The 72089-nt window shown below is 40.7% G+C and overlaps 1 protein-coding gene and 2 pseudogenes across 5 annotated transcripts in view; 2 read left to right on the top strand and 1 right to left on the bottom strand.

Moving 5' to 3' along the window:
* Positions 1-25603, bottom strand: part of FAM168A (family with sequence similarity 168 member A) — a 69016-nt gene extending 43413 nt beyond the window's left edge. For all 5 annotated transcript variants that reach the window (XM_023764040.1, XM_014465908.2, XM_014465909.2 and 2 more), the window contains exons 1-2: positions 25585-25603; positions 9368-9455 (exon numbers count right to left, since the gene is read on the bottom strand). In XM_023764040.1, coding sequence (XP_023619808.1) covers positions 9368-9437 — 70 coding nt within the window. In that variant the 5' untranslated portion in view covers positions 9438-9455; positions 25585-25603. The remainder of the gene's footprint in view (positions 1-9367; positions 9456-25584) is intronic.
* Positions 25604-51462: 25859 nt separating this feature from the next.
* On the top strand, positions 51463-51880 carry LOC102441976 (annotated as a pseudogene).
* Positions 51881-61126: 9246 nt separating this feature from the next.
* On the top strand, positions 61127-61628 carry LOC102442283 (annotated as a pseudogene).
* Positions 61629-72089: the final 10461 nt, after the last annotated feature.

Raw genomic sequence — 72089 nt, 5'->3', positions numbered from 1 at the left:
ACACCAAATGCACAGCTGTTCTAGCATAGTCCATTCCACTGCTCTGTTTCCATGTCACTGTTCAGGCTGTCCTCAATTATTCAATTGTCCTTTCCTTGCCTTTCACTTCATTTCCTTATCCTCCCTTGACCTTTCTCTCTCCAGGCTAGATTAGGGGTCCCTCTTAGCTGGCTTTTCTTATAATCCTTATCAAAGTATATTTCCATTTTTTTTCAAATATGCATGCCCCAATTTGGTGTATCTAATATCAGTCCAATGATGACCTTCTAGTTGTGGTGTTCTTTGTTCTTACATGGCCCAGACAGGGGCTACTGCTTGGGTTCTCCCTGTCCAAACCTATTCTTTTCAATTTCCTTCCAACCCTAATCACCAAGTCTATGGCTGATGCCATGTGTCTGACTAAGACAGACTCACCAGTTAACTACCATTTCTCTGCTGACTCAACTCCCAATGCAGAAAAAGGAGCATAGAGCTTAGGTTCAGATCTAAGCTCTAATCCCAGTTTTGCCATTTCAAAATCTGTGAATTCAGGCAAGTTATTACTTCCATGGATTGAACTTCAGCTTCCTTTTATGTAAAACTAGAGGCCCGGTGCACGAAAATTTGTGCACTTGGGGAAGTCTCTCAGCCCAGCCTGCACGCTCTCACAATCTGGGACCCCTTGGGTAGAGTCCAGTCCGATCGCAGCATGGCTCTGGTTCCCACAGCTCCCTCCTGCTGCCGCACCACGGGCGGCCGGGGCCCACAGCTCCCTTCTTCCACCGCCGCGCCGCAGGGGGCCGGGACCCAGGACTGACTCCCACAGCAGGCCGCCAGGTCCCAGGACTGACTCCCGCCACGCTGACCGGGATCCTAGCCTGGTGTTTGGTCGTCTGTCCATATGTTTAGGTCGTGATGGACCCTGGCTCTTTATATATTAGGATGGAATAATAGTTACTTTGCAGAGTTGAGATGATAATAATACAGTAATAAAAACAATATTGTTACTTAGTAGTAAGTATTTTGCTGAGCACTTTACATGGATCTTATTTAATCCTCTCACCTCCTTCATAAGGTAGGCTCTACTATTAACTTTATTTTATAGATGAGGAAAGCAACTAGAGAAGCTAATTAACTTGCCCAAGCCATTGTGATAGACCATGAGCTGGATAACCCCACACTCATCCCAACCCACTCTGCCCTTTGACTACTGAGGTTGGAAAAATGAAATACTTTCTCAGCCTTCCTAGCACTTAGGAATAGCCAGGTGGCCCAGTTCTGACCAATGACATATACACAGAAGTCTCCTGAGGGAATTTTAGGAAAGCCTTACCTTCCTAGTAAAAGAATGAACATTACTGATGTTCTACTACAACCCTTTTTCCTACCTTGATCATAGACACGATGCCTATAGCTATATAGCAGCATCTTAGATCAAGAGGGAAAAGTCAGGAGTCAGAGGACACTGGTCTTGAAATCACTGACCCAATAAATAAATACCACCTGCCATTGATCTCCAGACTTCTTTTTATATGAGAAAAATATATCCCTTATTTGTTTAAATTACCATTAGTCAAGTCTTCAAGTGGTATCTTCAGGTACGTTATAAGTGATATACAGTAATCAAATGGAGCTAAGATTCAAAACTAGGCAGTCTCACCCATTAAGTTATATGAGAAACACTTACCACTAGATCTGGTAGGGAATAGGTACTCAAATGATGAAAATAATTACAATAATATAAATTACTCAACCTTCTTCTTTGAGGCTCCAAGCTCATAGGCAAACTCAGGACTGTCAGCATCCTAAATCACAACAGAGTTGCATCTTTTAAATTCTGTGCCCAGCCTCTTCTCTGCATTTCTAAGGTCAGTTCTCCCAGCTTAGAGTCAACACTAAGGAGGGATGAGGGAAGGAAGGTCTGGAGTCAGGTCTTGGCTATTAACCCCTACCTATCTCATGGGACCACGAAAACTCCAGGCCTCCCACCATGCAGACGTAATATGACAGTTCAAGGAACTCAGCAAAAACTTACAATCATGACTGCACTTGTGATGCAGTGAAGGCCCAAGCTTCTCTCTGACAGCCAGAGACTTTTGGAGGTAACAAGAAGTGTGGTTTTGAGCATAAACAAGACCAAGGATTATTGATTTTTCTGCCTCTTTTCTGCTGAGAGCAGTAATAGCAAAATTTTGATTTAGACACTTAAATTCAAGTACCTCCCCTACCAGCTGAGCAATTTTCAAGTAATCGTACTTTTGACCTCACCCAACATGAGTCCTTTAAAGCCCATTCTGGGGGCCAATTATTTGGTTTTCCTAAGATGTGCAAGGAAGAAGATAGGATTGTGACCATCTTCTTGAAACTGTAGCTTCTATTCCTGTGTCCAGGGTTTAGAGCTGCCTACTTACAGACCTCTGAATCTATCTGAGAAAGGGTCTTCCACTCCTATCATAGCTGACACATGTGTCATACCGAATACGTGGCTTCTGTTTCTAAAGCTGTTTGGAACTCAAAAGGTATTTTCCATAGGAATTATGACATTCATGAAGGCAAGAGTCCCAGACAAGCACATAGAATTGGGAGAGAAGAAAAAGCCTATTTATTGAACACTTACTAAGTAATACATATGAGCATCAGAATCATCTAGGGAGCTTATGGAAACACAGATTGCTGAGAACAACCTCCAGAGTCTCTGATTCAGTAGGTCTCGGGCAGGGCCCAAGGATGGCATTTCTAACAAATTCCTAGGCCTGGGACTACACTTAGAAGCCACTGACTGCTATAAGGTATAAGTCAGTCACTGAGACTTTGGAAACTCACAACTAGCCACCTTCAGATGTTGGAAAAGACTCTCCAACTCTAAGAAGAGATTCACAATACCATGAAATTAATCTTGCTTACAGTCTTTTAAAAACAAACAAACACACACACAAACCCAAACAACCCTCTCCAACACTCCCTGCCCCTCCTCCCCTAAAAGCCAGTAGTGACAGGTTTCTTCATGCTTCTCTTTAAGGACCAGATTCCAAATACTTCAGGACACTGGGCAATGCCTGTGGGTCTTCAGAAGAGAAATTCTCTTAGGAGCTCCAGGCAACACACCCTGGAAGAATGGACAAGCCTACAATGGAGGTTCACAAATCTCCCTAAGTGTGCACAGACCACGTTAGCTGCTACTAAGAAAAGAAAAAAATATTTAAAAGAATGATTCTCAAGGTTTGTCCAAAAGACAACTGTGCTCACGACATTAATGATCAGGGGTGAATGGGTACAAGGATGGAGAAGAGAGAGGGGATGAGAATGTATACTAGGGGATGAGTAGAGAAACAAAAAAAACCAAACAGATAATTCTGAGATACCGGTAAAGGCAGCTTAGGAGCTGTCAATGGGATCCAGGTGGACTGAGACACTGATTCCTTAAGCTCTCAGGGTATCTGGGAAGGAAGTGAGGCACAGGGGCTCCTGGGCAGCTTGTCTTTTACCCAGAGTTCTCTACAAATATCATTTTCTGTGTGGAAGCACTGGCTTACAGCTAACCGTGGATCACGGCTTTAGAGAACAAAAGCGTTTATTCTAAACTCTGGGGTTACTTTGCCAGAGATTTATGGACTTCTGAAAAGGCTTCAGTATTAGGGGCCTAATCATTTATTCATTCAGCCAATCGATATTCACTGAGAGTTTACTTTGTGTTAGGCACTGAGGATACAGTGAGTGCCTGCAAGAGCAATGAGTGTTACAGAAACATAAACAATTATAAGGCACCAAATAATATAAACTAAATGTAACTTAGTGGTAAGAGCATGAAACATCCAAATTTAGACTTGGTTCTGGCTCCTCTGCTTTCTGGCTCTGTGACAGGAACAAGTCTTCCATTTTTCTTGATTTGTGTCCACATATATTAACACTTGGATAATAAGGATTAAGTAAAATAATGATGACACAGTTCTCAAACTGGCACAGGAACCCATAAGAGTACTAAACAATACAGGTACATGAAAGCCCTGAAATAAATATGCTGCACTTTTTTAGGATGTTAATAATAGAATTTTGAAGATAAGACATAAATTTCAAATAAATTTTAACCTTGGAGTACCTACTCTGGCTATTCCCCCATCAATGTAGGAATGAATTCCTTCTCCTCTGATGTCAGATACACATGGGTAGGAAACACTGCATGGCTGACGATGCATGCTCACAAATAGCAACCATTACTGTTAATAATAAATAGCTGTTATTATTAACCCATCCACAGCAACAAACTTACTCTGCAGTGCACGGGCATAAGAGGGTGTCCTCTTTACCCAGGCATCCTTTGTTTCTAAGCTCTGGACTTCTTCAATTCCTGCCCCCAAACCCTATAATTACTTGGGAAGTGGAACTCCAGGTAGCAAGCTAATTCTGTCCCCAAATGCCAGGGAGTTGTCTTCAAAACACACAAAAAAGAAGTTCCAGCACTAGTAAAGTTGCTAAACTCATCAACCTCCTGGCCTCCCCTGGGGCCTCGGCTGCCCAAGCAGTTAACCTACAGGATAGGAACAGTCAGTCCAGTCACAGACCCAGTGCCATCCTGACTAGCTCTGTCTTATTTAAAAAGCTCTTGGAGATCATTATCTCCTTAAAGTCTCATAAACAAGTGATAGGTAGGGTAGGTGTTATTTTTCCTACTTTATAAAGAAAAAAACCAAGGCACTTGGAAGTAAAGTGAGTTGTTCAAATTTAGTTAGAGGCAGAGGCAGGACTCAAACTCAGGTCTTTTGACTTAAAAGGGGGGAGAGGCACTCTCCCCACTACATTAAGCAACAAAAATCATTCCAATGAGAATCTGTGCAGCATAGCCAAAAGCTCTTCTGGTTCTTTATCAAGATCCCACCAGTTTTCAGCTATATTCAGGACCACTAAATTATATCTCAACTGACTAAGAATCTTAAGTAACTAGTAAAAAATTAAAATAAATTGCATGAGAATATTTAGCATAAAAAGGAAACTCACTCACAGGTGGTGGCTATGGCTATAACTGCCCTTTCACAGGAAAATATTTGTGAAAAGACTTCCATGTTTCCTACTGATCTTGCCAAGAACGTCAGGAGCTCTGGGGCAAGAAGCCGAGGGCTGACAGAAGGTACTGCCACAGGAGGAAGGGTTCTGAGCTTACCTCATCTTCCCTGTTTCTGATCCTTCATTAATACGAGGGATTCCAAAAAGGTACACAGAAAATGGTGTTCAAGAAGAAGCAAAAGAAATAGATTAAGGAAATGAGTGAGCCAGCTGTTTTATAAAAAAAAAAAGAGAGAGAGATCTAACAAAAATTTATAATGTCCAGAATGTTAAGAGCTGGAAGGGAAATTGTTAAACAACTCATAGCCCGACCGCCCTCCCCCCCCGAAAAAAAAGATTAAAAAATAAAAAATAAAATAAGTAACTCATAGCCTGAATGGGAAAGTGAAGGCAAGAGAGATATGGCAGGATTTGCCCAGTATCTTGCAGTCATTAGTAGCAGAACCAGACCTGGAACTAAGACCTCATGCTTCAAGCCCAGTTCCATACTTGACTTCTCAGAAGCCTTTCTTGACATCAACCTCTGATAGAGTTGTGGCCTTTCCCCTAAATCCACCATGTTTCCACAGCAATCTGTACATCTATTTATTATGTTAGGTTCTTGGAATACAATGGCACATCCCTCTAAGATAACTCTTATCTTGGTGTACTATAATTGTCTCCTTATAAGTGGAGTCCATGGAGGGATTGCTGGCCAGGAACAGGCTTCTAGCTCCTCAAAGGTGAGGCTCCCTAGTCCTAGAAATTGAAAAGATAATCCTCTTCCCTAGCTTATCACTGGGAGCTGTGAAAGGAGCACTTTTTTTTTCTTTTAGATTTTTTTGATTATTTTTTTTTCCTAATCCTCACCTAAGGATATTTTTCCATTGATTTCTTAGAGAGAGTGGGAGAGAGAGGGAAAGACAGAGAGAAATATCGATGTGAGAGGAATACATCAATTGGTTGATTCCTGCATGCACTCTGACCAGGGCCCAGGCTAGGGAGGATTCTGCAACCAAGGTGCCCTTGACCAGAATCGAACCCAGGACCCTTCGGTTCACAGGCCGATGCTCTACCCACTGAGCCAAACTGGCTAGGGCAAAGGAGCACATATTTTAAGACAGATCAGCTTGCTATAATAGAAAACACATATAAAGACCCAAGTTCAAATTTTTCCTCATCCTTTAAAAGGTATACTATACACTGGCCAAGTCATATGACCTGAATTAAACTACCAGTTTCTTTAACTGTAAAAAAAGTGTACTACTGAGTTTATGATTAATAATATTATAATTAGTATATATATGAAGTACCTAAAATGTAATTGTCAAGTACTTTTTAACATAATCATTACTGTTACTAACAATAAATGTTTACTCTAATGTACTGTATTTGGCATTCCCACTTGGATCTTCTATACCCAGCAACGTGAAGGAAAAAATAACCTGAAAATTTGCCTACTACATAACACCTAGAAAAACTTGATCAAACAAATACTTTATGTTATCTAACAAATATAGGCAGAGTTGAGACTTTAAGAAAGAAAAATATCTCAAGGAGTTAAAAATACAGAGGAAACTAAAAATCAGGCCCTCTCTTAGAGAGCTTGGACTGCTTCAGGAAGGTTTTCTGGTCTGGGCAATCCAAGGGCTTGCTTTTCAAGTCACAGAGTGTGGAACATGAGGCTTTGGGCCTTGGAAAGGCCCACTTTCTCTAATTCAAATTCCCCTGCATAAAGCTGGGACCTTAGAGAATATCATATTGTCAAAAATAAATAAATAAACTGGCTCAAAAGTACAAAGAGACAACAGGAAGCTTAGGTTAAAAAAGAAAATTTCCTTAAGAATTTGAACCTTGGCTTCCACCCTCGCTCCTGAGCAGCTGGCGGGCACCACAGATGCGGCTGGCTCAGTTTCATTTCCTCTCCTTTTTCTCTCCATTTTCCTTCTCCTTCCCCGGAGGAGAAAACAAATAAAGAAGAGCAAATAGCCAAAAAAAAAAGAATATGAACCCTTGGCCTATGAAGATTGAATTTATTCTAGTTGTGTGTTTATACTACCTGTGTGGTCCTAGAATCTCCAGCAGAGAAATCAACTTAAAACACAGTTCCAGGCTGATAATATTTCTTGGTGATTAGTAGAAACAAAGGCAACCCGTCCTCTCTTCCTCCAGAGAAGTACTAATCACATTTAATTCTCATGACTACTCTATGAATTAGATGATACCATTCCCACTTAGAAAAGAAAAATTAAATTTAGGGAGGTTTACCAACTTGCCTAAAGTCACCTCGCTATTATGTAACAAAGCTGGGATTTGAACCTGGTTGTTGTTCATTCAATCGAAACACATTTACCTAGTTCTACTATGTGCCATGCAAAGACAGATCTATTCCCTATCCAATATACCACACTGCCTAATCTTCTTTGTGCAAACAATTAGATAAATGCAACTATTTTCTTCTTTCTCAAGTTTAGCAGTTCAGTAAGAATGAATGCAGTCAAGAGTCCAAGGAAACCCACAGGATTACTCTGGGCTCTGTTTCCCAAAGCAGCTCAGTCCTCTTCTGGCAAAGGAACTTGGGCTGCTGAACACTCTGAACTGGAAAGGGAGACAGCAACAGGCTCCCTAAGCTAGTGAGGCATGAGGTTTTGCCCAGTGGGTCCTTGTTACTGGAATTAATTTTATTAGAATAAATACACAGAAGTTCAAAGAGAAAATGTTTAACATTAAGGCAGAATTGGGATAATAAAGCTGTTGTGATAAACACAAACATAAAACATTGAAAGTTAGTAACGACAGCTACAGTTACATCAGGCTCAACCTCCAAAATATTTCTGAATGTTATTTAGGAGCATTGAGAAAAATCCTGATTTACAAGTAAGTAGCTGCAAATGTTAGCAGTATTTTAAAATTAATATGCATTCTTAGAAGCTTAAAGTAACACACTGATCATCTTATGTGTATGTGTGCTTTATATAAATAGTTCTAAATATTTTTAAAATATAAGATAATATATTTGAGGAATTTCTGAAGCACCCTTAGTGCTCTCTCTTATAGGACAGTTGGAACGACCCAGGAGTTCCCTGAGATCCCTGCCACCAAGACCATTATTAATCTACTTTTTGAACTTCATTTCCCACTTTTCCCCTTTTCTACTCTTCACTCCAGCTAACCTCAAGTATTGACTATACCTTGAGCAAACTTTCTTACTTCCATGTGTTTGTTCATACTGTTACCTTCACCTTCGACTTAAATTCATGATATTTTTGAAGGCTCATTATATGTTAAGCACCATGCTAGCAACTTAATATATATTTTCTCACTCACTTTCACTACCATACATCCAATCCATCTTTATTTATTTGTAAATCATAACAACTGTTATTAAGCACTTTGTACCAAATATATGCTGAGTGCTTTACACTAGCTCATTTAATCCTTACAGCAGCCTTATAAAATGAGAGCAATACTATTGCTCTCATTTTATAATGAAAACACTGAGGCTCTGGAAGGTAAAAAACTTGCCTAAGGCCAAATAAGGGAGAGAATGCTTCCTGGAAAAGTGCTATCTGGGCCTCAAGCTGAATTCTTGAAGAATAAAGTGAAGCTATCAGGAGACAACAGCATTTGAGACAGAGGGACAACACGCACAAAGGCAGAGAAGTAGGAAACAGTTTGGTATGCTGTTCAGGGGGAAAATTAATCAGCCTTCACAATCAGCAGACCTGGGCTCAAATATCTATTTTTATTTTGTATTGTAGCCTCTTACTGTAACTATGACTTTCTCATCTGTGACATGGTGATGATAAGTACATTACAGAAATGCTTTAAGATTAAAGTGCCCAGTCCTGACCAGGTGACTCAATTGGTTGGAGCATCGTCCCATAAACCAAAAGGTTGCAGGTTCGATTCCTGGTCAGGGCACATACCTAGGTTGTGGGTTTGATCCCCAGTTGGGGCACATATTCGAGGCATTCGAGGCAACTGAGTTTCTCTCTCACATAAATGTTTCTCTTTCTCTCTCTAAAAACCCATAAAAACATATCCTCAGGAGAAGATTAAAAAAAAGAAAGATTAAAGTGCCCAGCACAGGCCCAGGCCCATAGTAGGCACGCAATAAATGAATGTTACCTCCCTTCCTTTCCCTTAGCTGACAATTCAGTGAGCATTAGTCTCAATAATGTGATTTCCATGTCCACTGGACGCCAGACATATCTCCCTTCTACAAGTTTGCAAGCTTTACCAAACAAACCTTCTGGAGGCAGAGTACACCAAAAGTCATTCAGCAATTTATTTGGCAATGCCCTTAACCATCATTTCTCAAAATGAGAGCCATTCTCATACCACTCACCTGTGTAAGCCATGTTCTTAGGGTTGCCATAAGGAGCCCCAGGCTGCACGGGGCTATACACAGGGTTCATTGTGGAAGACTGAGGATCCTACAGAAAAACAAAGAAAATAGCATTGATTATTAACTGTTCATTCTCCCTGACATCAGTTTCCTCCCTATAATCTTCAGTTTATAGTAGAAACAGGATTAAAACAAAAAGCCATTTGTTTGTAGTTGGCCTTCTGCTAGACACTTTTCCTAATATACAGATGAAGATATTAGGAAACAGATAACACTTGCCTAACGTCAACCCAGGCCATTGTCTCTCAGCCAGTACTAGTCCCACTATCACAGATGACTCTGTCACTAGCATGCTAACCCCTCTCTTGCTGTCAACATCCTGATGTAAAATCAATCAATTTAGCCTCTCTGAGGTCCATTTTAATTCTAAGGATGCTAGTCCAGGAGCTGGGAAAGGGTACACTTCTATTCCCTAGCGGAGCCCGAGTGTCTGATGAAGAGCACACAGACTTCTAGAAGGAAGAGTAGCAAGTGTCTCATCAACCCTTAGCACCTGCAGAGGACAAGATACTAGTTACTAACAGCTTTGAGGGGGAAAAAAAGGGAAATTTATCACCATTGATCATTTTATTTTATTTTTTATTTTATTTTTTTTAAAGATTTTTTAAATATATTTTTATTGATTTTTTACAGAGAGGAAGGGAGAGGGATAGAGAGTTAGAAACATCGATGAGAGAGAAACATCGACCAGCTGCCTCCTGCACACCTCCTACTGGGGATGTGCCCGCAACCAAGGTACATGCCCCTGACCGGAATCGAACCTGGGACCTTTCAGTCCGCAGGCTGACAATCTATCCACTGAGCCAAACCGGTTTTGGCACCATTGATCATTTTAATGCAAACAAGGAAACACAGCCAAGACCTCTTTCAACATTTATTCAAGGGAAAGAAATAAACTTGGAAATTTGTGTGTAATAAGTACCACCTGCACAAGTGCTCTGTTAATTATCTTAATGAAGCACATTCTCCATTCTGATTAACGGAAAATCTGCTATTAAGCTCTATTAGCCAGCCAATTTGTCCCACCTTGTTTAGGGAACCATCTTTGAAACACAGGCCAACACATGTTTGAAAACATACATATTATTTACACTTCATAAAAATGAAAAAATTCCCTCCTAACTAGGCTCACATGATAGATGGGCAGTTTTTTTTGTTGTTGTTTTTTTTTAGGTCATTAACTTTTCCAGTACCACCTCCAGATAGGAAACAGTCAAATGTTGAAGACAAGCAGTCAACAGCTGGCTTGATAACAATTGCTCTGCAATTAATTAGTTTAGTTTGTCTGGGTTCTGTAATGAGAAGTGGAGAAAAGATGGGTTCCCAAGGAGAGGAAGCCGAGGAGGTCAAACAGGCAAAGAGGAAAATGCCACTGGCCAATTTCTGAGGATGGAACTTCCTGAAATGTACCCAAAGGGGAGGGCGGGGCCCCCCCCCCCCCCCCCCCCCCCCCGCAGGGCATCAGACATTATACTACCACAAGTTGACAAACTGAAACTAAAACAATTTGATGATGAAAGTTAGGAGATTTATATTTCAGCACAACTTAAGGAAAAAAATATTCTTAAATCCAGAGTTATCCTAGAATACAGCCAAGTAACTCTCTCTAAATAAAAGCACTCTCTTGACAGGGTACTGAGAGAATTAAGAGAGGTCACAGATGTTAAAACAACATTGCAAAACTGTAAAGTTACATGCAGATGTAACTGATGATGGCAGTGATGTAGCAACACAGACTACCCGTACACTTCCAATGCCTTGGATCTCTCCTCTATCCAACCAGTTCTCTGCTAAATAAGCCAGGATAAGGACGACTGTTAATATGCTAAGCAGCACAACTGGCCCTGTAAACGTCTGAGCACTCTCCTACTGAGAAGACTCTATTTTGCTGATTGGACAAAGTATGAAATTGCTTTTTATATCCGAAGAAACTCATCAGCTTTGAAACTGGTCTCCTGCTGCTCCAAAATAAGGGCCACGGTCTCAGAAGGAGATCATGCCTAGGCAGCACTCCACAACAGCATCAATTCCAATCCCAGCTAATGTCTGACAGAAATGAGGTCTGCCAGGGGCTCAAAATTTGGAATAATATGACAGCCACTTTGGGGGTGCTGCTTGCAAACAGACAGGGTTCCTGGCTTTCAAGGGAAGGTCAGCCTTTTACAACAGAATCCACACACTGTTAACAGTTTATGGGCCAGTTAAAAATGAATAGGAAGATCACAAGCTCTGTGATCAGGCAGATTTAGGTTCAAATCCTGAACTGCCACATATCAAATGTGGGACCACAGGCAAGCCCACTGGCCTTTCTAAGCCTTGGTTTCCTCTAGCCTCAAAATAGAAAAAAAAATAACACATACTTTGTAGTTGTTGGAAGGTATTTTTTAAGACAGGTTCCTTTACATATAGTAAAACTTACCCATTTTAGGTATACAGTTCTATAAGACTTGAAAAATGTATGCAGTTGTAAAAACGCCACTACAATCTATAATAATAAAAGCATAATATGCTAATTAGACTAGATAGCCGAACGTCAGCCGGGGCAGCGAGGGCTGAGGCAGCCGCCGCAGTTACCAGGGCTGAGCCCCTTGCACGAATTTCGTGCATCAGGCCTCTAGTTAAGATATAAAGTATTATCATTGCCCCCAAAAGTTCTCTCATCTTTGTAGTCAATGCCCCCACCCCTGACTCCCAGTCCGTGGCAATCACTGAGTGAAGCTGAGAAAAGGCAAGTGAACAACAATCCAAGTTCACAAAGCAAGTAAGAGACAAGTTCAAGACTAGCACCCCAAATGGATCAAAGACCTAAATGAGAGAGCTAAAAAAACAAAACTCTTGGAAGAGAGAAGAACATATAGGCATAAACTTTCATGACCTTGATTTTGGAAATGGTTTCTTAGATATGATACCAATAGCACAAATAACCAAAGAGTGGTGAGGGGACAGGTAAACTAGATTCATCAAAACTAAAAACTTTTGTGCTTAAAAGAATAACATCAAGAAAATGAAAAGACAACCCACAAAATGAATTTTTTGTAGATCATATATATATATAATAAGAGATTTGCAACTAAAATATATATAGAGAACTCTTACCTCAATAATAAAAGGGCCAATAATCTGAGAGGAACCACAATCACATCAATTACAACTAAGCCCTAGTCCAGTGGTCGGCAAACTCATTAGTCAACAGAGCCAAATATCAACAGTACTTCTTCAAAATAGACTCACACAGGCCGAAAACCAACTTCTGCGCATGGGCCACGAAGTTTCAATCGCACCGCACGTGCGCCCGCATGTGGTATTTTGTGGAAAAGCCACACTCAAGGGGCCAAAAAGCCGCATGTGGCTCGCGAGCCACAGTTTGCCGACCACGGCCCTAGTCAGTTTGGCTCAGTGGAGAGCAACATACTCCACAGGCAGACTCAGTGAGCACCAAAACCCCACTGAAGCAAGTCCTGATCCATAGGGGTGTCTCCTACAGAGCAGCTCTTCCACTGTAGTCGCAGCTGGTCCTCACAGCCAATTGGCCTGGAGATCAACTCCTCCTAGTGAGGCCAATAGCAATCAAGGCTCAATTACAAGACTTTGCACACAGCCCACACCTAGAGTGCCCAGCTCAGGTGACTGGGAGGCTTAGCCACTGGGCCCTACAGGACACCTTCTACACAAGGCCACTCTAAGAATTTCAGCTCTACCTAATACATAGAAACAAACACAGGGAAGCAGTCAAAATGCGGAGACAAAGAAATATGTCACAAATGAAAGAAATGGAAGCAAGCAAACACTTTTTAAAACACTTTATTTTTACTTTATTTTGTTGATTTGAAAGAGAATTAGGAAGGGAGAGAGAAACATCAGTTTGTTGTTCCACCTCTTTATACATTGGTTGTTTCCTCTATGTGCTCTGATTGGGGATCAAACCCATAACCTTTGCATACTGAGATGATGCTCTAATCAACTGAGCTACTCAGCCAGGACTGAACAAACATTTCTTCAATGAAGTTATATAAATGGCCAATAAGCACATGAAAAAATACAAATCAAAACCATGAGGCCCTGGCTGGGTAGCTCAGTTGGTTAGAGCATCATCCCGATATGCCAAGATTGCAGGTTCAATTCCTGGTCAGGGCACATACAAGAAGCAACCAAGAAATCCTATATAATCAAAGCCTAATATGCAAATTGTCCGTTCGACTGGAAGTTCAACTGGGAGTTCAACCAGGGGGCAGGGCCAGCCTGCCAACTGCCCTCGGCCCCTCCCCCTGGCCGGCCCAGCCCGATTGGCCCCAATTAGGGTGGGCCAGCCAGACCCCACCGTGCACAAATTCGTGCACTGGGCCTCTAGTGCATAAATAAGCAGAACAACAAATCGATCTCTCTCTTTTTCAATCCCTTCCTTTCTCTCTCTCTCTCAAATCAATCAATAATTTTTAAAAAAATTTAAACCCATAATGAAATACCACTTCACATACACTAGGATGGCTATTATGAAAACACACAGAGAGATAACAAAAAGAGTTGGCAAGGATGTGAAGAAATTGTAATCCTTAGACAATGCTTGTGGGAATGTAAAATAATAAAAGCACTTTGGAAAAAAGTCTGACTTCCTCAAATATGGTTACCATATGATCCAGCAATGCCACTCTTAGGTATATACCAAAGAAAAATGAACATGTATGTCCACATAAATGTTCATAGCAGAATTATTCATGATAGTCAAAAGGTGGAAACAATCAAATGTCCAACAGATGAATGGATAAACGACATGTGGTATACCCATAAAATGAAGAATTTGGCAATAAAAAGGAATGAAGTATTGATACATGCTACAACATGATGAACCTTAAAAACATTATATTAAGTGAAGAAGCCAGTCACAAAAGGCCACATATCATGTGATCCATTTATATGAAGTGTCCAAAATAGACAAATCTATAGAGACAGAAAGTAGTTAGTGATTGTCTAGATTAGTTCATGATACATGAAACCTAGTAACTTCCAAATCCACATCTTTCTCAAAATCATTTAATACAATACTCACCTACACACACACCTATTTCCTGAACATTTCTTCCTGAACAATGTAAGCAATTCAAACTCACCATGTCCAATAGTAAACTCACAATCTTTCTCCAAGCCCATTCTTCCACCCTATATTGCCTGTCTCAGAGTTACTGACAATCCATCCACCTAGCACCTGAGCCAAAACCCTGAAAGTCATTCTCAATTCCTCCCCTTCTCTCATACCCAATCAATCACCAAATCCTGACAACCCTACCTTTCTTCCTGCTACTGCCCACTAGGTCACATTTCATCATCTTTTGTCTGAACTATTACAACAGTCTCAAGGTCTTTTTCCCCCATTCCAAACCACTCTAATTCATCCTCGCTATTCTTTATTAAAACATAGGTTGGATAACAGCATTACTCTCCTCAAAAGCCTTGGGAATAAAATCCACACTCCTTCACATGGTGTGAGGATCCTCTATGCTCTATCTGGATGGGGCTCAAGAATCTATGTATTTATGTTCCTAAGGAGTTTTGACATCCCAACAGTTTGACTTCCTGAGACTTTTTTCCTAAATGCCATTTATCTGACATAAGCTTGACAGAGAAATTAAGATACAGCAGTGAACAAGTACAAGAAAAATGCCTGTTTACATTCTAGTTGGGCGGGGGGAAAGAAGGAAAAAATACTTTAAAAAGTAAAATATTTTGGGATAACAGATGGCAATAAATACTATAGAGAAATCTCTGAGGGTGGAAAAAATACAAGGGGAGGGGATACAATATTAAATAAGATGGTTTGAGAAAGTGTCATTTAAGCAAAGACCTGAATAAGTTGAAAGAGCAAGCCATGCAGGTCTCTGAAAGCAAACTGTCCAAGGAGAGAAAAAAGCAAATGCAAATGTGCTCTTAAGTGGAAGATTGTGTGAAATATAGCATGGAGGCCAGTTTAGCTGGAGTGCAGTAAACAAAAGAGAAAAGAGTAGGCAGTGAGGTCAGATAGGTAATGAGGGCCAAATCATGCAGGCCCTTGTAAGCCAATATAAGGACTTTGGGTTTTTTTTTATTGTTTTGAGCAGAAGAGTGACAGGATTTGCCTTCATTTTTAAATTTGTATTTGTATATTTGTGTTTTTTTCTTTTGTTTTTATTTTCACTTCATTTTAAGATTACTTTGACTGTTGAACTGACATCAGATGGCAGAAAGGCAAGAGCTGGGAAAACAGTGAGAATGCTATTGAAATAATCCAGATGAAAGATAATGGTGGCTTAAAGTGTCCAAAGAAGCCTCCTTTGATAGCTCATCTTGGACAGAACAAGCAGTGGTGGGCCAGATGATGGCATGACGTGTAAGAAGGAAAACAGTCAGAGATACTCAATACTTCCCTCCAGATGGAGCTAGCTGGCTTTCATTCTCAGATTATTCTGCAAGTGGCCTGCCTGCTGCCTTCAAAAACACCTGAACTATTTCTTTAAAATCAACAGCAAAATCTATGAGCATAAAATGACATCAAATGATACTTAGAAGTATCATATGCACAACAGGTTGCAGTATTTAAAATTAGTGTTGTAATTTGCAAGCTATTTTAAAGCTTTTCAAAAAAAATTTACCATTCACAAAGTGCTTATAGTTTATAATGAGATTCTAACACTATTTCAAACCTGATCCTTTTTAAAAAATATATATATATATTTTATTGATTTTTTACAGAGAAGAAGGGAGAGGGATAGAGAGTTAGAAATATCGATGAGAGAGAAAGAAACATCGACTAGCTGCCTCCTGCACACCCCCCACTGGGGATGTGCCCCCAACCAAGGTACATGCCCTTGACCGAAATCGAACCTGGACCCTTCAGTCCACAGGCCGACACTCTATCCACTGAGCCAAACTGGCCAGGGCCAAACCTGATCCTTTGAAGTAAGTGATGCAAAGGTTAGTAATTTCATTTGACAGATGAAGAAATTAAAGCTCAAAGGTTTAAGTATATTGGGATGGATACAGTAGAGAAAAGAGAAAGATAGTGTCTGCCCAAAGAAGGTTATGGTCTAGCTGGGAATTTTAAAGGTTAAATAACAGTAACAAGGCCAAAAATAATACAAGGTGATAGAACTTCTGGAACACCTAAACTGCTTAGCAAACCCTCTCCCCAAAAAGCAACAATAAATTGTAAAACACAAACAAACAAAAAACCCCACAAGCATTTCAGATCTCTGAAAACTAGCTAAAAGCATATATCACATTGAAAAATGTTTATTCAAGAAAAGTTACTGAAGAATATTAAGAACAGTGAAAATCTGTGGAATTTTAGCCTGGGGCTGCCCATTTCCCCCAACTCCTAGCTCCCTGAGGGTAATTCCATCAGGGCAGGCCAGGCCAAGTGAACAGTGCAGTTAGAGTGGGTTGAGGTTATTTCAAGCCAGGCATAAAAAATCTGCTCTGGATTGCCCAAAATCGTTGTCAAAAACAATAGAGGGACAATCTGAGGAACAATAGTAAATAATCCAGGAAGGCCACTACTGAAGCTAACCTATAGTCATAATCCTAGTTCGGGCAGGCAAAAGACCTGCAGATAAGTCAGAAAGACTTAAGAGAGAGTTCAGAGCCTAGCGGGTGTGGCTCAGTGGTTGAGTGTTGACCCATGCACCAAGAGGTCTCCGATTTGATTCCTAGGTCATGGCACATACTGGGGTTGCGGGCTTGATCCCTGGTGGGGGCCATATAGGAGGCAGCAGATTGATGTTTCTCTCTCATGGATGTTACTATCTCCCTCTTCCTCTCCCTTCCTCTTTCTCTAAAAATTAATAAAAACATATTTTTAAAAAAGGAGTTCTGGGAACAAAATAGCCATAACAGGTCTTGATAAGACCTAGTGGTCTATAAGGCTAGACACTGCTAACAAGAAACTTGAGAGGGTCCTAGCTATCGACTAATAAGCCGATGTTAATGTAAGGCCTTGAGCATACTGAAAGTAAAGGCAAGTGAAGAATTGTAAATTGTCTGAACTTTGAATGCATTCCCTAAAGGACAGACAGACCTATCAGCAGAGAGTGGAAGATTTCCTGGCCAAGGGTTTAAGTCAATCACTAATCTATGTTTACCCAAGAGTGGCCTTTAGAAAGGCAAGTTTTAAAATTAAAATAATAATTTAAAATATGACCAGAATAAACTACTTGCATGTTAAATAATTTTATAAATGTGCATGGTTTTTTTTAAAAAAAAGATCAGAGACAAGAGCAGTCATATACTGCAAAGGAGACAGACATTATAGAATAGTCTAAGCAAGTCACTAAATAAGCAAAAAAGGCAGCAACACCCCACCCCTGCCAGTGGGGGAAGAATCTGAATCAACTACATTATATTACTTAAAATATGTAGATTTCATGTCATATGCAAAGTGACAGCAAAGTGTGACCCATTTACCAGGGAGATGGGGAGGAGACTATAGATATTGTCTCTAAGGAGGCCCAGATGTCAGAATCAGCAGACAAATATTTCAAAGCAGCTATAATAAATAATGTTAAAAAGAACTAAAGGAAACCAGATTTAAAGAATTATAGGCAAGTATGATGACAATGACTTATCAAATAAAGAATATCAATAAGTAGAAATTATAAAAATAAAAAAACAAATGAAAAAATTGTATTCTGAAATAAAACATTCAAGAGGGACTCAACAACATTTTTGAGCTGGCAGAAGAAAGAATCATCAAACGTGAAGCCAGATCTATATAGATTATGCAATCTGGAAAACAAAAAGGAAAAAAAAAGTCAAAGACCTATAAGCAAACCAATATACATTAATGGGAGTTCCAGAGAGAGGAAAAAAAGAAATGGGCAGAAAAAAATATTTGAAGACATAATGGCTAAAAGCTTCCCCAGTTTGATTAAACAAACAAACAAACAAACAAACAAACATTAAACTACACACTCAAGATAGACAATGAACTCCAAATTGGCTAAATACAAAAAGATCACATCTATAAACATCATAGTAAAAACTCTTGAAAGCCAAAGAGAAATTTTCAAAAATAAAAAAACTTATCAGATAAAAGGAATAACAATAAGATTAAAATTAACAGCTCACCTCTCATCAGAAATAATGGAGGCTAGAGGCAGTGCAATGATACAGAAAACATGTTGAAGGAAAAAAACTTGTCAACCAAAATTTATAACTCTAATAAAAACTATTGTTTAAAATTAAAGATAAAAACAAAGACATTCCCATATAAATAATGACTGAGATAATTCATTGCTGCCTTTCAAAAACATTAAAGTTGGCTGAAAGGAAATGGTACTGGAGAGTAATTCAAATCCACATAAAAGGAAAAAAAAAGAGCATCAGTAAAGGTGATTACAGAGGTAAATATAAAAGACTAGAGGCCCGGTGCATGAAATTTGTGCACGGCGGGGTGGGGTGGTGGTGTCCCTCCGCCCAGCCTGCACCCTCTCCAATCTGGGACCCCTCGAGGGATCGGGCCTAAACGGGCAGTTGGACATCCCTCTCACAATCCAGGACTGCTGGCTCCCAACCGCTCGCCTGCCTGGCTGCCTCATTGCCCCCAACTGCCCTCCCCTGCAGGCTTGGTCCCTCCCAACTGCCCTCTCCTGCTGGCCTGATCGCCCACAACTGCCCTCCCCTGCCGGCCATCTTGTGTCCACACGGGGCAGCCATCTTGTGTGTTGGAGTGATGGTCAACTTGCATATTACCTCTTTATTATATAGGATAGTATAAATATTTTTCTCTTTTTTTCTCTTAACAGACTTAAAAGACAACTATAAAACAGTAACCTTATATGGTTGCTCTCGCCAGTGTGGCTCAGTTGGTTGGAGTGTCATCCCATACACGAAAAGGTTGTAGGGTCAATTTCCGGTCAGGGCATATACCTAAGTTTCGGGTTCAATCCCTGGTCAGGTCTCTCTCTCTCTCTCTCTCTCTCTCTCTCTCTTTCTTTTTTGCTCTTTCTCTCCCTTTCCCTCTTTCTAAAATCAATAAGCATGTCCTCAAGGTGAAGATTAAAACTTTTTTTGAAAAGCTTAGATGGTCATATAATAGATAAAAATTTAATTTATATAAAAACAAAAGCCCAAAGTCAAGGATAATGGAGTTACACTAAAACGAAGTTTCTATAACTTACTGAAAGAAAATTAGCTTGCATCTGAAGTAGACTGTATGTGAAGTAGATTGTAATAAATACATAATTTGTAATAAATCAAGACATATTTAATCACTAAAAAAATAACTTTTAAGATTTTATAAATATATCAACAATGCCAGCAAAAAACCACTGATACATGTTACAACATAAGTTAATTTGAAAAATATTATGGTAAGTGAAAGAAGTCAAAGCAAAAGACCACATTTTGTATGGTGCTATCCTATATAATAAAAGCCTAATATGCTAAGTGTCTGGTCATCCAGTCTGCCGTTCAACCAATCAAAGCATAATATGCTAATGATATGCTAAGGCCGCTCAACTGCTAGCAATCCGGAACCCCTCGGGGGATGTCGGAGAGCCGGTTTAGGCCCGATCCTGTGGGCCAGGCCGAGGGACCCCACTGGTGCACGAATTCCTGCACCGGGCCTGTAGTCCTATATCATAAAAGGCTAATATGCAAACTGTCCCTTTGGGAGTTCGACCGACTGGGAGTTCAACCACTCACTATGACATGCACTGACCACCAGAGGGTGGTACAGAACGAATGAAGGCCCCAGCCAGCAGCCAGCAGCCGGCAGCCGGCGGCCAGGGCCCTGGGTGGCAGCCAGTGGCCAGGGGAAGAAAGGTCCTGGGCAGCAGCCAGCAGCAGGGGAAGGAAGGCCCTGGCCGGCAGCTGGCAGCCAGGGAAAGGAAGGCCCCAGCCAGGCCTAAGGACCCTACCCGTGCATGAATTTCAAGCACCGGGCCTCTAGTTTTATATGAAATATTCAGAAAATGCAAACCTATAGAGGCAAACAGTAGATATTTGGTCATCTAGGACTTGGAGGAGGAATGGAGATTGACAGCAGATGGGGACAAGAGATTTCTTTAGGGTAATAAAAACTGTATTTTAGTGACAGTTGCACAACACTGTAAATTCATTAAAAAATCACTGAAGTGTAGGCCTAGCCGGTTTGGCTAAGTGGATACACCTAGCCGGTTCAGGCCCATGGACTAAAGGGTCCCAGGTTCGATTCCAATCAAGGTCATGTACTCAGTTGCAGGCTCAATCCTCAGCCTGCTCTGGGTGCATGCAGGAGGCAACCAATCAATGTGTCTCTCTCACATCAATGTTTATCACTCCCCTCCCTTCTACTCTCTCTAAAAATCAATGAGAAAATATCCTCGGGTGAAGATTAACAATAACAACAAAATCATTAAATTGCATACTTAAAATGAGTAAATTTTATCATATGTAAATTATGTCAAAAAAGCTGTTAAAATATAAACTTGTGATTCAGTTAAGTAGTTACACATTAAAAAAATATATTTTATTGATTTTTTTACAGACAGGAAGGGAGAGGGATAGAGAGTTAGAAACATCAATCAGCTGTCTCCTGCACACCCCACTGGGGATGTGCCCACAATCAAGGTACAGGCCCTTGACCAGAATCAAACCTGGGACCCTTCAATTGAAGGCCAATGCTCTATCCACTGAGCCAAACCGGTCAGAGCTAGTTACACATTTTTTATGAGCTAAAAGGAATTAAGTCATTTCGTTAATACCCTCATTCATACACATGAACTGATACCTTCCGTGCTATGCTCTCTTTAAAGTGTTACCGATTCAGCCCTAACCGATTTGGCTCAGTGGATAGATCGTCGGCCTGTGGACTAAAGGGTCCCAGGTTCGATTCTGGTCAAGGGCATATACCTTGGTTCCAGGCCCATCCCCAGTAGGGGGTGTGCAGGAGGCAGCTGATCAATGTTTCTTTCTCATCGATGTTTCTAACTCTCTATCCCTCTCCCTTCCTCTCTGTAAGAAATTAATAAAATGTATTTTTTTAAATAATAATAAAATAAAGTGTTACAGATTCAGAAATAGCAGGACACAATGTCTGTTCCTGGGGTGTTTATATTGAGAAAACAGATATAGAAACTTACATTTAGGAGCAATATAGTACTGTTATTATGCTGACTGCTAGAATTTAAAGAAAGACAACTAACTAAAGGTCAGGTTGCGGGGGTGTTATGACTGCCACTAGGTGGCAATATGTTTGGTTAAAGCAGCGGTCGCCAACCTATAGTCCTCTGACCACTGGTGGTCCGTGAGGTCTGAAAGATTGGCAACCACTGAGTTACAGGATTCCATTTCTCAACCTCTCGCAGTTAGATGTGGCTATGTGATTATTTCTGTTTAATAAGATATAACTGAAATATGGTGTAGGACTTGTGCTTAAGAGCAGCTTAAAGAGAACAGTGTTAGCTGGGGTGGTGCCGTTCCTTCTCCTCTTACTCTTTTCTGGTATCTAGTACTGGGACATAATGATTAAAGATTAGCCTTCTTTTCCATGAAATGACCTTGAGAATGGAAGTCTCAAACTAAGGATGGTGGAAGGGGTCCTTGATTTTGTGAAGCAGTCATTTTAGCTCTGGTCTACCTATCTCTATATTTTTAAACACTGTTATTTTAGATTTCTGTTATATACAGCTGAACCTAATCCTATGTAACCGGGAGGGGGAGCGATATAGAGGATTTCAAAAGCATGTGTCATTTGATCTGTTTTGAGGGAGAAGGGGAAGGAAAGGCCATTCATGAAATTGTACCATGAGAAAGCAAGGCACATTCAGAGAATATGGAGTATAGAAAGGCTGGAATATAGACTCTGAGGGAAAACATGGCAGTAATTATCATCCTGTCCCACTTCTTAATTATGTCCACTCAGCTCTTATGAAGGACCTCAGAGGCCAGATTGGGCATCGCTATAAGCCATTTTATGATCAAGGAGCTCTCTGAACTTTTCTGTAGTAAATACTCATTGCAGCTATAATTTGCTTGCCCGATTCTTTTCTTTCTGCTACATTTTAAGCACTATGAGGTGAAGGGACCGTATCTTTTATTCATCACTGCATTTCTAGAATTTAAAGGGCATGGTATAAAGCTGGGTGTTCAGTAAACATTTGTTGAGTGGTTGAATTAATTAATGGGTAAATAAAAGGAAACACTTTATTGGAACTCAACAGCTTAATATCACATTAACTTTTTCTTACCAAACAAAATAAAGAGAACTCCATTTCAGTGGGGTTTCCCTCCTTAATTCTATCAGTATAATATGCAATGAAGCCCAGTTTTTATAGATGTGTGCTTCTTTATACTGTCTGCCAAATGTAATCAGACTGCACATTAGATTTCTGCATGTAATCAGACTGCACATTAGATTTCTGCATAACCCTATTATAAGTCGAGGAGCATCTGTATTCATTAAACCTCACAAGTACTTGACACTTACTGTGTCATTTCTCTGCCCTCAGAGAACTTATTTTTTAGTGAGGAAACAGCTATGTGTAAGTATGACTAAAATGAAGGTGCTATATTAAAACAAAGTGCTTGAAACAGAGAGAGGATGTCATTTTGCTTGGCAGAAGCTTTCATAATGTAATACTTTTATAGTTTATAAGGATGGTGCAAGAGATAACAATTACTATTTTGCAGATAAGGAAGCATAATCAGAGAAGTTATATAAATTGTTCAAGATCTTATAGTTAGTGGAAAGCCAGGGACTAAAATCTACAACTTCAGATCTGAAGTCTAGTGTCCTTTCCATGACATCATGCTGTTTCACAATCCAGATGCAATTACCTAAAATGGCTGTAATTTCAAAATAGCATTTTCCTGCCGTCATAATTTATAATCTAGCTATTTGATCTTCTTTAAATTCCCCTGAATACTCTCTTGCCTCTAAGTCTTTACACACGCTGTTCTCTCTGCCTAAAATACCACTTTTTCTATCATTCGGGGATTATCCCTCATCTCCCCTATCTCTAGTTCGGATAATTCCTACTCATCTTTCACACTTCCAACTGTAAAGCCCACGGAGAACAGAGATTTGTCTTGATCACAGTTTTATTCCTAACTCTAGCACAAAGACAGGAACACAGTTATGTGCTTGGAAAATATTTGCTGAATAAATTGATTGCATATCAATTTCACAATCACACAATACAATGACCTGAAATTAGCACACACCTCTGAAGCAAAGTTATACTTTGCTGGAAATGGATTGCTGCAGGCAGACTTGCTATAACATCCCAAGCTACAAAAAATAGTGATCCAGCATTTCTAGAAAGACTATAACTCACCAATCCTCACAGTCCCTCTTCAATGGTTGCTTATAAAAGGCTAGATTTGCAATGCAAATATATAAGCTTACTTTGTAAAATTTTAAATTCTTACATAAGGCCTGTGATACAGTATAAAAATACTGGTGCTCCTTTTCCAAACTACAACTGCGATATTACTGATCACATCTAGCTGCAAAGAGCTAATTGGAAGGGGTCTATGGTCATGACATCCAACAGCTTTATTTATTTTTGTTTAGAAGAGAAAACTGAGGCACAGAGAAGGGAAAGGACTACCGTAGAAATACATGACAAGTCAGGATCACAAACAAGGCCCTAAACAAAAAACAGGGCCTGACTTTAGACTGCAAACTTTCCACTGTATCACCTTGATACTATTCTCTGGATGGACAGATGAACAATTATATGGAAAGATAGATAAATGAACAAATTAGCTGTATGACAATGCAGTCCCAGTAAAACTCCTCTCCCTTCTGCTGGTCATTAGTCTTGATTGGCATTTTAAATCTATCTGTCATGGGACATAGAATACTAAGGGAATATAAAGTAATGTAGGTATTTATTGAAGGACCCATTGAATCAAAGTGGTCTACTAGAATGTTAGTTCTCTGAAGCAAACCCAGAAGCCCACCAGATCGGAAATTCTCAACATCAAGTTTATAGCACACAAAATCATCATCCCGCTCTAGCTGGTTTGGCTCAGTGGATAGAGCGTTGGTCCCAGGTTCGATTCTGGTTGGGAGCACATGCCCAGGTTACAGGCTCGATCCCCAGTGGGGGGTGTGCAGGAGGCAGCCGATCGATGATTCTCTCTTATCACTGATATTTCTATCTCTTCCTCCCTCTCCCTTCCTCTCTGAAATCAAAATATGTTTGTTTTTTTTTTTAAATCATCATCCCCTTTCTTGTAGAAGCAACATATGCAAAGTACTACTGCCTACCAACTTCGTATAATGATTAAGAACATAGGTTTTTTTGGGTCACAGCAGCTGTGAGGCCTTGGATAGCATACTTAATTTCAGTTCCCTTTGCTGTATTGTGGAAATACTAGTGGTAACCATATCCTAGATTGTTGGAAGTACTAAATGAGACAATGTATGTTTTACCAGAGCAGATTACACACTTAACAAATGATGACCTTATCATTATTTCATCTGGGGAAACATCCTCATCACATGTGATTTTCAATGGCCCATACTTACAATGTCCATAGGGACATCCAGGACTTTGGAATATCCCCTCCTCACGTCTGGGGTTCTAGAAGGGTAATTAGAGACCCTCAAAAAGAGTAAGACTCTTGAGACTGTCTGCTATAGAAAAGCAATGATCTCATCTATAAAATGGAAATACTATCATTTAATCTAAAGAACTGCTGTGAAGATGAATAGAAAGCCATGAAGGAATGAAGCAACAAAGTGACAGTCATGTCTGTGTTTTAGAATATTTCATGGGAAGATGTAGAATGGACTGTAGAAGAGAAACAGAAGGTCTGAAATAGAAAGGAAGAGCTGAAATAGAAAAGAAGAAAAAAATATAGGAAATATTTTGGAGTCAGAACTGATAGGATTTAGAATCTCTATATGCAGGGCTTGATTAGGGAAAAGAAAAAAAAAGGTTTCAGAAAGAAGAAAAAAAGTAATGGTTTCAAAGTTAAGCATTGAAAATGGCCTTCATTTTTTAACAAGCAGAGGCAAAGATGTCCAATGAACATCTGGAAAGATTAATCTGAGAGATGATGACTGCTGTGAACGAACTACCCACCAATCATTATGTTTATTTGCTTAGAGGTTAGCAGAAGCAGTCCAGAAAGGGTATAAAGGCAGTACGGAATAATGAAACATGGATGAAAAATAACATAATAGTAGAATATACCGTCAGATGCAATTCAGAGCCAAGGAGGGCTCCCAGAACATGTCTTTAGCACTTTAGCCACTTGAAAACAGCTCCACTTGGAATGTGAGGCGGTTGTATGTTCAGCTGAGAAGTGAGGGGGCTGAACTCCACCATCACTGGGCTCCTGTCAGTCCGAGGCCCAAGCGTCCACCACGACAAGGAAAGAACAGAGCGAGGGGCCCAGAGAAAGGGAGGACAATTGAAGAAAACCTTGTCTAGACTTTCCCCAGCCCTCTCCTTCTTTCTGCTGCCTACAAGAGCCTCAGGCCCGGCCACAGTTCTGTCTCCACCTTTTAGTCCCCTATTCTCCAACCACAGAGGAAAGAAATAAGGAAGGAGTCTGTGCTGCCTTCAGAAAGTATCTATATACCTGATGGGCCAGTTGCCTTCCACAGAGGGAGGCCAGACTGTGGCTTAGGCCCGCTCCCCACAGGGACATCAGTAGGACATCCTGTGAGGGCTCCCAGACTGTTAAAGGGGGCAGGCTGGGCTGAGGGATGCCCCCCAAGTGCACAAATTTTTGTGCACCGGGCCTCTAGTATTATTTATAATAGCCAAGAAATGGAAGCAACCTAAGTGTCCATCAATAGACCAATGGGTAAAGAAGATGTGGTACATATATACAATGGAATATTACTCATCCATAAAAAATAATGAAATCTTGCCATTTGTGACAAATAAATGGACCAAGAGGGTATTATACTAAGTGCAATAAGTCAGAAAAAGAAAATACCACGTGATTTCACTTACATGGGGAATCTAAACAACAAAATAAACAAACAAACAAAACAGAAATAAACTCATAGATACAGAGAAGTTTATGGCTGCCAGATGGGGTTGGGGGGGATGGGTGAAAAAGGTGATGTGATTAAGAAGTACCAATTGGCAGTTATAAAAATAGTCATGGGGCCAGCCGATGTGGCTCAGTTGGTTGGGCATCATCTAGTGCACCGAAAGGTTGCTGGTGTTCAATTTTCAATCAGGGCAGTTGGGGGCGAGATCAGGCCTGCAGGGGAGGGCAGTTGGGGGCGATCAGGCAGGCAGAGGCAGTTAGGCATGATCAGGCTGGCAGGGGAGAGCAGTTAGGGGTGAGATCAGGCCTGCAGGGAAGGGCAGTTAGGGGCGATCAGGCAGGCAGGCAGAGGGGTTAGGGGCGATCAGGCAGGCAGGCAGAGGGGTTAGGGGCAATCAGGCAGGCAGGCAGAGGGGTTAGGGGCAATCAGGCAGGCAGGCAGAGGCAGTTAGGAGCGATCAGGCAAGCAGGCAGGTGAGCGGTTAGGAGCCAGCGGTCCCAGATTGCGAGAGGGATGTCCGACTGCCAGTTTAGGCTCAATCCCTGTGGGACATTCTTCAAGGGGTCCCCAATTGGAGAGGGTGAAGGCTGGGCTGAGTGAACCACCCCCCCATGCATGAATTTCGTGCACCGGGCCACTAGTATTGTAATAACTATGTATGGTGTCAGATGAGTACTAGACTAATCACTTTGTCAGTTATATAAATGTCTAATCATTGTGTTGTACAACTGAAACTAATACAATAATATGTGTTAACTGTAAAACATATATTTAAAAAAATTTAAAAAGTATATATATAAAATGTTCTACATCTATGCTGTCTAATATAGTAGCTGTTAGCCACATGTGGCTACTGAGCACCTGAAATGTGGCTACTGGCTACTGTATTGAATAGCACAGGACTATAGCAATAGTTAGGAACCTAGATAATAAAGAGAGGCCAAGGTAAAAAACTCAAAGCAACTCCATTTAACTTTTTTCTCACATGTATCAATTCATTCTCACATGTTATACATTCATACATGTAACAAATATTCATTGCTTACTCTGTGCCAGGTACAACTGTAGTTATTGACAAAACAATAGTGAACAAAAAAAGACAAACAACCCTTTCCTCAAAAAGCTTATGTTCTAATGAGGAAATATAGTATAGTGATTAAAAGCAAGGACTCGAGTCAGAGAGCTTAGGTTGAGATTCTGGCCCCAATGCTAACCTCTTAGTGTTCTTTGAAAATCACTTAACCTCTCTATGCCTCAATTTTTAAAATCTATAAAATGGGAATCATAATAATAGTACCACTTAATAGCGTTTCTATAAGGATTAGTTAACATATGCAAAGTGCTCAGAACAGTGCCCAACATAAAAGAACTACCTGTTACTATTATTATTGTATTTTGTTATTATTGTGAGTGGGAGTAAGACAATTAACAAACAGCAAAAAATATGGCCAATTAGTGGTATGGCAGAAAAATAAATCAGGGTAAGGGAATACGGAATGCCATATAAGAATTAGAATTTTGAGAAGATAATCAGGGAAAGCCTCAATAAAAAGATGACACCCGAGAAAATACCTCAAAGAGGATGAAAAGGAACAAACCACGCATATATCTGGGGGGAAATTTAATCCCCCTGTGAGGTACTTGGTATTACTAACACATTTTATAGATGGGATAGCTGAGGTTTAGACTAAGGAACCTGTCCAAGGTCACATGACTTATAAATGACAGAGTCTAGAGTCAACTCCAGGACTGTTGACTCCAATTCCTTCACTACTGAGCTGTGTTTGATCTCCATTTCTTTCTTCTTTTTTTTCTTTTAATATGTGTATTTTTTTATTGATTTTAAAGAGAGAAAGGGAGAAAGAGACAGAGAAACATCAATGATGAGAGAGAATCATTGATCAGCTGCCTCCTGCATGCTCTCCACAGGGTGTCAAGCCTGCAAAGCAGGCATGTGCTCTGACTGGGAATCGAACCATGACCTCCTGGTTCACAGGTCGATGCTCAACCACTGAATCACACCGGCCAGGCAACCTCCATTCCTTTCTGTAGTGAAACAAGACCAACAGATTCTTTTTACAACAGTTTCCTCTACTGGCATTGAGATTTATAGATTCATTATGACTAGACAAGATGTTTGGATTAATGGGTTAAGCCTGTGGTCGGCAAACTGCGGCTTGCGAGCCACATGCGGCTCTTTGGCCCCTTGAGTGTGGCTCTTCCTAAGCCTTAAGAGTACCTTAATTAAGTTAATAACAATGTACCTACCTATATAGTTTAAGTTTAAAAAATTTGGCTCTCAAAAGAAATTTCAATCGTTGTACTGTTGATATTTGGCTCTGTTGACTAATGAGTTTGCTGACCACTGGGTTAAGCAAAGGAGTTAAAGGCACTGGCAATAACCCACCCTGCCCACTCTCACAGGCATTTCCACCCAATGCTTCCCAAGTAGCTGCACACCAGGACCCTCATGTTAACTACAGGCTGTGCACAGAAAACAGGCATTTATCAAGACCAACAAGGCTCAAACAACAGGAAGGAGAGGTAAATTATACATCAGAAATAAAGGCCACTGTTTCCAACCAGGCCTCTGAGGGGGGAAAAGCTCTGCTAGATGTGCACTGTGGGAAAGCTATGATCAAAAGTTAGGTTCAACTTATTGAACCTTTCTAATGTAAACCTGGTGCATGAGATCTATAGAAATAAGGAGAGAAAAAACAAACTTCCATAGGCTCACTTTATCAGTAAAAAACTCAGTGATTCAAAATACTTTCAATAATGTTTTCTCTGTATGTTTTACTTGTGCTCATAAAATCTCTGTGAAAACATTAGCAATTCATTCCAGAATAATAGCTAGTGTTGCCAGGAGAAGTAGTCCTCCCTTACAACTTATTAGAAATGTTGCTTCCACTCTCTGGGCCCTACTTCACTCATCAGTTAGAAGCAGCAGCTAGATTAGATATTATTTAAAGGTTCTATCCTTAGCCCTTTATAGCACATTATAACTAGAGGCCCAGTGCACGAAATTCATGCACTCGGGGTTGGGCGAGTCTCTCAGCCCGGCCTGCGCCCTCTTGCAGTTCGGCATTTGGACATCCTTAGCGCTGCCGCGGAGGCGAGAGAGGCTCCCACCACCACTGCTGCGCTCACCAGCCATGAGCCCAGCTCAGGGCTTCTGGCCGAGCGGCGCTCACCCTGAGGGAGCACACTGACCACCAAGGGGCAGCTCCTGCATTGAGCACCTGCCCCCTGGTGGTTAGTGCACGTCATAGCAACCGGTCATTCTGCCGTTTGGTCGATTTGCATATTAGCCTTTTATTATATAGGATGACACAGTACCCCTGCAACTTCAGACTTTGACCAAAAAATTCATTCAATAAACATTTATATAAATTAGGCATTGAAAACACAAACATACTAAATGACAAATCCATGAAGGTGTCACATACATATATTGCTTTTCCTATTCATATATAAATATTTCAGAATTGTGTTTCTATTTATAAAAAACTTGGCTCCTAATTCTGTAGTTTTATTTATTTTTTCTAATCACACTTAAGAGGGTTGCAGATCTTTTATTATATACTACTAGTGGCCCAGTGCACAAAATTCATGCGGGGGGGGGGGGGGTTGTCCCTCAGCCTGGCCTGCACCCTCTCCAATCTGGGACCCCTTGGGGGATGTCCGACTGCCAGCAGTCAGACATCCCTCTCACAATCCGGGACTGTTGGCTCCTAACCGCTCACCTGCCTGCCTGCCTGATTGCCCCTAACCACTCTGCCTGTCAGTCGGCCTGCTCGCCCCCAACTGCCCATCCCCCGGCCGGCCTGATCACCCCCAATGCCCCCCCCCCACCAGCCTGATCACCCAAAACTGTCCTCCCCTCTTGGCCCCTAACCGCCTCTACCTCGGCCCCGCCACCATAGCTTTGTCCAGAAGAATGTCCAGAAGGTCTCCTGGAAGGTCTTCCAGTCTAATTAGCATATTACCCTTTTATTAGTATAGAGGCCTGGTGCATGGGTGGGGGCTGGCTGGTTTGCCCTGAAGGGTGTCCTGAATCAAGGTGGAGGTTTCCTTAAGGGGCAGGGTGGCCTGGGCGAGGGGCCTATGGTGGTTTGCAGGCCAGCCATGCCCCCATTGGGGTGAGGGTCCTCACTGGGGGGGCGTGGCCAGCCTGGGTGAGGGGCTGAGGGCCGTTTTCAGGCTGGCCCCCCCCCCCTTCAGGTTGGGGGTAACCACTGGGGTTCCTGGCCAGCCTGGGTGAGGGGCTGATGGCTGTTTGCAGGCTGGCCACACCCCCCAGCGGGGACCCTGACCCCATGGGGGGCGTGGCCAGCCTGGGTAAGAGGCTAAGGGCCTTTGGCGCTGGCCCAGGCGGGCAGGAAGCTTGGCTTCCTCCATTGCCGGGGGCAAGCCAAGCCTCCCGCCCACTCTGGCTAGCTCCTTGGCCGCTGCCATCTTCATCCTGCTAATTTGCATGTTCCCTCCTGATTAGCTGCGTGGCATCGTGGAGGTACGGTCTATTTACATATTTGTCTGTTATTAGTGTAGCTATTTAACAACCCCTCCCCGAAAGAAACCTCTCCCTATTAAATCATAGCTCACACTTATTTCCCCTTCTTTAAATCACTCATAGCCTAATCTACTCATTTAGGACTTTCCCCCATTAGTATATGATGGCACCTCTAATTCTATGCATGCCTTTTTGTTACACCCAATCAACCATTAGTTCCTTGAGAATACATCCAAGATCTTATTTTTCTTTGCATCTCCAGTAAGACTTATTATAATTTATTTATAATTAAAGACTAATTCAAAAGAATGTGAAGTAATATAAAATTAGAATATAAAAAGAAGACAGTTAAAATAAAAATGAATAAAAACCAGCTGGGACACAGATTCTAAATCAAATGATCAAAATTCACCTATATCAGCCATTTATGTGCCATGTTATAACTGGCAAGTTATGGCCTCTCTAATCAGCTTACTCATCTGTAAGTAAACATACATTGCCATATCTCACAGAGAGCCAGTCAAGTACAAACATTAACAAAACCAGCCATGGAGCCAGAAACCATTGTTTGGATTCAAATCACAGCTCCATCACATATTAACTGTGTGATCTTGGGCACCTTACTTAATTTCTGCAGGTCTTAGTGTCTTCCTCTGTTCCAAATGATGATAATACAACTTTTACAACTGATATAAAAGTTAAATGAAAAAATATATGTAAAGCACTTAGTGTTGGACATATAATAAGTACTCAATAAAAAATAACCATTCATAGCAAGCATCATCTCCAGGCTGTTTATGAAAATGTGTTATATAAGTGGGGGAGGAGGCTCTAAAATTTAAAGTGCTATGAAATGTTTGGAATGCTTATTGCTATTACTCATATCGGCCTTTTCTTTGACATTCTATGAAGCAAATTAATAAAAATGAGGAAAAAACGTGTCCAAAGACAGTTGTCTTAAACAATATTTTTCTAAATATAATTCCTTATAGCTCTGTCTTTTGCATTTCTGGCCTCCTTCCAAATACCTTTAATACTGCGTAAAGCAGGAGTGAAAATGCAATCTATGCCCTTACAACTGATAGGAGAAATGAGACCTGGGGGTTTTCTACCAAATTGGGGCAAAACAACCATGTCCTTTGAGTCCTGCAGAATGCCTAGGAAGGAAGGAATAATTGCCAAGAAGGCCAGTTTAAATGGAGGCAGCTGGTTGGGTTTGGGGGTTATTTTTTCTGGTACTACTAGAACACAGTGTGTCTCTGGGTCTATGGCTTGCTCTGCAGGATGACAGAAGGTACAGCCAAAACATAAAGGCAGCAGAGGACAAAAAAAGGACACAAGAAAAAAGCCAGTGTAGCATGATCACCAATAAGAACTATTTCATGAGCCTGTGTTGAATAAGCCAGTATGTGCACAGTCACTGTGATATAATTACTCTTTAATACATTATAATCTGTATACCTGAAGAATGTCAAAGAAAAGGCTGATCTGTGTCCCCGATACAGTTCTAAAATATCAGAACCAGAAGAGCCTTCAAGGTTAATCAGTCCCACATTATTATTATTATGGATGCAGGAACTAAAGGAGAGAAGCTTATCCTTTGTCACAAGGCATGTCAAGGAGTAGAGCTAAGATCAGAACCCAAGACTAGGCTGACTGTGGATTTTAGTATCAAGTATATAGAAAGAGAACATATTACAAACCTTATCATTTGTGACTAAATCTCCAAAGATGGCAAATCTCCTTAGCTAAGTAAATATCTCTCATCCACCAATGCCTCATCAAATCTTTCTCAAATGCTCACCTCAGGGAGGTGGGAAATTATAAAATATCATAGACCTTTGAAACAGCTCAAGAATAGCCAGAGCTGCCCAGCCGATATGGCTCAGTGGTTGAGGTTGACCTATGAACCAGGAGGTCACAGTTTGATTCCCAGTCAGGGTGCATGCCCAGGTTGTGGCTTGATCCCCAGTAGGAGGCATGCAGGAGGCAGTCGATCTATGATTCTCTCTCATCATTAATGTTTCTATCTCCCTCTCCCTTACTCTCTGAAATCAATAAAAATATATTTTTAAAAAATAGCCAGAGCTGAGCCGGAACCGGTTTGGCTCAGTGGATAGAGCGTCGGCCTGCGGACTGAAAGGTCCCAGGTTCGATTCCGGTCAAGGGCATGTACCTGGGTTGCGGGCACGTACCTGGGTTGCGGGCACATCCCCAGTGGGAGATGTGCAGGAGGCGGCTGATCGATGTTTCTCTCTCATCGATGTTTCTAACTCTCTATCTCTCTCCCTTCCTCTCTGTAAAGAAATCAATAAAATATATTTAAAAAAAATAGCCAGAGCTGAATATTATAAGTTCATCAAAGTGAAATGTCTGAAACAAAGGCCCAATTTGTAAAGGGTAAAAAGGCAGAGTTCACTACTAGCTACTGTCCATGGTTCCCACAACTCATCTTTGAAAAGGAAATCTATTTTCAGTGATATTAACAGAAATCAAAATTAACTCTTTGAGTGCCAACCAATATCCTAGGAACTATGCTAAAATTGCCAAGGCGTTTTTGCTCATTTTACAGCAGTTTAGGAAAAAAATTATGAATCGCAAGTAAATGAAGTTACATATTCAAAAACTTAAGGAAACCTTTACTACATTTGTTTTCATCTTTGACATATATTGTTTGCTGATTGTATTATAAAATACTAGTAGAAAAAAAATTTGAACAAAACATATAATGTTAAAATAGAGGGACACTCTTCTCCAATATCTTCCACAAAATCGTCATCTTCACAGCAAGAATCGACATATTTAGCAATAGCATCATCACTAATAAAAGCAGACTTAGAACTGGACGCCATTTCGAAGCTTTAGGGCTACAAAATCTGAGTAAACTTCATAAAATAGTAGTACCTGTAAAAAATTAGGCAGATAAATGCCAGTGGTCAATTTTAGAACTACAAACATTCAGCATCATAAGTAATAAGTAATAAGTAATCTGCATTTAGGTGCCATCTGTCAATAAAGAGTGAACTACTAGCATCTAAGAGTGACACTGCAGGAGGAGCGCGATAGTGCTCCAGGCACTTTTGGCGAAAGACAGGAGGTGCGCGATCGCGCTCCCCGGCACTCTAGGGGTTAAATCCTCAAATCTAGAATTCTAGGCTTTTTAAACCTATCCCCAACCTCGACTCTCCAACACTCCACTTCTCCTCAACAATGCTCTAGGCAAATTGAACAGGTGCTTGGCTTTTCTACCTTGTTTAAAGAGGAAGAGAAGGGTGTGCTCACATTTTCCCACAAACCTTGTGTCATCCCTATAAATTCAAATCCTAACCATCTTTCAGGCCCAGCTCAAGACTCCCAATTTCAGGAAACTTTCTTTTAAAAGCCCACATTAAGCCCAGTTGTGTGGCTCAGTTGGTTGGAGCATCATCCTGTACACCAAAAAGGTTGCAAGTTTATTTCCTTGTCAGGGGACATACCTAGGTTTTGGGTTTCAGCCCTGGTTGGGGTGCATATAGGAAACAACCGATTGATTTATCTCTCTCACATCAATGTTCCTCTCTCCCTCCCTCCCTGCCACCTTCCTTCCCTGTCTAAAATCAATTTAAAAATACAGATTGCTCTGGCTACTTAGAAGAGGCAAGAGCATGTGATCACAGAAAATTTAGAGTGTAAGGCAAGCATGTCAAACTCGCGACTGGCGGGCTGCATAACTCCTTTATACGCTTGGTGTAAGGCACCTTCAAGGTCAGTCAGTGAGTCAGCATTTTATTTTTAAAACAAATAAGGCCCTAGCAGGTTTGGCTCAGTAGATAAAGCCCAGCTCAGGCTTGTGGACTGAAGGGCCCCAGGTTCGATTCCAGCCAAAGGCGTGTAACCTCAGTTGTTGAATGTGCGGACACATTGGATGTGTTTCCCTCACTGTGTCTCTCCCCCTCCCTTCCACTGTCTAAAAATCAATGGAAAAATATCCTCATGTGAGGAGGAAGGCAGGAAGGCAGGAAGGAAGGAGTAAACAATCTCTTCCCATCCCATCCCAATCTCTGCACCCTCACCCTTCATGCAGCTAGTCTAGAACCCAGATCACCTGAAAGGTTATGCTGTGTAACTTCCAAAGCTAAACCAAAATGGGCCATTCATCTTTTGCCTGGTTCTCTGAGATACTCCCTAAAGAGAAGGATCCTTCGTTCTTTCAAGCTTTCAACAAATATTTATTATTAATACCTACTAAATGTTAGGCTCTAGACATTTGTGTTAGGCACTGAGAATGCCATAATGAACCACTCAGCCACTGGCCCTGTCCTCAGAGTTTATACTCTAGAGCAACGGTCGCCAACCTTTCAGACCTCACGGACCACCAGTGGTCCAAAGACCACCGGTTAACAACCGCTGCTCTAGAGGAGGAGAGATGAAGGGCAGGTGAGACAGACTAATACATCCTATAATTACAAAGTGTTAAGAGATGCTCATAAAGAAGCAAATGTAGAGATCTGCTCAAGAGTGTCAAAATAAGACAGAACAGTTCCAAGGTGATGACATTTAAACAAGCCATAAGGGAGGAGTAGTTAACCTTGCTGGAGGGAGGAGCAGGGAAATATTTTAGCAAAAGGAATAGCATGGGCAAGGCACTGAAGCAGAAAAGAACTTGATTTGCTCTCAGAGGAACTGAGAGACAATGAATATGGCCGGAACAAGGTGAATAAAGTGAAGAATGGCACAAAAACTGCAGCATAGACTTTGATCTATGAGTGGTTTAATCATAGATCAGTGAGTGTAGTGTATCAGTAGATTCACCTCTTAAACTTATAATTTAAATATTATTTTAAAACCAGACTTATATAGCTTCAGATATAAAACAAAAGAACTCAAGCAATAATGCTGATACTGAATACTGTATAACTAAATGTAGTCACATAGCAAGCACATCATTAAAAAATGGAAATATTTCCAAGATAAAGGAATATATGAAGGCCTTCCTGTACTTAACCTCTTTAAAATTCCAGGACAGAAAGACAGAACTGACTTTCTCATTGCCTAATTAATGGTGCATTTCATAAATCATACCTGATTTGAACTAGTTTCTTTAGCAGTCATCTCAAAATGTTTCATTGAAACCATACCCTTAAATAGGGAGAATGAACAAGCCTGTCACCAAGAGATGCTCAATCTAACAAGAAGCAGCCCCTTTATAGACTCCAGAGCAGCAAAGGGGCTCCTTACATACCCTGCCCAAAGGCTTTGTCCTCTTATCAGACGTCAAGCTCATGATTTAAAAAAAAAGAGAGAGAGATTTTATACAGTATTTCACACTACTGTCAAATATCTGTCCCTGCACCCAAAGACAAATGAAATAATCAGCTGAAAAAAACATTATAACTACTTATAACAAGCTTCTTTGGTCTAGAAGAATATATCTTGCATTGGTTGAAACTAGTAAGTTCCAAGTTATAGATGAGCTGATAAAATTTTATTATGGTACAGTAGTTTCAAGAAACATACGTGCTATTACTTTAATAGTAAGATTGACTTTAGTCTTACAATTTGAATGGACTGGTGGCTTTTTCTGCTTGTGTAACCTATTCTATGAATGTTGATTGCACTCTCAGAACCATAAAAGGAGTCCTTTGGCCTCCTCTCCAGGTCAATCTGAATAACAGGCACCCTATTTTCTTGTCTGTACTGCTGTTGCAACACCTGTGGAACCCTCTAAAGCAGTGGTTCTCAACCTTCCTAATGTCGCGACCCTTTAATACAGTTCCTCATGTTGTGGTGACCCCCAACCATAAAATTATTTTCGTTGCTACTTCATAACTGTAATTTTGCTACTGTTATGAATCATAATGTAAATATCTGATATGCAGGATGTATTTTCATTGTTACAAATTGAACATAATTAAAGCATAGTGATTAATCACAAAAACAATATGTAATTATATATGTGTTTTCCGATGGTCTTAGGCGACCCCTGTGAAAGGGTCGTTCGACCCCCAAAGGGGTCGCGACCCACCCACAGGTTGAGAACCGCTGCAAGGAACTGGTCCTCAGGAACAAGAGAGCACCTTCTGGTCATGAGCACTTGACTAGGCTAAGGGCCCCTCCCACCTTTTCCTTCCAACTGAGCCCAGGGTTGGCAGGAGACAAAAATAAAGCTCTGTTCTTCTTTTTGCTCATATTTAGTCATGACATTTTCTCTACTGAATAACAGAACTCTTGTTTTCATCTTTAGAAGTAGGAAATTAGTCTTCAACTGGATAAAATAACCCCACAGCAGCCTCACCAGGAAGAAAAGAAAATCAAGGGAGCTTGCAGCTAATGCCTGTGGACAAGACTGCTACAATGTTAATACTAGTAACAGTGGGGAAGGGGATAACCTAGTATTTGAAGTAAACCACTAGACCATTGACTCATCCTGAGGCCTTCACTCTGGGTTTGAATCTTATAGTTGGCACTTTAGGCCAAAGAAAGATTATCCAGCACTAGACAATGGCATTCCTTACTGAAAATAAAATTCTCATGCATGATGGATGAAAGATAAATCATTTGCAGAAGTGACCCAAAGGACTATCTGTGGCACAGGAAATTTGGTAACACTAAAGTTCAACAAAGATGTCAAAAAGGGAATTCTCAAGGAAGCTGAAATTGCAGCTGAGAAAGGAAGCAATCCTATGTTACTAAAGGAGAGAGAGAGAGAAAAAAAGGTAATAAACCAATAGCTTGCATTCAAGTTCTTCAACTCCCAAACCTAGGTTGTGAATTCCCTCTCTTATGACCCAGGATATTTTGTCAGGGGCTAACAATTGATTTTTAAACTGAAAAAAAACATGGGTCCATGCAATTCCTATAAAAGATCTACCCTTAATCCATCAAAAGAAAAGAAAATGGACATGGCTGCCAAACTGGCATTTCAGAAAACAGTTTTATGGTACTTTAGTACCCCAGCATCAGCCTGGGTCATTAGGACTCTTGTTTGCTATGCTAGGCACTTTTCGGTGTCCCAGATGCAGAGGCTGTAACAACCAATATAAAAAATACGAAGAGGGCTCTGTCAGGAGCACTGGCTTTCACTCACAGGAACATCACCAGCAAACACTCCGAGGCAGGTTGGGGCAGAAAGGGCATTGGTGAGAATCAGAGAGCCAGAGTTGAAATGTCAGCTCCTCTAGCTATTCATCCTAAAACTTTAGGCCCCTAACTCTCTGGGCATTATTTCCATATATGGTAACTAGAGGCCCGGTGCACAAAATTCTTGCATGGGTGCAGACCCTAGGCCTGGCTGGTGATCAATGCACCAGTGTCTGGTGTGGAAGGGCAGGTCATAGCTGACCTCTGGGCCCTGGGCAGCACCTGGGTCCCCGGGGCCCCACGTGCCCCCCTCCACGTGAGTCATCACCCCCCCAACAGCTCCCTCAGCACCTGGAAGCCAGGTGGCAGCAGGCCACTGGTCGCCATCTGCAGGGAATTTGTGGGGCAAATGGGCCCCCACCCAGCTCCCTCAGCACCTGGGAGCCGGGTGGCAGCCCCACCCCCCACCCCCACCACTCGTCGCTATCTGCTGGGTGATTGGGCCTCGCTCGTATCTGCCTTGGCCTGGCACCGCCTGCTCACCTGCTCCACCATCCCATTCTTGTAGGGGCCCATCAGGGCCAGTAGCACCTCCACTGCCACCTTCTGCCAGCACCGCGTCGCCGACACCCGCCATGTTCCATGCCACCCCCACCCACCCCCCCGGCCCCCAGTGATCAGTGCACATCATAGCGAGCAGTCAAACTCCCAGTCGAGGGGACAATTTGCATATTAGGCTTTTATTATATAGGATAACCTCTTCCTTCATGTGTATACAGTAAGTACTATAAGGCTTATAACAAAAAAGCAGCAGTCCCCTACCTGATGCCTGATATCTGCTTCCCAAAAGCAATCCTTTGAACTTTTAGATCTTTCTCTTAGTATTTATCTCTCTCTTTTTTAAAAAGGCTTACACTGGCTTTTTGTCCATTTTAGTTACTATTTATCATCTTTTTGTTAAGAGAATTTGTTCTTTTATACCATGATCATCACCCCCACAACCACCCATACACATGTACACACACTTTCCTTTTACTAAATAATGCACACAACCATTTGGATAGAGCTAAAGGGCATTATCCTGAATGAAAAAAAAGGTCACACACTGCATGATTCTACTTATATAGTTATCTTGAAATGACAAAATTATACAAATGGAAAACAAATTAGTTGTCATCAGGAGTTAGGGATGGGGAAAGTGCTATGACCATAAAGGAATAGCATGTGGGAAAAAAATCGAATATTCTGTATTTTGACTACAGTGGTGTTTACACAAACCTATACCTGTGATAAAATAACACATTGTACCAATGTCATTTTCCTGGTTTGGACACTGTACTATAGTTACAAGATCTAACCATAGTTACAAGATCTAACCATTGGAGAAAACTAGATAAAGGACCTCCCTGTACTATCTTTGCAACATCCTAAAAACTATAATTATTTCAAAATAAAATGTTTTTAAAAATTAATATTCAGTTTACATTATAATTTTCACATCTAAGCCATGTAGTATGACTGCATTGCCTTTCTTAAACTAGAATTCTAGTTTTCCCTAGAACAGTTGCCTCATTTTAAATTTTCCTGGTTTTAATGTCCTTTCCCCCAATTCATCTTCAAATTCTCCAAAATAACATTAAGGCTACTTTTTTTGTTTTGTTTTGTTTTGCTAATCCTCACCTGAGGATATTTTTCCATTGACTTTTGGGAGCATGGAAGAGAAGGGGGAAAACAGAGAGAAAGATCGCTGTGAGAGAAACACATCGATTGGTTGACTCCTGCACAAGCCCGACCAGGGCCCGGGCCAGGGAGGAGCCTGCAACCAAGGTACGTGCCCTTGACTGGAATTGAACCCAGGACCCTTTGGTCTGCAGGCCGATGCTCTATCCACTGATACAAACTGGCTAGGGCAAGGCTCCTTTTAACATGGTCATATATGTCAGATAATAATTGGTTTCATTTTATTTTTTCTGTAAAACATCTCTCTTGGAGACCTCCAACCTCTTGTTCTACTCTGGTAACCCTTTCTAGTCTCTAAACCTCCTGCATAGCCCTGGTCCTGGAATACACTTTAACCATCATTCTGGGATTTCTCTTGTCTCTTCTATATTGCACACCCACATTTCCTGAATTCCTACCTTCCTCTTTCTTTTCCATCTCATTATGATACATCAAACTACCAAGTTTCCTAAAATAGCATACATGGGGAATATTTTGAGAGGTCTCCCCCCCGCCACCCCCACCACATTCACATTTGATTGTTAGTTTTGACGGGGTCTAGAATCCTAAACTGGAAATCATTTCTTTCCAGAATATAAGGCAATTCCTCTACTTTCTTCTAGCTTCCAATATTGCTTTTGAGAAGTCCAATGTCTTTGTATGTGATCTGTTAATTCTCTCTGGAAGCTTTTATGATGTTCTCATTCTACCCAGTGTTCTGAAATTTCGTGATTTTTTTTTTAATCATTGTATTGAGCACTTGATGAGGTTTTCAATCTAAACATACATGTACTTAAATTCTAGGAAATTATATTATTTCTTTGATGACTTCCTTCACTCTATAACCCAATATCTAATTACTGGGAGATCCAGAGATCTAAAAGAGAAAAACTAGAGGAATTGAAGAAAAGAAAAATTATTAAATCAGCCCAGCCAGCATGGCTCAGAGGTTGAGCATCAACCTATGAACCAGGAGGTCACAGTTTGATTCCCGGTCAGGGCACATGCCCAGGTTGCGGACTCGATCCCCAGTGTGGGGTGTGCAGGAGGCAGCTGATCAATGATTCTCTTTATTGATGTTTCTATATCTCTCTCCCTCTCAGAAATAAACTTAAAAAAATATTTAAAAATAATTAAATCAGCTCTCTTAAATTTAAATAAATCTGAAGCTGATAAATAAATCCTTTAACTTATTTCTTTCTTCTCCTATTTTCTACTTTGTTTTTATGCTTTCTTTATTTCTGACATATTTTTAAGTGTCCAGAAGTTCTTTCTGGTTCTCTGATTCCTATTTTTTAAGAGCCCTATTATTATCTTTAATATATAGTTTTATTGATTTCAGAGAGGAAGGGAGAGGGAAAAAGAGAGATAGAAACATCAATGATGAGAGAAAATCATAGATAGGCTGCCTCCTGCACACCCCTAATGGGGATCGAGCCCGCAACCCAGGCATATGCCCTTGATCAGAATCAAATTCGGGACCCTTCATTCCGCAAGCCGACACTATCCACTGAGCCAAACCGGCTAGGGCTAAAAGGTCCTATTATTGTTTCATTTAGGCAAGATATTCTCTGATCTGAGGTTTTTTTTCTTTTTCTAATTTCCTTTTGCTTTCTACATGTCTCTCTTGTGCTCTCCCTTCCCCTTGCTCTCTTTTTGGGGAATGGAGTTCATTTTATCTGTTTTTATTTCTGTTATTCATATTAGAGGTTTTCCTTCAATATCAAATGATCTTTGCTTAGTATTTCACATTTAAGAATAAGGTACACACAGATACATTGTATAAGCAGCAGGGCATGTTAACTTCTAGGCTTCACTATAACAGGAGAGAATGTCAACCCAGTTTTTTTTATTGGGGAGGCCCTCAAATGTCTGAGTTGGTTTTTCAGAGAGGAATCCTTCTACCTCCCACCTGAGAGGATAAGCCTACCTATGTCTGGATGCTAAGAACTGGATGGAGAGTTCACTTATCCCGTTTAGAATGTCACCTCTTTTACTCAAAGCTAAATTTGGTGTTCAAGTTTAGGGCCTCTCTGGTTTTATTTCTTTAGAGAACAGACCTCCAAAGTTCTGCTGAAATGAAGAACTTACATAACCTCTGAATTCCTGTTTTCAGCTCTACCTCTCATTCTAACATTCAAGATGCCAAAAAACTCCAATATCTAGGGCTTTCTAGGGTTCTGTACCACAAAATGGCTTTGTTTATGGTCATATTCCCTCAGTAGCCTTAGCTTTCCGGTTTCCCTAACCCACTAATTCATTCATCATTTGTGCCTCTTTTCCATCTTCTCCTACTCTCTTAGCCTTTGAGTTAATACTAGTTTTATTCCATTTCAACGGAGTTTTTAAAAGTAGGTACGATGTACATGTTAAATCCATCTTATTTTTAATCATAAGCCCTCTCATGAAGCTCTTCCAAGGACAAAAGACAGAAAGAATATGAAAGTTCTTGGAAAACTCATAAATATCCAGCAGTAGCATTAGTGGTAGCAATAGTATGCTATTTTTTAAATAGTTACCCCAATAAAAAAAAACTTTTATCTTTGGTACTCTAGAGAAGTACCAAGTTTTACAAATAAAACATCAAAAATATTTGCAGCATATATATCAAAAGATGAATAACCTTAATATACTTAATAAGAGGATGACTCCCTCTGCCCCCCCCCAGCAAAAATGACAAAAGTCAAAGAACCTAGCAGAAAATGTGCAATAAATGATACAAAAAAAATTCACAGAACTATAAATGACCAGTAAACATTAAAAAATGTTTTAACTTCACTAGTAATTAGGGAGATAAAAACTAAAACAATGAGGCATTTATCTCTCACTGGATTGGCAAAAATTGTAGAGAATGATAACATGCAGTGTCGGCAAGGTGTGACACTGTTCCCAGTGATAATCAAGAACCTAAAAATAAAAGGACTTTCTTGCTCTTTAATTCTAACGCTCCCCTTGACTCACTATGTGATTCTCAACAAGTCACCTCCCCTATCTGTGCCTCATTTTCTCATCAGTTAAAAAAAAAAGAACAAAACAAAAAATCATTAAGATTACCTGGCTTATCTTACAGAAGTGTTGTAAAGAAAAAACAACACTGGCCATGAAGGAACTCTGTAAACTTTACAGCTCAATACAATCCTGCAGCATTTATGAGAAGGAAAACCAGAATATTCTCAAAAATTAACTGCTTAGCCTTAGCTGGCGTGGCTCAGTGGTTGAAGCATCGGCATGCTCAGGGAGGGGTCACAGGTTTGATTCTCGGCACCAGCCTGAGGTAACACACCAATGTCTCTCTCTCTCCCCTTCTTCCCCTCCCCCTCCTCCTTTCCACTCTCTCTGAAAAATCAATGGAAAAAATATCCTCGAGAGATGATTTTTAAAAAATTAACTGCTTATTGTTGGATAAACATCCTATAAAATAAAGTTACTTTTTCAAAAAAAAAAAAAAACTGCAGGAAGAGAATTAACAGGAAAAAACCTAGGTCTGGTTTTACAATATAACTTTAAACAAGTCCTCCGATCTCTGTATTTCAGCTTTTGAAGATCTCTAAGGATTCTGTAACTCTGTGACAAAAAGAGAAATGAAACCCCTGAAATGGAACAGCTGGAATTCAAACTTGCCAGTCTCTTGCCTGAAGAGGCTAAGTAGAGATCACAGGCCAGCTTTGCAGAGACATCTAGTTTACTGGTCCATAAAACATTTTTTTTACTGGTCAACCCTCCTTCTTGGCTTAGACTAAAGAAATAGCAAAAAAGAGATCTTTACTTATTTTTAGTGGGGTGGTTTGTTTTAGAGTCCTTTGTGTCTTTTGAGCAGAAATCTTTTATCAGATATGTGTTTTGGAAAAATTTTCTCCCAGTTTGTGGCTTGTCTTTTTATTTTCCAAACAAGTTCTTTTATAGAGTAGTTGTTTAAGTTTATAAAGTCTAAATTATTATTTCTTCATTAAACCCCACAAGCACAACTATTTTTAAAAAAGAAGTAGCAAAGAATAGCTCGATCACACCTCTTTAAAGGCCTTTGACAAACCTTCCTCGGTCTCATATACAAAACAATGGACTCAGAAATACAAGCTACTGGAATTTTGAACCACAACTCAGCCTTTGTACTGCGCTTTCTCTACAGAGAGCAAGTTGGAATAACACACAGCACTGCAGCTTGGGAAGGGAACGCTCAGGGGAAACGACTGCATAGTTTTCTCTGCAGACATGACAGTAGGAGAAAGAACACTACCAGATCAAGTAAAACTGTCTATAAAGGAAATGACAAGAGCTCCACTGAAAGAATTAATGAGTATTTATTAATAAGCCGGGACCCATCCCACAGAAACTATCCTACCCTCAGGAGTCTTTTCCTTCAGGTCTACTAAAGACAGTAATGGCCACTCACTTATCACTCAGCATACACAAATACTACGTGCCAGGCACTCCAATAGACACTTCCATTTACATTAGCCAGTTTCTTTACAAACCAAACCTATTACTGAGGAATTACTGCCTCTGTTTTACAGATAAATAAAGATTCAGAGAAATTCAAAGACTTAGCCAAAATTATGGATCACTATTATTGTCATTCTTATTTACCATTATTCTCATAAAATGATGAGAAAATTGAGGCTCAGACAGTAACTATTAAGTTATTAAGTAGCAGATGGGATTGTATCCAGTGGTTTTGCTCTTGAAGTCCATACTAATTCCACTACATTGCCTTTCTTGTTCAATGCTAAATCATAAAATGAAAATAAAATTTCAACTCTGAAGAGTATGCAGTTAAAAATAAATGATATGTACAGACTCTTTCTTCAGCTCCTTATAAAGAATAAATGTCATCATTTCTCAAAAGCAGGATAGCAGCAGCGTTTATTGCCAGGAAAATCAAAGGAGAAGGTAACTATCCCAAGAGTCAATGACAGTACCAACAGAAACTAAGGAGAGGTGACACTTATCCAAGGGCTTCTCACTGTCATGATGAAATCACACTCCCATGTCCGCCAATCTCAGCGGCCACCCCAGAGGATAATCACAAAATAACCCGCTGAATAATTTGATTAGGAAATCCTGATTTACTGGCCTCTTCAATGCTTTTAATGCAAAACTTTTCTTTTAACAGTATCTGTTCCAGGCTACATGCAATACTCTGACCCTTCAAGCAATGAAATAGGGCATCAGGGTCCCCAACTCTGCCTGGCTGATGGCCTGAGAAAGGAATAACTGACTCTTAAGCCTAAATAATTTACTTAAAAGCTTTGTGGGCACTGGCCCAGAAGGAACAAACACACCAGCCTCATAAATTTGCTTCCTAATAATATTTAAGTGGTCTATCTAATTTCAGGCCCTAGAAATGGAAAGTACCCTATAGGAGCAAGAGAGAAGCCTAATGTTGCAGGGAATGCATCAAAACTTTGCTATGAAAAAAACAAAACAAAAACAAAAAACTTTGCTATGAGCTGCTTGTGTGGTATTTAAAAAAAGAGAGAGAGGGTAATACCCTGCTGCCCAATAGCAACTGTTTCCAAAATGGGGTTTCTGAGACTCAGACTCCAACTGGCTTATTTTAAATGGCAATTATTAGCAAAAACTGTCCTTGCAAGTGCTGCTATTTTGCTCTGTTGTTACTTGCCCAGACGTGAATGGCCAGAAACAGAAATCAATTCTACAGATTTCTACTGCCATCAGCTAACAAAAAACTCTGTGCTTGCCCTCACAAGCTGGGAGAAAGGAAGAGGGTGTTGCCTTGTTCAAATTTTAGAACAGCCGCCCTGGCCGAGTGGCTCAGTTGGTTGGATAGTTGTCCCATATAGCAAAAGGTTGCAGGTTTGGTTCCCAGTCAAGGCACATACCTAGGTTGTGTGTTTGATCCTGGTCTGGCGCATACAGGAGACAAGTGATCTCTGTTTCTCTCTCACATCGATGTCTCTGTCTGTCTCTGTCTCTCCTCTCCCCTTCCTGTCTCTCTAAAAATCAATAAAAACAGCCCTGGACAGCGGAGCATCAGCTTATGGACTGAAGAGCCTCAGGTTCAATTCAGGTCAGGGCGCACGTAGGAGGCAAACAACCAATGTGTCGCTCTCACACTGATATTTCTCTCTCTGCGTCTCTCCTCCTCCCTTCCACTCTCTCTAAAAGATCAATGGGGAAAAATATCCTCAGGTGAGGATTAACAAAATAAATAAATAGAAATCAATAAAAACATATCCTCGGGGGAGGGTTAAAATATATATATTTCAGAACTAGCCAAACTTAAGCTAGCTTTGCCACTTACTAGCTGTATAACTTTGGTCAAGTCCTTCAACCTTTCTGGGCCTCAATTTTTCCATCTGTAAAATGGGGATAATACAATGGGCTGTTGGGATGAAATAAACTAAATTGTACAGGAGATATTATTACAAGAAAATGAACTAAATTTCTGAGGAATATATTTATGTGCCAAGTACCTACCCTAGATGTCATATTATCACACTTTAGGGGAGGAGATATAATTAATTTCACATGAATATTAACAAGAGAATGTTCTCACTGTCCTCACTCTAGCACAGGGGTGGGCAAACTTTTTGACTCGAGGGCCACAATGGGTTCTTAAACTGGACCGGAGGGCCGGAACAAAAGCATGGATGGAGTGTTTGTGTGAATATAAATTCAAAGTAAACATCATTACATAAAAGGGTACGGTCTTTTTTTTTAGTTTTATTCATTTCAAACGGGCCGGATCCGGCCAGCGGGCCGTAGTTTGCCCACGGCTACTAGCATCTAATGCAAACTATATACAATGAAGGCACAAGACAAATGGCATTCAGTAAGGTTTTAACTGCTAGGGAGAATGCCTGGCCCAAATAGCAAAACAGATTATTACAATACATAAATTTTAAAATTTTGCCTTAACGCTCTAAACCAGTGGTTCTCAACCTTCCTAATGCCGCGACCCTTTAATATAGTTCTCATGTTGTGGTGACCCCCAACCATAAAATTATTTTCGTTGCTACTTCATAACTGTAATGTTGCTACTGTTATGAATCGTAATGTAATATCTGATATGCGGGATGTATTTTCATTGTTACAAATTGAACATAATTAAAGCATAGTGATTAATCACAAAAACAATATGTAATTATATATGTGTTTTCCGATGGTCTTAGGCGACCCCTGTGAAAGGGTCGTTCGACCCCCAAAGGGGGTCGCGACCCACAGGTTGAGAACCACTGCTCTAAACCAATTCTTCATTGCCCTTCTCTGCGATACTGGACTGGACTCTGCAGACTACATTTCTCTTCTCAGCTGGTTCATGTCAGGTTCTGCCAATAGAGGGTGCTCGAAGGAGACTACAAGGCTAAGTGAGAAAGAAGGGACTTTTTCCAGTGTTTGGTTTCTCTATGAGGCAGCAAATAGATCAGTGCACAGGAAGGCTTGGTAAATTTCAACACAGTGGCTCTGCAGGTTCTAAGGTGAGTGCCTTCCAGACAGTTTCTTCTTCACCAACACACAAGCAGCACATTCCTAGGACAGAAGTCTGAAACTCAGTCTTGTGGAGATCTCTTTTCTTAAGCTTCTAAGTTCTTCCTTTGTTCACTACTCCCTCAGCCCCAGGGATAGAAGGTAGGTTTTCTGCAGTTACCACCCTATTACAACTTATTCTCTTTTTAGTAGTTAACCACTTTTTACCTAGTTAACAATTCTTTATATTAAATTTTACCTGTTCAAATTACTAGTGTGGCTTCTATTGCTTCAACTGGACCCTGACTACTATACGTAGACAAGTGCTATATTCCGTCATAGAGTCCAGCCTCCATGTTTTATAGATAAGAAAGCCGGTGTTTCAAATATTGGAAGTGATCTGCTGAAGGTCACAGAGTGGTAGAACTGAAACTAGAATAACAAACACTTATTCTGTGTCCAGGCTCTGGTTGGCAGTTGAAAAGACACAAGTGTTAAAACTATACCAAATCCCTTCTCTCGAGGGGTCCAATATCTAGTAGGTGATACAGACACTGAAAAATAAAAATAAGAGTGAGGGAAAGAGGGAAGGAGGTATCAGGAATCAGTCTAGAAAGCTTTTTAGAGAGTGTAATTATACTAAGCCAGTGGTCGGCAAACTGCGCAAACTTCGGCTCGCGAGCCACATACGGCTCTTTGGCCCCTTGAGTGTGGCTCTTCCTAAGCCTTAGGAGTACCCTAATTAAGTTAATAACAATGTACCTACCTATAGTTTAAGTTTAACAAATTTGGCTCTCAAAAGAAATTTCAATCGTTGTACTGTTGATATTTGGCTCTGTTGACTAATGAGTTTGCCGACCACTGAAAGCTGAACGAAAGGCTTGCAAGACTAGGAAGGAGATGCAGCCTGTTTCAGAGAACACTTGCATATAAGGAAGAATACACCTAAGGTGAGCAGACGCTGACACAGGAAGAAGAGGCCTTGAGAGCCCTAGACCAGAGAGGAGGCCTAGTTTACCTGACTCTCCGGTTCTAGCTGAATCAAGCTTCCCACTGCTTCCCTGAAACAAGTTCTTTCATATTTCTGAAATTGTTCACATACTGTTCCCTGTGCCTACAATGCCCTTCAATCCCCTTCTGTCTCAAGAGCTGACCCATCCTGCAAGGGCACAAATCAATCATCATCTTCACCAATCACTCCCAACCCTTGCTCTGGGAAGAATTAATCATTCCCTGTTAAGTGCTCTTTGTATCTCTCTCAATTATAGCACTTTCTTACACTATAATGTAATTGTTTATATGTTCCTTCCCAAACAGACCATGAGATTCCTAAAATTCCCCAGTGTCTATTATTGTTCCTAGTATACTACAGGAGCTCAATAAAGACACATAGAATTATTCTACTAAATTGCCTAGACAAATTCAGCTTTTAAGCCTAAGAATGAATGGATTTTAAAGATCAACATTCCCTGATTCATAATGAATCCCTCCTGGGGTCCAGTTATTACACTGTACTAGAAACTAAGTATTTCTACTTGAGAGCTTAAGTACTTCCTTGTGCCAAACTGGCAATGCAACTATGTAACTTCAGTGCTTCCACTAAAGGAATTAAAGTTTGTTGCAAGTCCAAACACAACAGTTCTTTATCTTCCTCCTTTACATAAATTGGAAAAATAGCCTGAGAATTTCAACCAGCTGAACCCTTCCCAGGAAGAGAAGACTTGGCTGTTTACTAACAGTTCAAACTAATACGCATGTGGCTGGCATATCTTCTCTTTTGGCAGCTCAATCAGATTAGGGAGGAAGTATCATGCACTGCAATCAGAGAGCAGGATTTGGAGTTAAAAGAAGCGAATGAGTCTCAGCTTCACACTCTTTATTTTACCAGGTGACCTTGAACAAGTCACTTAATCTCTCTGAGCTTCAATTTCCCCAGGTGGGAAATAGGAAAAATATAACCTGTCCCACTGTGCTTCTACCATAAGGATCAAATGAGAACTATTCCTTATTGCATTGAACCCTAATCTTATGAATCTGACCCTCTCTGAAGGTCGCTATGTATAAAGGGACTGAACAGAGAAGGGACAGAGCACTAAGGTTTGAGTCAGACAACCTGAGATTAGGCCCAGTTCTACCACTCAATTATGTGATGGGGAAAAGTCATTTAATCATTCTAAACCTCAAATTGTCCTATCTAAAAAACTTGGAATAATCTTACTTGCCTACTACCTTGTAGAATTACTGTGAATCTTGAAATAAAAAGAAGATGCTATGGATGAAAGCAATTTACTTGACAAGCCAGAAGTTTTATTACAATACCCCATTTGTATAGAACTCAGCAATCCAATAACCTTGTCTTTCTGGAACACACAGAACTAGGAAGTAAGCAAAAAGGGCCTCTTCCAAGCCAAAATAACTGTCTTTATTTCTTCCCGCTTTACTACTAGTAGAGTCCCCAGGGCCTCACTCTTCCCTTAAATACACATCTCATAAACTCAGTAATTTGGGAGTACCCATATATAGTAGGTGAGAAGTGACAAAGGAAGAAAGGAGAACAATATTGTCTGTTGTGTTTCACAAACAGGAGAAAATGCAAAACAATAATTCCAAACAACCACAAGAATGTAAAAAGCATAGTACTCATCAAAAAGGTGGCCCTTCGCTTTTGTTTATGTTTTAAAATATAGCATCAAAGTAGTTAATGTAGGTTACAATAGCTCCTGTAGTATCAGTATAACACAAAAAGGCAGAATAACTGATGTTCAAAGTAATGAACTTGAATCCTAAGGAAGATTAAATAATATTATGTTTATTCTGTAAAGGGAGATATATAATGAATTTTATATACATTTTGAATTTTTTATAAGGCATAAAGGCATAAAAATGACGAAATGGAGAAGAGCAATAGCCACAAAATATTGAAAGCTAGAAAGCAAATGAATGAGCAGTAACTGATTTATCAAATCCAAGAAAGATGACTACTAAGCCAGCAGTGAAAAAAATTAAAAAGCAACAATTTAACCTGTAAAACCCCCACAAAATTCAGAAGCTGGTAGCTCCATGTTCGGGTTTTCTTTTCCCTCTAGAAATGATAAAATAGAAGATCTCTAGACAAAGAGAATAGCAGGCACAGTTGAAGGCAGGGTTACTGTACTGAAAATAAGAGTCTAAGTAAACTGAATATTGAGGACCTCCCGGCAGTCTTCCTCCCCAATTCAGCTTCTAGACCAGTAGCAACCAGTCCTATAACCTCTACAAAGGTGACTAGAGGATCCTTCATGAGAATCTCACCCACCGTAGTGGAAAGATAAAAATATTAACATTGTAGTTGCCCCACAAATAGATCAAGCAGATGATACAGTGAGGGCCACAATCAGTAAGCCCTGACCAAGTACTTAAAATTTCCAATCAGCTTTTTAGTATCTCCCATTTAAAATTATGGACACCAAAGATCATCAGACATCTAGGGAAAGCTCCAACATGAAACACAGAATTCAGGTCCCATTTATATCAGAATAAATTTGAGGATCCAAATGAAAAGTTATATAAAAGAAAGCATAACAGTAAAGAAAATTATTTAAAAATCATATCCACCCGGCTAGAGTGGCTCAGTAGCTCAGTTGGTTGGTAATCTAGTGCATCAAATGGTTGCCGGTTCAATTCCAGATCAGGACACATACCTGGGTTGCGGGTTTGATCAGTGGTCAGGGAGCATAGAGAAGGCAACTGATCAATATTTTTCTCTCTCACATTGATGTTTCTGTTTCTCTCTTTCTCTCCCCCCCGCCCCCAATTTCTTCCCTCCTTCCCTCCCTCCCTCCTTTCCTCTGAGTTTATCCTCAGGTGAGGATTAAAAATATATATGCATATATATCTGCCCTCGCTGGTGTGGCTCAGTTGGTTGTCATCCCATGTACAAAGAGGTGGCTGGTTCAATCCCAGTCAGGGCACATGCTGGGGTTGTGGGCTTGATCCCTGTTAGGAGGCATGCAAGAAGCAGCCAATTGATGTTTCTCTCCCTCTCCCTCTCTCAAAAAAAATTATTTTAATCAGATCAGATGGACCTACCCAATCAACCTGAAAATTAGATCTTTCCAAATCTCTGTTCATTTTACTGATGGGTAGTCACTTATTCAGGGATAAAGGTATGATAAAATATAATTTGCTAATTCTGGCAAGGTGCTGTATTGTTTCTGCATTTATTTTTCAAATTTTAAAGATATGCTGTGGGGTGTGGTGGGGAGCTGCCATCAACAAAAAGTGCAGCAGAAGCAGGGTTGGCGCGGACTAAAGCTCAGACACCAGCTGCCCTGCACACCTCGCACACCCCACCACTCTCTCAGGATGTCTTACAAACCAAACTGGACCAAAAACCTGCCTGCCACCTGCCTCAACGCAGCTGGGAGCCTGGGAGCGCCCACCTGCCCTCCACAGTACCGCCAGCAGCTGACTGACCATGAGCCACCATCCCTAGGCTACACCGGGGAAACTGGAAACAGCCAGGTGCCCCAGAGCAAATACACAGAGTTACTGGCCATCATCAAGGAGTTAGGGAAAGAAATCAGACTCACCTACATGGGAAGCAAGAATGTGATGGAGAGACTAAAATGAGGCATCATCCATGCTAGAGGGCTGGCTCAGGAGTGCTTGGCTGAAATTGAACGGAATGTCAGATCCTAGATGCCTTATTAGTGTGGAAGGTTTTCCACTTCTTCCAATAAGTTTATAGTTCATCTGAAACTTGTTTCCCTTTCCTGTGCCCATCCCATGGTTCGTTAGATTCTGAACCTACAGTCTAAGATGGGGAAGAGATTTTGCAGTTGATTAGTATTTACATTTTTAAATAGTTAGGAACTACTCAGGGTATTTTTTTGTTTTGTTTAAATATGTCTTTATTAATTTCAGAGAGAGGAAGGAAGAGGAGAGAGAGATGGAAACATCAATGATGAGAGAGAATCAGAGATCAGCTGCCTCCTGATGCCCTCTCCTGGAGATTGAGCCTGCAACCCAGGCATGTACCCTGACTGGGAATTGAACAGTGACCTCCTGCTTCATAAGTCGACGCTCAACCACTGAGCCACACCAGCTGGGCCTCAGGGTGTTCTTTTTAAGCACTGATTCAAAAGATGCACATAAAAGTTTCCTATCTCACAGCAAACAGCAGTTTGCCTCCAAGATACAATGTTTCTCTTTTGAATACATTTATGTTACTCAAATTGTTCTTTTTTTTCTTTTCTTCTTAAGCTAATACAACTCTTAAGAGTTATGTTTTTAATGCATACTGACAACATGTTTTACTTAGTAGCCTATTCATGGTCCCTGTTGGTCAAACAGTATAGATTCTGATTAATGTAACTTCTTTTTTTGCTTAAGCATTTGCATGATTGTCAGTGCTTTGAAGTCAATTTTTGAAATGGACAAGTTATAAATACAGAAGAAAGAGCAACTTACCAAACCTCACTTAACAAGGACCCCTGAAATTTTTCCTAAGATTGTATGTAGATTTCAGTTTTGTGTTTCCTGTAAGGTAATCCAAACATCTGGAAGAAAATTACTAACACTGTTTGCATTTTTGTATGTATTTATTACTTGATGTAATGGAACTTATTTTCAATAACAACAAAATAAAGATATCTGTTGTGAATGGATCTCCATATGTACGGACTGAGTATCCTAATGAAGGCATTAAAGTAAAATAGCCAATGTGTCATAAACAAAAGCATTAAGAGCCCTCATTCTGTCTACTAAGCACTTAGGCTACAACATGTAGTTAGAGTTTTGTATGTACAAAATTCTAGATGAACCTAGAGAGGGAAGTGTCTCACCCCATGGCACCTCACCTGTAGAAGCCAGGGAGGGCTTTACAGAAAACATGGTACTTAAGAGTTTTAAAGAAAAGAGAAGTTTGCCAAGTAAAACAGAGGAATAGGAAAGAGGTAAGTACAGCATAGCAGAAAGGCTACCATGGCCAGAACATACATTAGGTGAGAAGCTACAAATAATGCCGTGTCAGTGGAGCTCAGGCAAGAACAATGGGAGATGAGGCTGAAAGGGTAGGCAGAAATCAGATCAAGGAAGACCTTATATGTCACAGAAGAAATGTGGATTCTAACCTGAAGGCAACTGGGAGCCAATGAAGAGATTTAACAAATTAAGATGATCAGATCTGAATCTTGGAAAAGATCATTCTGCTGATGACATAACAGATTTGAGAGGAAGAAGGCTGGTGGCTATAACCTTCAAGCAATGTACTAACTGTTCTTAAAGGTAGTTCTCAAGCTTACAAACCCCAGGTTCTGCTCTATGTTAACTGTGAAACAAACCATTCTATCTCTAAGAGACCAGTAGCCAGAAACACTGTAATGGTCCCCCCTGAGGAAACCAGTATTCCAAGGCCTCACCACCAGGTTCTTTTTTTTCCCCCCTCCTCAGGTCTTCTTTAAAAGAACAAAGATTGTGTTATGTTACCTTATCAGAGAGTATATCTCTCAGCCTGGTTTCAAGGAAGACATGCATCCATCCCAAGCCCTCTCACCCTCCTAATTCCCAATGACAGTGGCAAATTCCAACCACTCTCAGAGTTAATCTCTCTCACACACACACACACACTCTCTCACTTGTATACATATCTGATTTCCCCATGTACACTGCACTCCTTAAGGAAATAGAAGATGGAAAGGAATATTTAATTAGCACCAACTTAATGCTTGATTCTTCCCCACATAGTTTTTCATTTAATCCTCACCACATGGTAGACATTTATATTCCTATTTTTAAAGATAAAGAAACTATGGCTCAAAGAGATTAAATGATTTACTCAAGATCACAAAGCCAGTATAAGGCAAAGTTGAGACTTCAAGACACATGTCTATGGGTTTACCAATGCTTTTCCACTACTCCATACTATGTTTCCCTTATTTTATTCATTTCTGAATGTTCACTTAACTCAGTCTGTTGAACTGCACTATATGAAATCACTCACTGAACAGAACAACAACCTGGGAAAACAAAGTGAAAACGAAAGACGTCGACAATAGATGCAGGCACACACAAAAAAGCAGTAGCAGCAGCATTCCCAAAAAGCTCTTTGGAGCCCTAACTGATATTGGCAAGGACAGAAATAGCCAAAACCCATGTTGACAGAACTCCATTCCAAAACTGTATCTCCTCCTCAGCCAGTCCCAGCAGAGTTCCTGGTAAATAAAATACTGCATAGTCAGGCACACATCACAAATGAATTCCATTAAGCAGATGCAATCTCTCTCCCTGAGGCCTTCCCACTCTTATAAAACCACCAGGAACTGAAGAAAGCTTTTATTCTCCATCTGAACAACTGCCTGCAAGCCCTTGGTGGTAAAGGAAAATTGGATTTGAGAAGCAGATGGCTTATCCAAGAGCCTAAAACCTAGATGAAGAAAGGTGAAAAGGAAGCAATTTACTAAAACCAAATATTCCAAAAGAGAAACTACGTTCTCTGAAGTAACAGAGTGCTGTCATAGTTATGATTTCCCCTCCAAACTGAGAATCCTCAACTCACCTTGTAGGATGGGACAGAAGCCAAGAGTCATAGACTAACTCTAGCTACATTGGTCCATAGATTCATACTAGGTATCACCACAGGTTCATACTAGACTCCAACACTCTAGATTTTTCTAAAAGTACTCATCACTTGTTAGCACCAACTGTATTTGGTTATGGAGATTTGACTATGAAAAGATTTTGTCACGGAAGAGAAGTATTATACCAAATAGACCCTCAATATAATAAGGAGAGAAAGAAACATAAATGGTAAATAAGATAATTTAAGTAAAAAGCCTAGAAATTGAGCTGGCACAAGATAGATGCTTAATCAGTGTTTGCTCAACTGAACTGAAGAAGAGATGAACATTTATTTAGTTCTTTCTGATTATCAAAAATGACCTAAGCAGCTTTCATATAATTTATCTCATTTAATCCTCAAAACAATTCAGAAGTGTTAATTATGCTCATTTTACATATAAGAAAAATAAAAATAAAGAAACATTTGTGTTTCACTGCACAAGAAAATATGTGGAGGTAAGCATTGGACCAGGAATTGGAATACTACCCGAGTTCTAGTCTTAGCTGTGCCAAACTGCTATGCAGCTTAAACTAAGTCTCTTCCCTTCTCTGGATATTAATTTTCTCACCTAACTTAGCAGTGGTACATATAACTTAAAAGATGAGTTACATTATCTCGAAATTCCAGAAATACAGGGTATACAATCCAGACTCTACTGGACAAGAAATTTTCCCTTATTGCCCAGTGTTCACTCTGCTCTTCCTCTGGCTATATTCTTGGGACTAACAGCTTACCTCCACCTGTCCATAGCCATTTCTAAGCCAGAAGCATCCTTTCCGGTGCAGCTCGCCACCTGTGCTAGATGCCTCATTAAGTGTAAAGCTGATACTGTACTTAGCTGGAAGCCTGGTGCACAAATGTTACCTGGAGATGAATAAATCATTCCAGTTGTGTTGGGTTGCAATTGTAAGGGCAGCAGCTGTGGGCCAGAAAACAGATGGTCTTATAAGGATGGAGGACTTGGCTCCTATCTGATTTTCCTAAGGCAAGCAGGTTTGGGTCAGCAGGAAGCCTGGCTGGTTAAGTGCCTGAATACAGCTAGTATCCAGTGATGAGAAAAGATGACAGTAATGCACATGCCATTTCTTTTTATAATAAATGAATATATCGGAGACTGCAATTACCAGAATCTCAAGCCTTTATTTTTTAACTACTCATCAACTTCTAAATTATTTTCTTTTCAGTCCAACATTTCCTTCCTTGATTTCAATACAAACTTGAGCTCAGGGAGAGTGTTTAACACAGCCTGGGCACAAAAACATAAAGTTAATATCTGCTGACTAAAACAAATTGGAAAAACTGAACTTACTGGATGACTGTGTAATAAGTGCCTAGAACACAGTTGATAATAGCAGGTGTGCTGTAAACATATAGGGTGTCCCAAAAAATGTATATACACTTTAACAGCTGATAATTCAATTTTCACTCTTTTTCGGGTTAAACTGATTTGAAATAATGGGTGAAACCAGACTTAGCTTTGAACAAAGAAAATTTATCCTACAGTGCCCACAGACCCTCTTTTTTATGGGAATACACAAAAGATAAAGTTTACGGCACAAAACCAGCAACAGCCGACAAATTGAGAGCACACAAATACCAAATAAAATGATTCTTTTGTTTGCAATTCCATTGCTTCACATTATCAGCAGTGCCTGGACCAGAACTGTCATCAGTTTGAAAGCAGGCATTGACCAAAAAAATGTATTCATTTCTGTAGATTCTTTTACATTTTGAAAATGAACTATCCTATATAATAAAGAGCTAATATGCTAATTAGACCAGACAGCCGAATGTCCTTTTGGACAATATTTTGGACGAAGCCGGGGCTGCAAGGGCCGAGGCAAAAATGACCTTCCTGAATGACCAGTTGGAGGGGGGCGGGGCCAGTGAGTCTGTGCTGCCAGGTCAGCCATGGCGGTCCCAGCACCCCTCCTTCCACAGAGGCAGCGGGAGAGGCTGCAGCGCAGGCCTGGTCCTAGCACCCCCAGTTCCACAGAGGCAGTGGGAGAGGGGCGGCGTGGTCCCAGCACCTCCGCAGAGGTGGGATGGGACACGACCCTGGCGCCTCAACCTTCCACGGCCCCTCCCCCAGCCCGCCCAGCCCCTGATTGGGGGCCCCCCCAACCAGTGGGCGGGGGCAGGGCCAGTGCTAAGGAGCAGCAAGCCAGCTTCTGGTTGAGTGGTGCTCCCCCCCTCTTGCTCAGCCAGAAGCTGAACTCATAGCTAGAGAGTGCAGCAGCAGTGGTGGGAGCCTCTCCCGCCTCCACGGCAGGCCAGTAAGGAGCAAGGGGTCCTGGACTGTGAGAAGGATGTCTGAGTGCCGGCTTAGGCTTGGGGGGATTGGGCCTAAGTCGGCAGGCAGACAGCCCCCGAGGGGTCCCAGACTGCAAGAGGGTGCAGGCCAGGCTGAGTGACCCCCCACCCACCCAGTGCATGAATTTTGTGCACTGGGCCTCTAGTATGTTAATAAATACTGACTTTATAATCTTTCAAAGTGAATATACATTTTTTGGGATACCCTGTATGTTTAATATAGTAACATGTCAGGCAACATTCTAGGTGTTTTACATACATTTTCATTTAATTGTCAAGATAGCCTTTATTAACTCTATCTTATAGATAAGGAAATTAAAACTCAGATAAACCAGATACTCTGCTCAGAGTCACACAGCAAATTAAGTCAAGGGGTCAAAACTGACCTCCTCCCACAACCCCCGACTAAATGACTCCAAAACTCTATATATTTTGCTTGACAATCTCCTGTCCTTCTTGATGTTCCTCAAACACATCTAGCTCATTCCTCCTTCTGAACTTTTCTATTTGTTTCCTCCATCACATATCACATGCTTTTTTATTTTAGATCATTCAGGTCTCTGCTCAAATGCCATCTCTTCAGCAAGGCTTTTCTTTTTCTTTTTCTTTTTTTTTGTATAATTTGTTTAAAATCCTTTTTCTTTAAAATATATTTTTATTGATTTCAGAGTGGAAGGGAAAGGGAGAGAAATAGAAACATCAATGATGAAAGAATAACTGACTGGTTGCCTCCTGCACACCCTACACTGGGGACAGAGCCCACAACCGGGGCATGTGCCCTGTCCAGGAATCAAACTGTGACCTTCTGCTTCATAGGTTGACACTCAACCCCAAGCCACACAAGCCAGGCCAGAGAGACTTTTCTTGATCATCCCCCAACATATTCTATCCCTATACCTTGCTTTATTTTTTATTATTACACTAACATTATATTATTTATTAGTTAATTTTTTTGTTTACTGTCAGTCTCCCCCATTAGAATGAATGATCTATGAGGACAAGGACTTTGTCTTGGTCACAACTGTATTCCCAGCACTTAGAACAGTGAATAGTACACTGCGGGTACTCAACACATATTCAATGAATGAAGGAACAAATGACTTATATGTGATCACAATCTCAGAGTTCTAGAATATTAATGTAACAAGTAATTGCTACATAGCATAAAGAGCACGGGCTTTGAGATCAGGCAGATCTAGATTCAAGTCTCTGACTATGACTGTACAATTTGGACAAGTCTCTAAACTGCTTTAATCTTCCATCTGTAAAATGGGTATAAAAATATAAATCACATAGATTTGTTAAGATTAAATGTCATAAACACATGGAAATGCTTTGTGCAAACTATAAAGTGTTATATAGATAAATATGTTTATTATGATAATGGGGAAATGTTTAGAACAATCTTACACTTTACAGATCACACGAAGGCCCAAAAGTATAAAGTGAACTGTCCAATATCCCAGTCTGGCTACTCCTTTGAATTTCTCAATTTCCCAATGTCAGCGTGACCAGGGCTCCATTGTTAATCTCTCTGCTCTGTCTACACATTTCTTAGGTGATCACATCTACTCCATGGCTTTACATATATTAATGATTCCCAGATATATATCTCCAACCTGGACTTCTCTGAATTCCAGACTTGTATATCCACCTGCCTACCTGGCATTTCCTTGGCTGGTTATCTAACAGCCATCTTAAATACAATATGTCTAAAATCAAATACCTGACCCCTCCCTACAAACTTGCTCCTTCCAATCTTTCCCATCTCAATATATGACAACTCCAATCTTGTAGTTGCTCAGGCAAAAACCTTCCATTGATCACTTTCTTACTCTCATAATCCTCATCTGATCTATCAACTAATTCTGTCAGTTCTACTTTCAAAACATATCCTGATTCCAACAATTTCTTACTACCTCTATTCTATCACACTGGCTCAAGCTTTATCTCATTCCCTAACTCATTTTTGTTGTTGTTGTTAATCCTCACTGGAGGATATATTTTTTCCATTGATTTTTAGAGAATGAGTGGGGGGGGGGGGGGAGACAGAGAGAGAGAAACATCGATGTGAGAAAGACACATTGACTGGTTGCCTCCTGTACGCGCTCTGACTGGGGATCCAGCCTTCAACCAAGGTATGTGCCCTTGATCAGAATCAAACCTTTTAGTTCAAGGGCCAATGCTCCAACCACTGAGCCAAACTAGCTAGGGCTCATTCCCTAACTCTTTTAACAGCTTCCTATTTTATTCCCCTTGTCATCTATTTATCCTATGCTCCTCTCTCCTCAGAAGCCAAAACAATCCTTTTAAGTTCAGTTCAGATCATGTCCTTCCACTCTGTTCAAAATCTTGCAATGGCTTCTCATCTCACTCAAAATAAAAATACGTCATTACGATGGCCTACAAGATACTATATATTCTGGCTTCTTTCTACCTGTCTGATCTTAGCACCTAACATTGTTCTCTTTGCTCATACTTCATCCACACTGCAGTAAAATTAAATTTTAACACCAACACTCATGTTGTTTGGAAACCACTCTGAAGTGGCCGTAAGCAAAGACTAAGAAGAATATGCAAGCTTCAGATTCCTTAATGTGAACAATAGGAACATTCTTTCCCTTATTGCTGTTCACTGATAAACTCAGCACACCCCCACCTCAAGTTTAGCACTTCAAGTTCTCTCTGCCTAAAGCATTCTTCTCTCAAATTATCAATATGAGCTGTTCCTTTATTTCATTAAGATCTGTACTCAAATTTCACCTTACCAGATAGTTATAGATTAACTGATCATATCTAAAATAGCCCCCTCTCTTTCTATAACTCCCTTACCCCCATACATTGCCTAATTTTTCATATCTCTGCCCACTAGAGTACAACTCAAAGAAGGACTTTAATTTATTCACTGATGTATCCCCAGTGCCAAGATCACATTATAAGTGCTCTATAATCAATACCAGTAATCGATTCAGCCATTAATTATTCTTTAATTAATATCTTATGTCCTCAATCTCGTCATCTCCTAAACAGATTGAGTATTATTTGAAAATCTCCCTTTTCTGGATATCCTCTCTGAGGACTTTCAATTCAATTAGTGATAGAAGTAACAAAAGGGAACGAATGATAAGATGAGGTGATATTTTCCTTCCTCTGCCATCCTCTTATAATCAATTAACAAATTGATAAGTATTAATAAGCACCTATGGGTGTAAGCACCATCTTATTAAAGGGTATTACATAGTTTAGTAGTAGAAGAGAGATACTTAAAAATAGTAAGAAGATGGGACATAAGCACATTAAAAGATGCTCTGCATCTTTAGCCACTGGGGAAATGCAAATCAAATCACAATGAGATACCACTCCACATTCACTAGGATGACAAAAATAAAAAAGACAAGTCACACCAAGCTGGTGTCGCTCAGTAGCTGAGCATCGACCCATGAACCAACCAAGATGTCATGGTTTGATTCCTGGTCAGGACACATGCCCAGGTTGTGGACTCAGAGGCAACCAATCAATGATTCTCTCTCATCATTGATGTTTCTATCTCTCCCTCTCCCTTCCTCTCTGAAATCAATAAGAAATATAAGTATATATAAAAAGACAAGTCATGGAGAGGATGTGGAGAAACTGGATCCTTCATATACCACTTGTGGTAATGTAAAATGGTGCAGCCATTTTGGAAAACAGTCTGGAGTTCCTCAAAAAGTTAAAGTTACCAATTATCCAGCAATTCCACTCCTCAGAACTCATTTCCTCTGCCCAAAAAAGAAAAAAAACATATCCAGACAAAGACTTATATAAGAATGTTCACAGCAGCATTACTCTTAAGAGCTAAAAACTAGAAGTCACCCAAATGTCTATTAACTGCTAAATTAGAAACATGGTCTATCCATACAACGGAATATTTGGCAATAAAAATTAAGTATTGATACATGCTACAACATTAATGAACCTTGAAAACATTATGCTAAATGAAAGAGACTACATATTATATAACATTTATATGAAATATCCAGAACAGGCAAAATCTACTATAGAAAATAGATTAGTAGGGCTGGCAAAGATGGGTGAAGAATGGTGTGACTGCTAAAGTACTGGTTCCTCTTTGTAATAATAAAAATGTTCACAATTCTGTAAATATACTAAAAGTCTTGACTTATACACTTTAAATGGATGAATTGTATGGTATGTGGATTGGAACTCAATAAGGCTATTTAAAAAAAAACTTTAAAAATATAATCTGGGTTTCCGCCATGGCAGCCATTGAGGAGCAACAGCCACTGAGGAGCAGCAGCCATGGCTCTGTGCGACCCCCTTGTTGTGGGCCTCAACAAGGGCCACAAGGTAACCAAGAACCTGAGCAAGCCGAGTTACAGATGCCACAGGCGCCTCACCAAGCACACCAAGTTCGTGAGGGACATGATCCGAGAGGTGTGTGGCTTTGCCCCCTATGAGCATCGTGCCATGGAGCTGCTCAAGGTCTCTAAGGACAAGAGGGCCCTGAAATTCATCACACATCTAAGCCCAGCGGAAGAGAGAGGAGCTGAGCAATGTCCTTGCAGCCATGAGAAAGGGAGCAGCCAAGAAGGACTGAGCCTAACCCTGTCTGTGTAATAAAACCTGTTCAGAGAAAAAAAGAAAAATATGTGTGTATGTGTGTATAATCTGGGGTTTATTGAGGTTCCATTTATCAACATTCTTACTATTCACATTCAATTTAACATTTACTGAATGCTAGATAATACTCACTTTATTTTACTTCATACTCACAATCAAATAGCCTATTTCAGGTAAGAAACATACAGCTCACAGAAATTAAATTATTTAAGATCTATAGTAAATTATTAGAGCCAGGAGCTGGTCCTGCATTCACTCTCTAAATCCAAGGCTCTTTCTCGCCTCTCTCCCCCTTCTTACTAGCAAGCACAATTAAGACCTAACTATAACACTTACTCATAAGAATTATGAATAAACCAAGGACTAAGAGATCATAAAAACACAGATTTATAATCACAGATTAAGAGAATAATTACCAAAACTGCATATCATAAAATCCTATATCCCTGCATTTATTACTTGTCTGCAGTGCTCTGCTACATGAAAAGAGGGAGCTAGATCTAATTCCCAAAGTCACCTATGGGGGGAAGGGAGGAAAAGAAAAAGAAAAAAAAGGAAGGACATAGCATTCCCGAGCAAACCAATTAGAGCCATAAGCACTTCGGACTGGTCTGTCTGACCAGTAGCTATGACATGCACTGACCACCAGGGTGCAAACGCTCAATGCAGGAGCTACCATGATGCATACTGGCCATTTAAAAATAAATGGCACCACGGACCTGGCACCGACAAACCAACACTCAGCTTCCCCCAAGTGGGACACAGGCCCTGCCACCACCCCAGAGCGACACCCCACCAAATCGCAGCCAAGACCCCATGGCGCAAAATGCGGCTCACAGCCCAGCCCAGCCCAGCCCGGCCCGGAAATAGTCGCTGTGGGCACCGGGTAATGATGTCATGTAGCAACACCCAGCTTCCTCTCCCTAGCGACTAGCCTCCTTGGAGTTTCTTCAGCCCAGGAACCCAACTTGCTTTATAGCCAGGTGCAAACATTTTACAGTTTAAACAAATATTTGTGAAGCGTTTTCCTGTGCCTCATCTCATTTGATTATCACAGAAGTCCTGGAGTAGGTAGATAGGAGACTCAGAATCCTATTTTCCTTTCATTAGCAAGACGTGAATAACGATATTAAAATATTCCTTCTAATTAATTTCCTTTCAATGTGCATGAATCCGTACACCAGGACACTAGTATGTTGATAAGAGGTTAATATCCAGAATATATAAAGAACTCCTAAAACTCAACACAACAAAAAACCTGAATTAAAAATGTGAAAAGAACTTGAATAGACATTTCTCCAAAGAAAACATACAAATGGCCAATAAGCACATAAAAAGATGCTAAATATCATTAATCACTAGGGAAATGCAAATCAAAATCACAATGAGATACCAACTCACATTCATAAGGATGGCTATTACCAAAAAAAGAAATAACAAGTGCTGACAAGTATGTGAAGAAGTTGGAACCCTTGTGTACTGTTGGTGGGAATGTAAAATGGTAAAGCGCTGTGGAAAAAACTGGCTTTTCCTCAAAAAATTAAAATAGAAGTAACAAATGATGCAGCAATTACATTTCTGGGTAAATACTCAGAAGAACTTAAAACAGGGTCTCAAAGAGATATTTATACACTCATGTTCATAGCAACATTATTCACAATAACTAAAACATGGAAGCAACCCAAGTATCCATTAACAAATGAATGGATAAGCACAATGTGGTATGTACACACCACACACACACACACACACACACACACAATGGAATTGTTATTCAGTCTTAAAAAGGAAGGAGAAAAAAAAAGGAAGGAAATTCTGAATTTTGATGCATGCTACAAAACATAACTGAACACTGAGGATGTTATGATAAGTGAAATAAGCCAGTCACAAACAAACAAATATTGTACGATTCCACGTATATAAGGTATTTAGAGTAGTAAAAGTAACAGAGACAGAACACAGGATGGTGGTTGCCAGGGGTTGGGGAAGGAGGCAGTGGGAAGTTATTCAATGGGTACAGAGTTTCAGTTTTGCAAGACAAAAAGAGTTCTGAAGATGGATGGTGGGAAGATTGTACAAGAATATGAATGTACCTAATGTCACTAAACTATACACTTAAAAATAGTTAAGATGATAAGTTTTATGATATGTAGACAAATAGCGTATGATTTCACTTATATGTGGAATCTAATGAACAAAATGAAACAAAATAGAAACAGACTCATAGATACAGAAAACAGAATGACAACTGTCAGAAGGGAGAGGGGTTGGGGGTTGGGTGAAATAGAAAAAGAGATTAAGCAAAAACAAAAAATAAAAATAAAAAAACCACAAAACTCACAGACAACATAACAGAGGAAAAGGGGTTGGGAGCAGGTAGAGAAGGGTAAAGGAGGGATAAATGGTAATGGAAGGAGACCTGACTTGAGTAGTGAACACACAATACAATATACAGATGATGTATTATAGAATTGTACACTTGAAACCTATATCATTTTATTAACCAATTAGAGGCCTGGTGCACGAAGTTCATGCACTCGGGGTGGCCCCTCAGCCCAGCCTGAGCCATCTCGCAATCCAGGAGCCCTCAGAGGATGTCTGACTGATGACCTAAGCCAGTGATTCTCAACCTTCCTAATGCCACGACCTTTTAATACAGTTCCTCATGTTGTGGTGACCCTCAACCATAAAATTATTTTCATTGCTACTTCATAACTGTAATTTTGCTACTGTTATGAATGGTAATGTAAAAATCTGATATGCTATATGTGTTTTCTGATGGTCGCGACCAACAGGTTGAGAACCACTGGCCTAACCCATCAGTCAGACATTCTTAGTGCTGCCATGGAGGGAGGAGAGGCTCCTGCCACTGCCGCTGTGCTCGCCAGCTGTGAGCCCGGCTCAGGGATTCTGGCTGAGTGGTGCTCCCCCTGTGAGAGCACACTGACCACCAGGGGGAAGCTCCTGCATTGGGTGTCTGCCCCCTGGTGGTCAGTGTGTGTCATAGTGACCAGTTATTCCACCGTTCGGTCAATTTGCATATTAGCCTCTTATTATATAGGATGTCACCCCAATAAATTCAGCTAAAATATTTTTAATTTATTATGTTTTTACCACAATTATCCTATACTATATAATAAAAGCCTAATATGCTAAGTGTCCAGTCGACCGGTTGGCCATTCAACCAATCAAAGCATAATATGCTAATTATGTGCTAAGGCCGGTCAACCACTCACTATGACATGCACTGACCACCAAGGGGCAGACTAGCTTGCTGCTGGGGTCCAGCCGATCGGGACTGAGTGAGACAGGCCAGACATGCCCTGGAGCCCTCCCATAGTCCCTCCCCAGCTGGCCAACCTCTGTGTCCCTCCCCAGCCCCAATCGCACACCAGTGGGGTCCCTCGGCCTGGCCTGTGCCCTCTCGTAATCCAGGACCCCTCAGGGGATGTCAGAGAGCCAGGCCAAGGGACCCCACTAGTGCATGAATTTGTGCACCGGGCCTCTATTTATAAGTAAGTAAATAAGCTGGGCATACATGGTAAGGTGATTGGAGGTAAAACGATAATAGCTAATGTTTATTGAGTGCTCACTATGAGCAAGTCCATTGTCTCACCCAACTCTGACCATAATCCTGACTATTATGACCTCACTTTTACAAATGAGAAGTCAGAGCCTAGTAAGGACAAGTCACTCGCTCAAGATCACATAGTGAGTAACAGACTGAATTAGAACTCAGGCAGCCTAACTCCAAAGCACAGGCCATTTAAATAAAATACTATATAAAATATTGCAGCTAGAAATTGACAAAGATAACCACTCAGATTATACTACTCAGTCCTGACAGCCTAAGCTTTACTTAAAGAGAACCACATTAAGAGCACACATACTGTACAAACAATATAAAGATTAGAAGCAAGTTGAAATATCAAGATTATTCTTATAAATAATATACATATGAGCACTGGTCGGGTAACTCAGTTGGTTAGAGCATAGTCCTAATACGTCAAGGTTGCAGGTTTGATCCCTGGTCAGTGCATATACAAGAATCAACCAATGGCCCCAGCTGGTGTGACTAAGTTGGAACATCGTCCAGTAAACTGCAAAGTCATGGGTTCAATTTCTGGTCAGGGCACATAGCTAGGTTTTGGGTTTGGTCCTCGGCTGGGGCACTTATAAGAGGCAACCAATCGATGTTTCTTACATTGATGTTTCTTTCTCTTTCTCTGTGTCTCTCTTTCTCTCTCTCTCCCCCCTCCCTTCCTCCTTCCCTCTCTCCTCCTCTCCCTCTTTACTTCACTTCCTCTCTCTAAAATCAGTAAACATATCCTCGGGTGAGGATTTTTTAAAAAAATCAACCAATGAACACATAAATAAGTGAAACAACAAATCCATGTTTCTCTTTCTCCCGCCTCCTTCCATCCCTCTAAAATCAAAAAAATTTAAAAGGACATTTTTAATTTAATTAATTAAAGTATACATATGTAAATTTAGCTGGCCCCACAGTCTTTCCCTTTGGAACCATGCCCCAAGCCAGCCCATAAAAGAAAGAGCAAAATAATAACAGTTCTAAATTGTCACAGGCAGGACACATACTCATATACATCTACTAAAAAACCCTGTCTCCAGCATCCCGTTTTCAATAATACCCTCCACTACTGTCAGATTCCAATACCACCAGCCTCGTTTGTGGTACTTTGGACTTCTCAGTAGTTTTCATATTTGCTCTGGGCAAGGATTCTCCCCTTTAGCCCACGGTTCTGCAGAACAAACATTACCCTCTGTATCTCCACCCCAAAACTTATGCTATAAATCTTCCTTGTTTCTACTAAGTTCTTCCCTCATACCTCATAGTTTGAAATTTATTTATTATTGTTTATCTGAAAAGCAAAAACTTCAAAATGCTCCTCAGTACACAAAATGCACTCCTTTCTCTCAAATAAACACAATCTATATGTATAAAAGCCTAAGTGACCGAACGACCAGTCACTATGATGCTCACTGACCACCAGGGGGCAGACACTTGACGCAGGAGCAGCCCCCTGGTGGCCAGTGCGCTCCCACAGCCAACCTCCTGCGGCTGGCCAACCTCCCGCGGTCCCTCCCCACAGCGAGATGGCCCTGATCAGCTGGATCACCGGCCAGGCCGAGGGACCCAACCCGTGCACAAATTCGTGCACTGGGCCTATAGTATACTATATAACAAATATATTGTTAACTGTATTAAGCCCTTGGTCACATTTCTTTTATCTTTTTTTATTTATTGATTGAGAGAGAGAAATATCAATTTGTTGTTCCACTTGTTCATTGGTTGCTTCTTGTATGTACCCTGATCAAGGATCAAACCCACAACCTTGGTATATCAGATGACGCTCTAAACAACTATGCTAGCCCAGCCAGGGCCCACATTTCTTAATTCTCTATATTTCTTTATAAAAATTTTTTAGCCTTTCCAGGAATTCTAATTCTTTCCTTAAAAGGAATTAGTGATTAAACAAAACATGCTCACATTAAACCAAACTTAACTAATAGCCTATTATGCTTCTGAATGATTTCTTCATAGGAGGTTTTTCATTTAATCCTCAAAAAGAATCCTTGAGCCCAGCCACGGTGGCTCAGTGGTTAAGTGTCAACCTATGAACCAGGAGGTCACAGTTCGATTACTGGTCAGGACACATGCCTGGGTTGTGGGCTCGATCCCAGTGGGGGGCGTGTAGGAGGCAGCTGATCAATTATTCTCTCTCATCGTTGATGTTTCTATCTCTCTCCCTCTCCTTTCCTCTCTGAAATCAATAAATATATATGTTTTAAAAAAGAATCCTTGACTTAAGTATAACTGGCTATCACCCTTCCTCATTTATTTTAACCACCAGTGGAAATAATAGTTAAAATAACTTGCAAAGACTTCACAACTAAAAAGCAAAGGAGAAAAAAAAGTAGAGGAGCCAGGATTCAAACTCAGACCTTCTATCTCAACTTCTCTGAGCCTCAGTTTCCTCCTCTGCAAAATGCAAATAATATTGTCCATCTTCAAGGGTCAATGTAGGAAGTACTATGTGCAAAGCATCAGATCATCTGCTCCTCAATAAACATTAGTCTTTCCCTTTCTTCCTTCACACTTGAATTGCCTGGTTTGTTGGCTTATTCCATTTAAAGTTGACACTTCATTTTTTCCTTAGCTATCTTATAACTATTAGCTCTCATAATGTGTGATGATCCTGGGGTATGTCAGGAGCACTTCTGGCTCACCTAGCAGTTGGAATATTTACAGCAGAGCTGTTTTTGCTCAGAGACTTGCTGAGACTACTTCCTCTCCTCTATTCTTAGACAAGCACACATATACAGGTGGAATTTTTTAAGCCATAATTAACCTAATTAACATAGAGTAATAGAAATAGAAACAGCCACAGTGTTCTAGCCAGGCTGCAGGGCAAACAAGAATTCTCTGGCTGGGAAAGTGAGGGGAGAAAATAGCATCTACTAGGGAGAAAAAGAAGTCACAGCCACATGGCAGAAACTAAAGGATGTCTAAAATGGATGGTCAGCACCACCTGCCTGGGCCCTCATCCATATTCCCCAAGATGGATTGGATGCCCCTGATTTATCAAACAAGAACTCACAGCAGACAAAAGTCAAATTATGAGCTTCTTGAGGGCTGAAAACTATGACTTTCATCTAGATCCCCAGGGTGCAGAACATGGCACAGACAGGCACTCATATTTGTTGAATATATAAGTAACGGGCAAATTAGTAAAATCAGATTGAAAGAGTTCCTCCATCTCTTCCACAGTGTACCAGCACTACACAAGAGTGCTCTTATCATCATCCATCATGCAATCCATAACTTTTCATAAATACCACACACACAAAAGCATACTGTATCTGCAGGCCATCTCCCCAAAGGTTCTAGATTACCTACAACTGCTTCTGAAAAAAAGTGACCGCAAATCCCAAATAAAACTTTCATACAGCCGAAACCGGTTTGGCTCAGTGGATAGAGCGTCGGCCTGCGGACTGGGGGGGTCCTGGGTTCGGTTCCGGTCAGGGGCATGTGCCGTGGTTTCGGGCATATCCCCAGTGGGAGGTGTGCAGGCAGCTGATCGATGTTTCTCTCTCATCGATGTTTCTGGCTCTCTGTCTCTCTCCCTTCCTCTCTGTAAAAAATCAATAAAATATTTTTTAAAAAAACAAACAAAAAAAACTTTCATACAGCTCCCACTACCTTCAGAATAAAGTCTATACACCAGAGGTCCTCAAACTTTTTAAACAGGGGGCCAGTTCACTGTCCCTCAGACCGTTGGAGGGCCGGACTATAGTTTAAAATGAAAAACTATGAACAAATTCCTATGCACACTGCACATATCTTATTTTGAAGTAAAAAGACAAATACAATATTTGTATTTGCATGTGGCCCGCGGGCCGTAGTTTGAGGACCCCTGCTATACACCTTAATTCGTATCTAAGGCTCTTTCACAAATTGGCTCTTGCCTTTCTTTTCAAGAACTCTAAGTACCTGCCAAGCATGAACCCACTGCCCCTTAAATATATTCTGCAATTCTGCTTCAGCATCTCTAGTTGCCACAGTTCCCACAAGATTCATTACTACAAAGATTTGGTTTACTTAAGTTCTATCCACCCCTCCTGGGACAGATAAGGTCATCCATTTTACAAACTCTATTATAACTGTCCCAGAGTAGTGTTCATTTCCCTTCCTGACTTACAGTAATCATGTCCATAGCACTCATCCTACATTCAATGATAGCATGTTGTTGTTTTTGTATGAACTTACGTCCACATACAGATTAATACAAGGCATGGTATGCTCTTCCATCCAGTGGATCTCATAACACACTTATGTTACTCTATTGCCAGTGGCTAGAAAATTAGCCTATACCTAGTAAGTGCTGCTTGTTCATGCAAAAATTGAACATTTTTCCATTTGAAAATTCAAGTGTCAACTAATATATATCATTATTATATTTTTAAAAGGGATTATCAACTTACCAGCCTTCTCATCAATTTCATATAGTAATGTTGCCCAGCCAGTATATCTCAGTGGTTGAGAGTCAACCCATGAACCAAGAGTTCACAGGTTCAATTCCTAGTCAGGGCACATGCCTGTTATGGGCTCGATCCCCAGTGGGGGGGTATGCAGGAGGCAGCCGATCAATGTCTCTCTCTCATTGTTGTTTCTATCTCTCTCTCCCTTCCCCTCTAAAATCAATTTTAAAAAACCAAGAACATATATAGTAATGTTGGTGGGGGGAAAAAAGCAGCAGGTGTTAGACCAGTGGCGTCAGACCAGACCTGGGTTCAGCAACCTTGGTACTTGAGTTCTGACTAAGAGAATTCAGAGCCTAGACTCAAACTATAAGAGAAAGTTTATTTAGAAAGTCACAGAGGTAAAAATAGTGAGCCACAAAAGAAATGGGCTCAGGAAACAATTTACAGAAGCAAAAGAGGAGCCCTTGGAGCTTAGCAGAAAGAGATAGGCAAGGAAAAGATGCCTGAGGGAACAGGGTGGGGAAAGGTGCAGGGTTGCTCAAGAGAGAGTCACACTGGGTGCTGGTCTTGAGGGTTATTTATCTGAAGGTCTCAGGAGAGGATCCCAATAGAATATTCATCAGCTTTCCAGGTGTGTCCTTTCAGGGTCATGGTCTCTACTGATGGTGGGCATGAGGGCAGGAAGTCATTAGTTAATGTCAGTCAGGGTCTGGCTCGTCTGGTTTTACTGCTTATCTGGGCCTGGAACTGAAACGCAACTGAGGCCTAAAGGCATTTGATGCAGACCAGAACCTCACTGTCCTGGGGTTTAATGCTTAAGGGCTGTTCTCCGGGCCCTCTTGCTCTTTCCCCCTTCAAGGGGGTCTAACTCGCATGACTAGCAACATGCCAGGAAGAAAAGGTCAGGAAAGAGTCTGGACCGCATGCCCAGCGATATGAAAGGTCAGGGGGAAGGGGAGGAAAGGTTACCCTGGGGCAAGGTCCTTGTTTTCCCAGGTTTGTCCATTGCTAGGCACCCAGAGCTATCTGCCCTGCTGACCTGCTGTCCCTGGCCAGCCCATCATCCTTGCTCTGCTCATGTTTACCTCAATAGCAATCTAATAACAAGAAACATTTATTAATTCCTAAGTTTCTTTCTGAATCAAAGATAAGCCTATATTGTGTACCCGACCTGCATGGTTCAGTGGTTGAGCGTTGACCTATGAACCAGGAGGTCACAGTTCAATTTCTGGTCAGGGCACATGTCCGAGTTTCGGGCTCGATTACCAGTGTGGGGCACGTGGGAGGCAACTGATCAATGACTGTCTCTCATCATTAATGTTTCTCTCTCTCTCTCTCCCTTCCTCTCTGAAATCAATGAAAAATTAAAACACACACAAAAGACTATACTGTATACAGTGAGGTATTAGGAGTAATTATGTTTTATTATATCTTGATTCTTAGAAAACTGGTAACCTAGAAATGCTTTAAGGCAGTGGTAATTCTTTAAGCTAACATTATGTGACAACCAGGTATATCTACTCATCATTTTTTTAATTTAATGTTTTTCTTAATTTCAGAGAGGAAGAGAGAGGGAGAGAGAGAAACATCAATGATTACACAGAATCATCGATCAGCTGCCTCCTGCACGTCCCCTACTGGGGATTGAGCCAGAAACCCTAGCATGTGCCCTGACCAGGAATCAAACTGTGACCTCCTGGTTCATGGATCAACACTCAACCACTGAACCACATCGGCTGGGCTTCCACTCATCTTTTAAGACTCATAAAGCTATGGCCCTTTTTTAAATCATTTTCCCCACTTCCAGGACTAACTAATCTACTTATTCTGGGTTCCACTTTGCCCTAGATATATCTGACCCAATTCTAGATAGAACCCTAGATATATTTCTATCATAGCACCTGCTAAACTTAATTATACTTCCTTATTAACATGTCTGTCTCCCTACTGATTTGCCCCTCTAGATCTGTGCTTTCCTGTACAGTAGCCACTAGACACATGTAGCTATTCAAATTTATGTTAATTAAAACTACATAAAATTTAAATTTCAGTTCCTCAGTCTCACTAGCCACATTTCAAGCACTCAAAAGCCACATGTGGCTGGTGACTACCATATTGGACAGCACAGATATAGAACATTTCTATATGAAAGGTCTACTGGACAGTGCTGTGTAGGTTGTGTATGTTCCCTGAGGCATAAACAGTTTAGCAGGCAGTCTGCAGGAGCTATGCCTAATTTATTTCTTTACCTCAACATTTAGTAGATCACCAGTATATGTCTCTTAGGAATGACATTGGGTAACAGAGAGATCGTTCTATTTTTCTTGTTACCACACACCCCCAGGGCCTCTATACCATATATTCAATGTCCCTTATAAGCTAGAATCAGCGTACTAATCTACCTTCATCCCAACTTGTGGAAAGAGGTAGAACT

The sequence above is a fragment of the Myotis lucifugus genome, unplaced genomic scaffold (genome assembly GCF_000147115.1).
Source record: "Myotis lucifugus unplaced genomic scaffold, Myoluc2.0 scaffold_313, whole genome shotgun sequence".
Taxonomy (NCBI): domain Eukaryota; kingdom Metazoa; phylum Chordata; class Mammalia; order Chiroptera; family Vespertilionidae; genus Myotis; species Myotis lucifugus.
Note: the sequence above shows the minus strand (reverse complement) of the source record. Positions and strands in the feature narration are given on the sequence as shown.